Source organism: Marmota marmota, unplaced genomic scaffold (genome assembly GCF_001458135.2).
Source record: "Marmota marmota marmota unplaced genomic scaffold, marMar, whole genome shotgun sequence".
In the NCBI taxonomy this organism is placed as follows: domain Eukaryota; kingdom Metazoa; phylum Chordata; class Mammalia; order Rodentia; family Sciuridae; genus Marmota; species Marmota marmota.
Window position 1 is genome coordinate 10,217,423 of NW_026000020.1, and position 72,089 is coordinate 10,289,511.

Below are 72,089 nucleotides of genomic sequence, written 5' to 3' on the forward strand. Positions count from 1 at the left end.
AAAGCATGGACACTTGTGTGCAAAGTCAGTCCAGGGCATGGCCAGGATGTCCACAGAGACACTTTGTCGCTCCTTGCTGAGGACTCAGGCCAAAGAGGACTTCCAGGGAGTGGCCACCTTGTCCTCCACAAAACAGACACTAAGGTGCTGTGCTGCCCTCCTGACTGACAGGATGCTAATAAGGTCCCTCCTGCACCCTGACACCACTTACTGCTACCTGCAGGGTACTTCCTCCTGCCTTTTTCCAGTGATGTCCCTCTCACTATCCATCAGAAACATGGAGAGAGGACTAATTTCTGGGAAAGTGAGATCACACAGGGTCTCACTCATGTTAGTCTTTCTTTCTGTGTCCCAGGAGACAGGTCACTATCCCTGACAACTTGCCAAGAGTATTAGCAGGGTCCATCCTGGTACCATCAGGACCAGGACTGGCTGCTGAGCTCCTGGGGCCTCCTGCTGCCCCATGCACAACCTGCCTGCCTGGGAGGGCTGTGGGGCAAGGACACAGGTCATTCTGGACCCCAGTAGCCACAATTCCTTCAAGGAACTTGAACTTCTTCCTGTCCCCACAAGGGGGCAAAAATTCCCACAGATGCTGCTTGTGCACAGGGCTGCTGACATTCTGAGGACCCTCAGGGGAGCAGGCTGGGGACAGCTCTGAAGTCACACCCTCCCTCCCCCTCTCATCCCTTCTCCCTGGATCCTGGGCTCCTCCAGTGTCTCTCCTCTGCCCTCCTTCCTGGGTCTTCTCTGTCCTCTCCCCCCCTACTCTGAGTTCACACCTGTCAATCATCACTTCCCACATGGCTGTCCTCATATGGGTCACAACCCTGTTCTCCTGCATGTTCTGGCCCTTCGTCTGCCTCTGACTCCACCCCTTGGATTCTCATGGGAGAGTCAAAGGTGGTGCCAGGTGGTCTTTAGAGACCAGAAAGGAGAGCAGCAGATGTTCAGAAGCTGTTCATGAGGCCAACATGTCCACTGTGAGCAGAGTCCCTGCAGCATATCAGCTGTGACCTGCCAGAGGCACCTCTGTCCTCTAGTCAGAGGGGTGACCAGCAGCCACTGTGGGTGGGTTTGTCCTGTGATCATGCAGTCACTGAGCCAGCTGTTCTGCCCTGTGTGTGGGAATCCAGCAGGAGGAGCTACCCTTGCCCAGCTCTGGACACAGAACTTCTGTCCCCTTGGGGTCAAGAACAACTGCCCATCTGTGTGAAACCTGCTCCTATCTGCAACCATAGCCCCGTGGGTCACCAAGTGTCCTGAGCAATCTGAAGGTCACTGTTTCAGGCAGCAGAACGACCATGGGCAGGTCCTGAAATCCATGCTGCTCATGTTCAGTCCTGAGACTGGAGAGGCAGCCGTGGGTTTGGGCAAGAGATGCCAGCTTTACCTGCCCAGGCTCAGGGTATCTGCACTTAGAGTCCCATGGGCAGGGTGGCACACGCCTATAGTCCTAGACACCTTGAGACTGAGGGAGGAGGAATGCAGGTTCAAGGGCACCACAGGAAAATCATAGAATCACTGAATATAAATAAAATGAAAGCTATTTGGATGTAGTTCATGCTGGCCTAGCATATAAGAGACTCTGTGTAGATCACAAGAACTGACAAAGTAACAAAAGAAAAAGAAAAAAAATAAAAATCACACATTAAACCAAAAGTCAAGACATATCTATCTGCGGACATATACTCATACTAGAGATACAGAGTAAACACAGATCCACATAATTTATCTCCTACATATTCTATAAGTGGCATATAATATTCCTTTCATTCATTTCTAAGCAATTTGAACTCTGGCTGAGATGAGCCTCTGGGGGTCTTTGCTGACCCTCCTCTCAGGTCCAGCAGGGTGTCAGCCTAGGACAGTGGGCTCAGCACAGAGTGCAGCCACCCCACAGGGACAGGTCCACCACTAACTCCTGGTCTCTGAAACTCCCCTGGCCATGGCCTCTCAGCTTGGCTCAGTCCAGGTTGTGGAGCACCTTTCTTCCCTGGACCTGTTGCCTACAGCCTGAGGGCAGGGCCTCTGCTTCCTCAGGAGAGCTGTGTCCTTACAGCCCAGGACCAGAGCCTGCAGCTCTGGGGAAGTCCCACCTGAGCTCAGCTTGGCTGAACCCCTGCAGCCTCTCCCATCTACAGCTATGGGCCCAGCTACTTGGGCAGTGACCACACAGATTTTACCCTGAGACTCCACCTCCTGTAAGAAGTGCTTCTCCCATGGGAACCCCAGCCTCTGTGCCCATCCACAGGGGCTGGCACAGAAGTTTGGCAACACAAAATGGCAATTCTTACACAATGTAAAGTTGTTCTCTTTGTGGTTCCCACATTTCCTGGGCCATGCATCCTGTCAGAGAATGGTCATCTAGATGTTGGTGACCATTCTTCAACCTGTGCTCAACTAGAGTGATTTTGACCCACTTCCCTGCTGCTTATGACTTTAGATCATATGAAGTTAATTGTGGTTTTGAACCAGCAACAGCCACTTGTGATTAATGTGCTGCCATTCTTTACTTACAGTATAAAAAGTGGACTCAAACCTTGGAGGGGACCCAAGGGTGTAGACTTGCTGCCTGCCCCTTGGCCCACCAGCTTGTGAAAAAATGTCCTGTCCCCTGCTTTAAGATCGATGGGGTGATTGATTGCAATCTTGCCATGACACTATGACACATTTAAAGTCCTTCCTTCCTCTAAAGCTCAGAACACATTCCCACAATTGTCCACCTGCATGTTGTCACCTTGCTAAGTAGAAACTTGACCTGAATGTACTTTTTCAAGCCCCACAGTAAAGATTTTATTTTAATCTCTCTTCCCTAAGGAAGTTAGCAGAAGCACAGGGATATTGAAAATAGGGTGAAGCTTTTAAATTTTCCCCTTTTTCTTTAATTTACTGATCACCAGCTCTGTCCTGTGGTTTGTGGTAGGAATAGGTGACTTAGAGGTAGAGAACTTGTGCAGCATGCATAAGGCCGTGGGTTCAGTCTTCAGCACCAAAGGGGGAAATTAAAGGAAAAAAAAAGAAAGAAAGAAAAAGATTGTGGACACTTATTGGGAATACTTTATGATAACTCTGAGAAGAACAAGGGTGGATAAATTTTACTTGCTTTATTTCTGGAAAAGTTACAAGAGGACCGGATGGAGGACATGATGTTTAGAGACAATGCAGCCCCCTTGAGGTCATGAGGCATTACTAGGACTTAAAAATACACGTGGTAATACTGGTAAAGCAAAATTATATACAGAATCTGTATCTTTACTATGTTTACTAAGATGCAAACCATGCCCTATATTCTCCAAACTTTAATCTCTAAAGTTTGTAAAATTTCTCTATTGTTTATAAAATTATTTTTATTTCTCCTAAAAAATAGTTAAGTTGAAGAGTCTTGGTGGCCTTAGATATGCTGGACAGGAGAAGATGGGCACCATGATGGGTATGAGTGTGCTCTGTGGGACTCTGATGCAGGAAGGGCTGGGGCCATGGGTAGGTCCCCCTGCCTCATACCCATGCTGTGCCAATGTCCAGAAACCCCAAACACCTCAGTGAGTTCATACATCTTCCTCTCTTGCTGCCCTTATTTCTGTTTTAACTTCCAAAGCATAAACTATCTCCTTGATTCTATAATGCTTCTTCCTCCTCCTCCAAGGGTCACCAAGACAGAACTGTGCTTAAGACACAAGGACAGTCTGTCCTGAACCAGAAAGTGACTACAGATCACTTTCAGCTAAGGGGGCTGACTGTGTCCTGTGGCCCCGGGGAACCATGTTCCCCCCAAGCAAATCTGAGCTGCCCTGGTCTGACCTGGGAAACCTGGACATACTAAACCTGTGTTGATTGACCAGGAGGAGCCCACCCTGCAGTTGTGCACAGCCTGCCCAGCCCTGCTGATTTGCATATAACCACAGCACAGCCCACTGCCCTGAGGACTTCTTAAGAGGCTGCTCACACCCTGTGCAGGAGTCAGTCCCTGTCAGGATACAGCATGGCGATGAGGGCCCCTGCTCAGTTCCTGGGGCTCTTGCTGCTCTGGCTCCCAGGTAAGGAGGGACAGTACTGGGGATTTACTAATCATGGTGTGGTCAGTGCTGCCTGGCTACTCAGGAAAGTCCTCTTGGAACATCACTACTTACAAGGACATTTCTTTTATGCTTCCAATGTCAGGTGTCAGACATGACATCACGATGACACAGTCTCCATCCTCCTTGCCTGTGTCTCCTGGAGACAGAGTCACCATCACCTGCAGGGTCAGTCAGGGTATTGGCAATAGCTTACACTGGTATCAGCAGGAACCAGGACAAGCTCCTAAGCTCCTAATCTATTGTGCAAACACTTTGCAATCTGGGGTCCCCTCAAGGTTCAGTGGCAGTGGATCTGGGACAGATTTCACTCTCACCATCAGCATCCAGGATCCTGAAGATTCTGCCAATTATTACTTTCAACAGAGTTGGGAATACCCTCCCAGAGTGACACAGGCCATGACCAAAACCTCTCAGGGAGCAGAAGTGTGAGGCTGGGCTGCCCCAGCTGCTCCTCCTGCTGCCTCCACCTGCTGAGGGTATTGCTCAGAGGCACCAGGGTCTGAAGGGCACTGGGGGGTTGGTGGAAGGGCTCAGGGAGCTCCTGTCAACCCTCATTCTATTTCTTCCTCCTCAGCCCACCAGGCACTGACCTGACAATACATCTACTGATTGAATTGGGGACATGTCAGTCCAGTTTTGGGATTATGGTCTCAGTCACAGATTTCACAGGGTTTCAAGAATGTATCAGGATTTTCCCATAAATATTGGCTGAAATGCTCATAATATCCAGGGTGTGATTGATGCAGAAAGAAAGGAGAAGCTGTCCCTCCCTCCACAATACCTGCAGGCTCAACCTGGTCCCAGGAAGATATTCAGTGGACTAAAGTAGGACTCAGCCAGAACTGTGGACTTGAGAGCCATTCTCCATGTGATGCTCACTCATGTCCTCCTGATATAGTCCAAGAGTTCTGCAGATGCTGAGGCAGGGTAAAGGGCCACTGCCTGTGACAGCAAAGTGCTGGAGATATGTATTTCACTGAAATGAAGGGCATTGAACTTGTACTGGTCCTTCTATGGACAGCACCATGCCCTTGAATTAGCTCCTGCAGTGTCCAGTGACAAAGGTCCACAGCAGCAGGAAACACATCCAGTGGACATGGTATTGTTGTTATGGAATTTGGAGAAGAATTTGGTGAATTGTTTGCCCTGAGCCGACAGGACTATGAATGAGAGGGTGACACTACATAGGATGGACAGCCCTGGGGTACAGGGTGGCCCTCAAGACAAGCACTTGGTCCTTATGGATTGTGTAGGGTGAGCAGGCAAGAAGGTTCCTGGTGAGTGGGACTCAGTTGCCAGGTCCCCCTGGGGGTGTGTTCATGATTTCAGCAAACATTAAACGATACAGAAGATGCTTTTGCTGGTTGTGTCAAGTAGCTGTTAACTAATGACTCCCTCATCTCCCCTGCATCCTACAGCCTTGGTAATTAAATTGATGACATCTCAAAATTTCCATTGATCACACCCCACAGATCATGACTAGAAGAGGTCACTGTTGACGGCCGCAGCCGAAGGGGCCCCAGCAAACTTCCAGCTGATTGGCTCACAGCGGCCCCAGCAAACTTCCATTTGATTGGCTCACCATGGCCCCAGCAAACTTCCAGCTGCCAGTTGATTGGCTCCTCTGTGGTGATGCTCATTGGGCTGTTTCCCCACACTTTCATACCACGGAGCTGCTCATTGGGGGACTCTTTTGGCTCCGCCCTCGCGACCCAGCCAAACGGCCTCAAGAGCAGGAGGAGTGGGGGATTGAGAGGCTTGTGGGAAGCCGGTGGTGGCAGTTGGGCTCTGAGGGAATTCCTGAAGAGCTCCTGTGGTGCGGCGTGTGTATTTTAAAAATAAAGTTCATTTCTGCTTGATAAGTGGCTCATGAATTGTGCCCAGCCAGACTGCGGCATTTGGTGGCCCGCACGGCGAACGATTGAGGGTAAGTGATAAGGTAAACTGCTCACCCCTGAGGGCAGGGTGAGAAGATGGGTAGCCATTTTAAGATTCTTCTTTCATTTTGTTTTGCTTTTGTTTTAAGTTGTCTGTCCCTGGAGATGAGTGAGATGGAAGAAAAACCACTCACATCTGAGGAAAAACTATTTGCATCTGAGGAACAGATAGGGAGAAAGGACAGATGGACATTTCAGGAGGATAGAAAGGCTGATATAATGATTTTTTGTTGTTCCATTTTTGTTTCATTCTGTTTCAGTTTTGTTTGGCTTCATCTTGTTGGGTTGTATTATAGTAGAAATATGGGATCAGAAATTAGTAAAAAACAAACCAAAAGAGTGTTAAGTAAATTGTTAGAGGAAGGAGGCATCTCAGTAAAATCAAGAACAGTCAGGGCATACGTTGATACAATACAAAAATGTAGCCCATGGCTTTTTAAGGAGGAGTTGTTAAATATATCACAAGGGAACCATCATGTTGAAGATTTAAAAAGAATAGAAAAGAAAAGCCCAGGAACTCTGCCAGTTGGCACATTGCCATTGTGGACATTCGTATCTTGTTTGCTTAGTCCAAAGTCTACAGTTCAGACAATGGTAGAGAAAGGAGAAGACATATTGATTCAAGTAAAAGAGAAGGTCTCTCGAGCTAGTCAGACAGAGGAAGAAAGTTTAGAGCAGAAAAAGCCATCAGGGGAAAAGTTACAACAGAGACTACTACTAATACATTTCTATCACCAGAGGGCATAAATGTCCAACAACAGTGCCACCTCCATATGCTAGGAGGCTCCCAACCCCCATAGTTGATAGATGGGAGACAGGACCTCAAATATTAGCATGCCCTGTATTTGAGCAGGCAGGAGGGTAGCAAATTCACCATGCTTTAGATTTCAAAACAGTGAAGCAGCTAAAAGAGGCTGTAACAACCTATGGTCCTCAAGCACCCTTCACTGTAAACATGGTCGAATCCATTTCCAACTTGAACATGATGCCAGCAGATTGGACTAGTATGTGTAAAACTATGGTAAATGGAGGAAAATACCTGTTATGGAAGGTTGCCAATGAGGAATTTTGCACGGAGATGGCTAGGCGAAATGCAACAGCTGGTTATCCTCAGAAAAATCTAGATATGTTGTTAGGAAAGGGATCTTATGAGGATCAGCAGCAACAAATTGCATATGATCCTGCCATATACTACAAATAGCTGCAGATGCGGTTAGGGCATGGAAGACTTTACAAGGACATGGAGGTTTACAAGGTCATTTATCTAAGGTAATACAAGGAGCTAATGAACCTTATGCTGAATTTGTAGATAGGCTTATTCAAACAGCTACCAGAGTTTTTGGGAATACAGAACAAGCAATGTCATTAATAAAACAACTGGTCATTAGACAATGGAAAAATGAAGATTTAAACACACATATTAAATTATGTAGAGACATTAATGAACAAGGGCAAGTCTTGGCAGCTGCAGTACAACAGGTTTTAGATGCCAGGCCAAAAACATGCTACAATTGTGAACAAACAGGACATTTCAAAAGGAATTGCCCCATAGGAGGAGGATTTAACAAAAGTAGGTATAAAAGGAGTAGAATACCGGGTGTTTGCCCACAATGCTGTAGAGGAAGGCATTGGGCTAATGAATGCTGTCCTCAAAGCACCATAGAGGGTACTCCATTATCAAAAAATGAACAAGGACCAGGTGTCTATCCACGATATCATGGAGAAAGGCATCGGGCTCCATTGCCAAAAAATGGACAGGGGGGCCCAATGCTCCAGTGCCCAAGACCACAAATATACGGGGCACTGGAGGAACCCAGCAACCCCATCAGGGTAGTGGCCAGGACACATTATCCATTAGATCCCTCACTAGACAAACAAGAGGAAACACAGGATTGGACATCTATGCCTCCACCAGAAGAGTACTAACTCCAGAGATGGGAATTCAAATCATTCCCACAGGGGTAAAAGGACCTCTTCCCAAAGGAACAATCGGCTTATTATTGGGACGCAGTTCTTCTACTCTAAAAGGACTTATGATAAGTCCTGGGGTAATTGATCCTGATTATGAAGGTGAAATAACAATTATATCCAGTTCTCCAAAGGGTGTATCAGTAAGTTCACCAGGATATAGAATAGCACAGTTACATATAATACCCAGCTTACATGATAAATTTTCCAGTCATACTGTAGAAAGAGGTTCCAGGGGATTAGGCTCTTCAGGTGTAGATTGGGCTATGCTTTCTTTAAATTTAGATTCTCACCCCATGCTAAAACTAAATATTCAAGGACATGAATTTAATGAGCTACTGCATACAGATGCAGACCTTAGCATCATCTCTCATCAAGAATGGCCATAACATTGGCCATTACAACAAGCCATTCAAACGCTTTGAGGCCTAGGAGTGGTAACTAATCCCCATAGAAGTGCTATGGTATTAGATTGGAAGGATCCTGAAGAATGTGAAGGAACTATACAGCCATATGTATTGGATCATCTTCCCATAAATTTATGAGGATGAGATGTCCTAGATCAATTATGACTGAGTTTAACAAATAACATCAATTCAAATGCATCCACCATTATGGCTAGAGAAGGTTTTGGGAAGGAAAGGAAAAAGATTAGGAGAACAAGAACAAGGTATAGCAGCACCAATACAAATAGATAAAGGAACAGACAGACATGGATTGGATTTTCAGGAGGGGTCACTGAGATAATAAAAATTACTTGGAAATCAGAAAGACCAGTATGGGTTCCTAAGTGGTCCCTGACTAAAGATAAGATTAATGTGCTGCCATTCTTTACTTACTTTCCACACAATGCCAGGTGCAGCACTGACTCCTGGTCTCTGAACCTCCCCTTGCCATGGCCTCTCAGCTTGGCTCAGCCCCAGGGTGTGGAGCACCTTCCTTCCCTGGACCTGCTGCCCACAGCCTAAGGGAAGGGCCTCTGCTTCCCCAGGTCCTCAGCCCCACTGCACAGGAGAGCTGCATCCTCATGGCCCAGGGCCAAAGCCTGCAGCTCTGGGCAGCCCCACCTGAGATCAGCCTGGTGAGACCCTGCCCAGTCTCTCCCATCTACAGCTATGGGCCAGGCTACATGGGCAGTGACCACACAGACTCCATTTTACCCTGAGACTCCATCTCCTGTAAGAAGTGCTTCTCCCATGGGAACCCAGGCCTCTGTGCCCATCCACAGGGGCTGGAACAGCAGTTTGGCAACACAAAATGACAATTCTTATACAATGTAAAGTTGTTCTCTCTGTGGTCCCCATGTTTCCTGGACCATTCGTCCTGCAGAGAATGGTCGTCTAGATGTTGATGACCATTCTTTAACTTATGCTCACTTAGAGTGATTTTGACCCACTTCCCTGCTGCTTATGACTTTAGATCTGTGATGTGTGTTTGTGTTTTTGAACGAGAAACAGCCACTTTTGATTAATGTGCTGCCATTCTTTACTTACAGTATAAAAAGTGGACTCAAACCAAGGATGTAGACTTGCCGCCTGCCCCTTGGCCCACCAGCTCAAGAATAAATGTCCAGTCCCCCACTTTAAGATTCACAGGGTGATTTATTGTGATCTTGCCATGACACTATTACCCAAGCAAAGACCTTTCTTCCTCTAAAGCTCAATACACTTTCCCACAATTGTCCACCTGGAGATTGTCACCTTGCTAAGGAGAAACTTGACCTGAATGTACTTTTCCCAGCCCCACAGTAAAAATTACATAGTAGTCTCTCTTTCTTAAGGAACTTAGCATAAGCACAAGTATATTTAAAATAGGGTGAAACATTTAAAACTCCACATTTTCCTTTAATTTACTGCTCACAAGCTCTGTCCTTCTGTTTGTGGTAGGAACAGGTGAGCCCTCCCAGACCAGGGCAGCAGAAGTATCAGGGGACAGCTGATGATCCCAGAAATGATGTGCAACTGAGGGAGGGAGGGGCTGGGGCTCAGACTCAGAGGCAGAGAACTGTGCAGCATGCACAAGACCTTGGGTTCAGGCATCAGCACCAAAGGGAGGAAGAAAAGAATGAAAAAAATGAAAGGATGAGAGAAAGAAAGATAAAAAGGAAAACAGTAGGAAGAAATGAAGGAAAAAAAGAAGGAAAGAAGAGAGGGAAAAGAAAAGAAAAAAAGTTTCTAATAACTATAAGAAGAACAAAAGTTAAGAACTTTGTCCTGCTTTATTCCTGGAAAAGTTGCTAGAGGACGTGATGCAGGACATAATGTTTAGAGTCAATGCAGGCCTCTTGAGGTCATGAGGCATTAGTAAGAATTAAAAGTCCCTGTGGTAATACTGGAAAAGCAGAGATATGTAAGGATTCAGAATATTTGCTGTTTTTACCAAGATGCTGGACCAGCTCTATATTCTGTAATCTTCTATAGTACTTTCATTTGTTTGTAAAATTATTGTTCTCCTAAAAGACAGTTAAGAGGAAGAGCCTGGCTGGCCTTAGACCTTTTATTCTGGAGAAGATGGGCACCATGATGGGTATGAGTGTTCTCTGTGGAACTCTGAGGCAAGGAGGGCTGGGTCCATGCATGGGTCCCTCTTTCCCTGCCTCTTACCCATGCTGTGCCAATGTCAAGAAACCCCAAACACCTCAGTGAGTTTATACATCTTCCTCTCTTGCTGCCTTCATTTCTGTTTTTACCTCCAAAGCATAAACTATTCCCTTGCTTCTCTAATGCCTCCTCCTCCTCTAAGGGTCACCAACACAGAACTGTGCTTAAGACACAAGGACAGCCTGTGCTGAACCAGGAAGTGACTACAGATCACCACTCATAGCTCAGGTGGATGACTGTGTCCTGTGGCCCCAGGGAACCATGTTCCCCCAAGCAAATCTGAGCTGCCCTGGTCTGACCTGGGACACCTGGACACACTGAGCCTGTGTTGATTGACCAGGAGGAGGCTGCCCTGCAGCTGTGCTCAGCCTGTCCAGCCCTGCTGATTTGCATGTGCCCACAGCATAGCCCACTGCCCTAAGGACATCTTAAGAGGATGCTCACACCCTGTGCAGAAGTTAGTCCCATGTCATGACACAGCATGGCCACGAGGGCCCCTGCTCAGCTCCTGGGGCTCCTGCTGCTCTGCCTCCCAAGTAAGGAGAGACAGTACTGGGGATGTCCTCAGCACAGTGTGGTCAGTGTTGCCTGGCTACTCAGGAAAGTCTTCTTGAAACATGATTAATTATAAGGATACTTATGTTTATGTTTCCAGTGTCAGGTACCAGATGTGACATCACGATTACCCAGTCTCCATCCTCCCTGTCTGCATCTTCAGGAGACAGAGTCACCATCACCTGCAGGGCCAGTCAGAGTATTAGTAGTTGGATAGCTTGGTATCAACAGAAATCAGGACAAGACCCTAAGCCCATGATGCACTATGTATCCATTTTGGAACCTGGGGTCCCCTCAAGGTTCAGTGGCAGTAGATCTGGGACAGATTTTTCTCTCACCATCAGCAGCCTAGAGCTTGAAGATGTTCCACTTATTTCTGTCAACAGTATAGCAGTTCCCCTCCTACAGTGACACAGGCCATGACAAAAACCTACCAGGGAGCAGAAGTGTGAGGCTGGACTGCCCCAGCTGTTCCACCTGGTGCCTCCACCTGCTGAGGGCACTGCTCAGGGGCACCAGGCTCTGGAGGTCTCTAGTAGACTGTGGTAGGAAGGGCCAGGGAGGCTCCTCTGCACCCCAGCCACTTTATGGGAGAAGTCCAGCTCTCTGTATCAGTTTGGATTCCTTCCTCAAATTTGAAATACATGGAATTATAGTCTAAGTCACAACTTTCAAAAGCCACAGCTCCTGTGAGTGAAGATGGAGCCTGCAGATTCCTGAAGTGGCCCAGGAGCACCTCGCAGACACTCACACCCAAACTATAGCACAGACAATAATATTCACATAACTGTTGTGATTTCCACACACAGCAAAGAAAACAGTAAAGGTGGTGGGGTGTGGATCAGTGGTTAAGTTCCCCTGGGACCAATCCCTGGTGCCAACAGCAACAGCAATATCAGCTCACTGTGCTGTTTTGTCCTTGAACCCTCCTCCTCCCGATGCATCCCATAGCAGGTACCAGTACTACCTCTCTGTGGTACCTTGGCCTAGGCAGGACCCACAACAGTTTTACCTACTCATCCTCTGTTGGCTCCCAATCTTACCTTACCTTCTCTGGTGTCAAGTTATCATCTGCTTTTGACATGTGTCCATCAAGTTTCCTTGGTACTAATACACTCCCAGGTGAACTTCTCTGAGCCGTCTAGTAAGGAGCAGGAGACCATCACTGTAGTAGTTTTAAAACTGGAATTTTCTGGCTTCTGCGGGCAGGTGGGGTCAGCACAAGCTGCAGCCTCTGGAGCTCAGGAGTGTTGCTGCTCTTGACAGGGGCCATGCTCGCCAGCCTTGCACAGACCCCAGAAAACTATGCTCACATCCTGGACTCAGATCACTCCTCTGTCCACATAAAGGTTATGACCATATGCTCTGCTCAGATATCTGCTAACCTTAAGTAATATGTCAGTTGTCCCTGTTACCATGGCCGCACTGGGAAGGCAGTGCACCTTCTTTGTGCCATTTGAGGACAGTCTAACTTCTTTCCTTGTGGCATTAACCTATGTGTAAAATCAATGAGGTCACAGATATTGATACTTTAACTCAAGTGTGGCCTCTGCTATTTCCAGTATCAGCTGATCTTTGGAAGACACCACAGAGTGGAGCAGATTCTATGCTTATAAACTATAAATGGTGCACTGTCACATGTGAATCCTATTCACAACTGATCTTATATAATCTGAATTAAATTTTAAATTGAGTTTTTCAGTTGTTTCACTTCAAATATTCAATGTCACATATGTCTAATGGCCAGAATGTTGGACAACTTGGATACACAGTTCACCACCATGGCAGAATCAATGTGGGTGTAAAGATTAACTTGATCATTCCTGGTGTTGTCTCTAGGAGCACAAACCTTTGAGCCAATTGTCATGAACCTGAGAATGTCAGGTCCTTCCTGGTTGGAACAGCTACTGTGCTCTAAGTGTGGGAAGCTTCTGCATGGCAGTAATGACCGTCTGATGCACTGACAGGGGGACTCCAGAAGGCCAGGGCTCCTTGCTCCCCACCTTACACTCTGCAGTCCTCAGTGAACTTTCTGAAGTCACATCTTGTCATCCCTCCTGGATCACACAGCTCATCCTGAACTCTCTTGTGACTAATCTCTTTTAGACCCCTGGGAGTCTGTTAGTCTTCATTCTTGGACTAGAAGACAAGGTTCCTGACATGAAGGGACAGCTGTTTTCCCTGAAGAACTCAATATCCTGGTGGTGGTACAGTAGGATCAGCATCTTTTTTTTTTTTTTTTTTTTTTTTTTAGAGAGAGAGAGAAAAAAAAGAGAGAGTTCTTTAACATTTATCTTTTAGTTTTTAGCAGACACAACATCTTTGTTTGTATGTGGTGCTGAGGATTGAACCTGGGCTGCCTGCTTGCCAGGCAAGCACACTACCACTTGAGCCACATTTCCAGCCCCTAGGATCAGCATCTTGAATGATACTGAAGACTCAGAGCGAAGCCTCACTGGGACCCAGCCTCTAAAATCCTGAGGATGTTATGCCACAGAACAACCAGTAGATGGAAGACAAAGGACAATAAACTGAGAGAGCTGCCTATTTCTTCAATATTAGGGAAATATTAGAGTGTTGTGTCCTCTTATCAACAGGGAGCCCCTCGTCTTCACCAGTGTGTGTATTGTGAGAAGAGACTCATGAGAGGAGCTGGCAGGGGCTGCCTGCTGGGGAAAGCTGCTCTGTGCTCTTGGCCTGGAAGCCCAGCCTGGCCCCTGCCTCTCTGTCCCCAGAGCCTAGATGATATGGATGAATCCTGTTCCCTGATTTTATAGGCTGAAGCCTGACCCCAGTGTGGCTGCTGGTGGAGAAAGGGACAGTAAGAAGGTCATATATGTCAAATGAGGTCTCTGTGGACCCGGGATCTGCCTGGCCCCTGCTCCTGCTGTTGCTCTGACTCTGGTGGGGAGGGAGGACGCTGCTCTCCCCTCAGTATTGTGCTGAGCACAGGGTGTCTTGCTCATGAAGTTGTTCATCTGTTTTCCTTTCTGTCAGAATCTCACCAAATTTAATGAGAGCCTGTTTGGGGCTCATGTGGGATGTTTTCATGATCATTTCCCACCTACTATAACAGTCAATTGAGATCAAAGCCCAGCTCCTTAATCCCTGGGACATGATCTGCTTGGGGATATCCATGAGGTCCTATGAGATCTGATGCAGAGGTGCTAGGGTCAGAGGGAGAAGTGACATGGCACCTCAGGATGCCTGTCCATGTATTCCAAGTGGATCCTATGACTGTGGTGAGCCCAGTCCCCAAAGTGCTTCCATCATAAAATTGGGCAGTGCTGGGCCTAGCTGGTGCTTCCCTGTGCTAAGTCCAACAGTCCCCATGTGGTGAGTGGCTAAGTCACTCAGTCACTCAGTGCCCAGGACATGGTGCCAGGATTCAGGGATGTTCTGGAGGCTGCTTTTAGAACAGTAGTTGCTTCTTTCTTCTGGATCACTGGGGATGGCCTGCCCTTCTAGAATGCTCTGCAGTCTCTGCTGTGACTCTTTACTGGAGACTTGTCAGAGGTGCACACAATATCCTCATCTAGTACAAACCATTCTTCCCCTAGCAAAGTGCTGGGCCCATGGCCACACAGCAGGGCTCCTGGGTCACAGCACAAGCCTGCTGCAGAGTGTCCTGCTCTGGACCCTCAGCACAGACAGGCTTCCCAGGTAGCTGATGAGTGGTTGGTACAGCTCACCCAGCATGGAGGGTGCCCTCTCAGCTCTGCACAGAGCCCAGCCAGCACTGAGCTACATGTTGGGGTGTTTGTTAATCACTCCTTTTCTCTAAAGGGAATCTAGTGCATAGAGTTTTCTGTTTGTTTGTTTGTTTGGTTTTAATATGAATTTTAAATAAATTTTGCCCATTCTTAGTTTTTTCTATATAACATTCTGGTGATTTTTGTAAGCACATAATCATATTCTTGGGGTGTTTCTTGTGGGTTTTCAGGCTCAGTGACAAGATGGTGCTGACCCAGCTCCAGCTCTCCTGACTGTGCATGCAGGGGATAGAGCCAGCATTACCACAGGCCATTGAGTACACTGGCACTACCAGACACCTGACCAGCCTGCAGTAGCTCCTCTCAGCTGTGCTTCCCCCTCCCTTTTGGTGTCCCAGAGGTGCAGGGGCAGGGGCCTGGGGTAGGCTCCCCTCCTTATCAGCAGCCTGCACCTGGACATGCTGCAGCTCATTGCTGCCCACACAGGCCACAGTCCTCCTCACCTGGCTGCTGTGAGAAAACACCTGGCTTAGCCTGCAGGGCAGAGACCATGGGAACTCCTGCTCTGGCCCTGAGCCTGGCAGGGCCAGCTGGGCAGTGATGTGAAAAGAACCACTGGGCTGCACTCCCCCAGCAGAGCTGACACAAGAGTTCCTTCTTGACCAGCCTCTGCACCAGCGGCCACTGCACTCTAGAGAACTGTGCTGTGGGTAACTTTTTTTACTTTAAAATAGATATCCTTTATCAGTTGGTGATAACATTATATGGCTTTTCATTCCAGGCTGCAAGTGCCAATTTGTTTCAAAATGATATTAAAGACTATGATTGTGAGACACAGGTGTGGCTTGGAGCTGAGGTGACAGCACATCCCATGGAAGCCTGTGTTGGTTTCCATGAATTTAAGAGTGGCACATGGACTACCTGAAGCCTGGGAATTTCCTTCAGATTCACATCACCTGAAGGACTTTTGTCCAGTTGAGAACTGGACTGAGACTTCAGGAGACACTGAGTACTTAGGCCTTGTTGTAAGAAAACAGACCCAAAGTCAGCAGAAGTGTGGACACCCAGTGACAGTCTCTGCATAGCAGACTCTCCCAAGAATACTGGCTGGACTAAGGTAGGGAATCAAGAGTGTTTTATGGCCAGCCTTGGGCAGGACAGAGCTCCATGCCTGAGGGATGGAGATGAAGACTCCTCAATCTTCAGTGTGACTCCATCATAAAAGATGTGTGTACAAGGGACAAAACAGTAGGAGAATATGACTTTGTAGCTCAAGGAAAGGTGGAGAGGCTCAAGGGCCTCTTCTTCTCATATCTTCATTGTCTTGAAGCCCAGGTGGGTCCTTCTCACTCTGTGAGAGGATCCCTGCTCCTCTCCAGAAATTTTGACCATCATTCCTTCCATCAACTACACACTCGAATGCTAGTTTGAAAATAAAATCCCTTTCTCTCACCATTTTTCATCACCAAGGCAAACATCCTATGTCCAAAATTTTAATTTAAACCTTCAGCAGCTATGATCACTTGATTATTTCTACTTGCTCATTCCTTTGACTTTTGTTTGTTTGTTTGTTTGGTATAAAATTTCAGCATTGAGAAAACAGACTTTCATTTTAGCCAGTGACAATTTCTATAGCATGTTCAATAACTTGGTCACAAAAATTATGTGAGGGTTTAATAATTTATTTTTCAGAACTACACACAATACACTGCTTTATTAATGTGGTATATCCATCTGTGAAACCTGCAGACACCCTTGTCACAGGAACACATGCTGAGGCCCGTCCTCCCTGAGCATCAGGTCTGGGCGCAGCTAGGCTTCTCTAGAGGGTGTTTCCTTGAGGAGTGCGAACATCATCAGAAGCAAACCCCCAAAACTGCAGCAGTTGCTTAAGTCCCAACCAGAGGTCTGGAGTCAGGGAAGCAGGGCTGGGGCAGACCCCCGACAGCAGGAAGGCCTTGAATGCTTCTGCTGTCCTCTCCTCCCACTTCCACCCATCAGCAGCCATTTCCATTGCCACATCCCTCTGTGACTGTGATGGCCCCTCCTCTCTCCCTCTCATGAGGACCCTTATGATGTCATTGTTCTTAGGTTAATAGTCCTGGACAATCTATCTCCAGATGCCAATGTCATTATGTCAATCACAACTTCCAAGTTCCTTATGCCTGTGATGTACCACCTGTAGTTTTCACACAGTAGGACATGGGTATCTCTGAGGAAGGTTTATCCCAATGCAAAACACTATATTATTAAAAATGATATTAGTATGTCATGGCTCCTATGATCCTACTGTTGTAACAGCAATAGGTGTAATATCTCCAAAATTGTCTTGCCATAAACTAGAATAAAGGTGGCAGGGCAGATTAATAAAGCAAATGATCAAGATGAGCTCTGAGGCTCAGAGTCCTCTGTCTGTGGGGTGAGAGGGAGCAGGATTTCTATTTCATAGAGTCTCACCTGTACTCCACGGGGGGATGCAATATTTCAGAGACTCCACTTGTAACAGTCGTCCCTTCACCTTCTGAATAGCCCTCATTGCTCTAAGGCTTATTTTTTAAAAATATTTTTTATCTCTCTTCTCCCCTCTCCCCTTCCCTAACAAGATTATGGAGATAGTGGTATCTTTTCTTTCCCTGGTTAATTGCCCTAGAACACACCCACTACAGGAAGGAGATGCCTACTGATGACCAGCAATGTGAATAACTCCCAAGTTAACAAGTGAATCCTAACAGGCCATCAGGGTGCCCTGGGAACCTTTACACCTGGAATGTAACCCTTGAAGAGTTCCTTTCAAACACCCCATCTCTCCTGATCAGAGAAGTCACAGCCTTCAGGACTCCTTTGCTAGCAAAGCAATGAAACTTCCTTTTCCTTTTCGTAAAACTGTCTTCATTATTAAATTGACATTAATTGGCATTGGGAACAGGGACCAAGCTTTTGGTTGCACATTCTTTTGGGGATCAAAAGTAAAAGAATCACCTCTAAAACCAATCTAGCCTTCAATGGTAAAGGGAAATTAAATACATTTGGAACTATCTTAATTTTCTATCAGTAAAGGAGGAATGAGCTATTCCCACAGAGATGCCAGCCATGCAGGGGGATGGGCTTCCAGCTCAGTATGGGCCAGGACAGGGCATCCTGGGTGGTCAGCAGACTGATGAGGGACAGAAAACCCTGGCAGGGCTGAGGGGAGTGAGGAGAGGGGAGAGGACATAAAAGCCATCACAGGCTTCCTGCTGAGCTTGGTTGCAGCTCAAGTCCCTGTGGAAAGGCATAGGATGCCCCTTGGATACTCCCAATGACATGAGGAGCTAGGGTGTGTGCCCCTACTCCTGCTGTCACCCCCTAGTGCTGTCCTGGAGACCCTCATCTCAGGCTCTGTGTTCACTGTGTGCAGGCAGAGCACCCTCCCCAGCTCCTGAGAGCCCAATGAGGTACAGATGTGGCTCAGGATTCAGCAGAAGCACAGGGAGGGCAAAGGCCCAGGGTCTGGCAGCCTTAGGCACCAATTCCTAATCCTATCAGGAAAAAGCTGTGTCCTCATTTCAAGCTTCAGGAGATCTCTCTGGCTCTGTCTAGGCTGTTTGATAGCAAGTGCTCTTGAAGTTTAGGCCTCTGGAAAACTAACAAGTGGATCCTGCCCAGGTGCACCACTGTGAATGGGCCACTTGCAGTCATTATCAATACTAGCCTTGGTCCGCAGGCTTCAGGGTAGGGATGGTGGGGGGCAGAGCTGGCTGCACTTCCCCTGCTGATGAACTGGGCTGTATGTGCAGGACGAAGGCACAGAGATGAAATATAAGTTCTTCAAATCTTTGTCCTTGGGTGTATCTGCCCTGTACAGACAGAAGGCAGAGACTGTCTCCTGGAGAAGCCCACAGGGAGGCTGGATTTGGGGGCAGGATGATGCCCCCACTCACTGCTAAATGGAAAATAAGAAATAGGCACATAAGGTGCATGTCAGGGATACGCATTGAGTGGCAGTGACCTTTGCTGTGATGGCATCTGGCATCACTAACTAGCCCTTCATGTGGTGAAATGCAGGAAATAACACTACATGGGACATAAGGGGAGCAGATGGGGAACCCAAATCAAAAATAAGGTGCAGTCCATGTAGTCCCTGGGCATGAAAGTCACCTGTAGCTCTAGGTGAGAAGGAACTTGAGTGACAGTCACCGAGTTTCATGGTGTTGTCTTTCTGCACCTGCAGTAAGTTGCCTGAGTACATCATAAAATGCTATTTTATACATTAAACATGCTTCCATAAAAATTATTTTATATTTAAATAAATAAAATTAAGGCAAAGTCACAATTATGTTATAAAAACAACAGAATGTTTTCCCAATGAGAATATTAGACAGTAAATCAAAGCACTATTCATCTACCCCCATAAGAAATATAATTTCTGTTTTTTGGCCTGACCTGGGACACCAAGGAAAACTGGGCCTGTGCTGAGTGACTGAGAAGAGCCTGCCATGAAGCTGTGCCCAGCCTGCCCAGCCCTGCTGATTTGCATGTGCCCACAGCACAGCCCACAGCCCTGAGATCTTCTTAAGAGGCTGCTCACACACTGTGCAGGAGTCAATCCCAGTCAAGACACAGCATGGCCATGAGGGCCCCTGCTCATCTCCTAGGGCTCCTGCTGCTCTGCCTCCCAGGTAAGGAGGGACAGTGCTGAGGATTTGCTTTGCCCTGTGTGGTCAGTGTTACCTGGTTCTTCAAGGAAGTCCCCTTGTAATAAATTTAATATTATGAATGTTTGTTTTTGTATTTCCAATGTCAAGGGCTAGATGTGACACCACCATTACCCAGTCTCCATCCTCCCTGTCTAAATCTCAAGGAGATAGTATGATGATCTCCTGCAAGGCAAGCCAGAACATAGATACTGTTGTAGCCTGGTATCAACAGAAATCAGGGCAAACCCCTAAGCTCCTCATTTATTGGGCAACCAGTTTACAACCTGGAGTCCCCTTGAGGTTCAGTGGCAGAGGATCTGGGACAGATTTTACTCTCACCATCAACAGCCTGGAGCCTGAAGATGCTGCCACTCATTACTGTCAACTAGATTATAATTACCATCCCCCAGTGACACAGGCCATGACAAAAACCTCCCAGGGAGCAGAAGTGTGAGGCTGGGCTGCCCCAGCTGCTCCTCCTGCTGCCTCCACTGCTGAGGGCATTGCTTAGAGGCAGCCAGGTTCTGAGGTCACTGGGACATTTGGTGAAAGGGCCCAGGGAGGCTCCTCTATGGCCTTACTCATTTTCTTCCTCCTCAGTTTCAGAAACGCAGGCCTGACAATGTGTCTACTGATAAAATTAGGTGGATATCAGTGAACCTGCCTGGGGTGGGGGTGGGGTTATGGCATCAGACACAGAGTTTGAAGAATGCATTTGTATTTTCCCATATTTATTGGCTTAAACATTTGTGATATCCTGGATATGATTAATTTAGAATGGTAGAAGAGGCTATCCCTTCCTCCACAATCATCTGTGGGCTCAACATGGTCCTATGAAGCTAATGGATGGACTGACCTGAGATGCATCCAGAACTGAGGACTTCAGGGCACTTCTCTGTGTGACCGTCACCTGCGCTCTCCTGATACATCCCAATGGTTCTGCAATCCCCAAGGCGAGGAAAAGGGCCACCACCTGTCAACGCAAAGCACTTGAGACATGAGTTTCTCTGAAATGAAGGAGTGGTTTGTACTTTTACAGGTGTTTCTCTGATCAGCGGCATGTCCTGGAACAAGCTCCTGCAGGGACCAGTAGTGAGGCTCCACAGCAGCAGGAAACCTGTCCAGGGGACACAATGTTGTTTTAAAGGAATTTGGGGAAGGAAAGTATGGGTGCACCTTGCTGGAAACTACACTTGAAAGAAGATCCTAATTGTGAAAAATAGGAATGAGGACTAGGTGCCTGGAGTTTTGTCTTTTCATTCATGGGTACCAGGGGACCAGGATCAAGGTGCTCCACATCCAGGCAGAGGAAGTACAACACCAGCAGGTTCCCCTGTGACCAGGGCTGAAGCTTTGGATACCTGCAGAGCAGACTCACATTGCTCAACCACAGTGTCCTCATGGCCCCAAGGATGGACAGGCTGTAGCTTCCCAGCTCTTCCCGATGGTGGACACCATGTCTCAGTGACTGAGGAGTAAAGGAGAAACACTGCATTTGGTTATATGAATACTGCTGATGATATTCAGAACCAAATGGGCAGAAATCCTCTGCCTTTTAGCCACATTTATTGTCTCACAATCAAGAGTTTACCTTGAGTCTTAGATCAGATTTTGGACTAGGACTTGTGCATAAGCAGGAATTGTTAAGATTATGGGGACTCTTGCAGAGAGATTAAATGTATTTTTCATGGTGAGATGGACATGAGTTTCAGGGGTACAGGGCAGAATGCTATTGTTTGAATATAAGGTGGCCCTCAAACCCTAGTTAATGCAGGAATGTTTAGATATGAAATGTTGAGATTATGAATATGGTAACCTCAGCAGTGGATTAACCCATTTGGTGGATTTATAATTAAATGGACTAACTGGGTGGTGACTCTGGGCATACTGGGCATTCCTGGGGGAAGTTAGGGCACTGGGGATATGTCCTTGAGAAGTCTATCTTGTCCCTGTGGCTTCTTAGAAACAACTGGATGATCAGCTTCTCTTCTCTATGCCCGTCTGCCATGGGCCTCACTTTGAAGCAGAGGAATGGAATCAAATCAGACAACCATGAACTAAACCGAACCTCTGAAAGTGTGAGCCCAAACAAACATTTCCTCAAAAGAAAGACAGAAAAGTGAAAAATGTTTAACTCTTCCATGAATATTGTCCAGTCCAAGCCTCAAACCTCATTCAGCTAACTCAGGTCCTGAGCTCCCTCCTATGGCCATGTCCACATGTCCACGTGCCCCACTAACCCTGGCCCAGGCCTTCTCTCTCGGGCTGCCTCCAACCCCAGCTGCCCCAAGCTCAACAAGCCTCCACACTAACGAAGTCGGAAGTTGCTTTAGTCACCTTTTTCACTTCTGGAACCAGGAACCTGACAAAGACAATGAGAGGACAAGTTTATTTGAGCTCACTGTTCCAAGGTCTCAGTTAATAGACAGCCAACTTTATTGCTCTATGCCCTAGCTGAGGCAGAACATCCTAGCAGAAAGGTGACAGGGAGAAATACCACTTAGGACTTAAGGATGTGGCACCAGGAATCCGAAAGAGCACTGCACATAAGGGGTAGAATCTATCACTCAAGGGCACGTCCCCATTGACCAACCTCCAGCCACAATTTGCCTGCTTACTTTAACCACCTAGTTAATCTTCAGGGGATTAATGCACTGATTATGGATTAGGTGACAACTCATAATCTGATTATTTCATCTCTAAACACCCTTGCATTGTCTCACACATGAGCTTTTGGGGAGCATCTTATATCCACATCATAACATTGTGCCCTGACCCCCCAGGTAGGCTCATGCCCACCTCACAGTGTGAAATACATTTAGGCCATTGCAGGAGTTTGCATACTCTTAACAGTTCCTATGTTGCCCAAGTCCAAGTTCAATGCAAACTCTCAGTGTGATGCCCTGTAGAAATCAAAATCATGTTACATGTATCCAATATATAAAAGCACCAAGTAAGCATTTCCATTCCAAAATAAAAAAAGAAGAAAAATTTAAAAAGGAAGAAAGTCACAGGGATTACAAAGAAAGAATGAAACAAGTATGCCAATATCCAGCTGGGTAAATTAGTCCTGTAGCCCCACATCCAGCCCCTGGGGCACATGGCACTCTGATATTCTCTCCAAAGGGCTGTGGAGATCCACAGATGGCTTTGTGGGTACAGCCCACATGCCTCCTCTCTGGTCTTGTTTCTGCTTGATCCTGCAGCTTTGCTTAGCAGATGTTCTGTGTTACTAGCATCTCTCAGTCTCAGGGATCTCCAATGGACCTTCCACTCCTTCCACTTTCAGAGGCACCCCATAGGGACTCTGACCTTGGTACACTTAGTCTGGCCTCCCAGGATGTCCTTTGAAATCAGGTGGAAGCTTCCACAAACCCCTAGCTCATTCCTACAGCATTCCTGTAGAATCAGCACTGTCATGTCACAGGACTAAATCCATCAGGGTCACTCCAAGTGAATTTGAGGAATAAAGACACAGACACAGAAAGTACCTTTTCTTTGGGTTCAGTGACTGGTCTTCAGCAGCAGCTCCCACAAGGGGGGCAAGCAGGCAAGAAAGAGAACTAGGAGGATGGGATGAACTGTTTTATTGGGGAGAAGCCATTGAAATTAGGCAAGGAGTCAGGTTTACAAAGGAATAGGTGAAGGTAACTCAAGCCCCACAGGAGACGCCTTCAGCTGGAGCCATGCCCCATTATCTGAGTGGGCAACACCCAAGTTCCTGCAACCTGGCACTGCCAAGCCAGAGAGGAGGCAATAATTGGTCAGAACCTGGTGCATCAGGACTTGAAGGCATCTGCATCCGTGGCAGCTCGCGACCCAGCACCACAGGGTTGATGCCAATGTCTGCCACCCTCTTGAAGAGTAGGCAAGTCTCCAGGAGCCATGGCTGAGGGGGTTTCTGTGTGTCTGGGGAGGTGACATGGTGAAACAGCTCCCTCCACAATCCCAACCCCCATAAAAATAATCTGATTTTTATATTCCAACAAAAGTTGTATAGAAAATGTGTTTGACAGATTCTCATTAAAATAAGATCAAAAACATAATATTCATTCTTTTACTCAATAAAAAAATGCTTACACGCAGGACAACATCGTATTATTGATGGTTAAAGAAACAATCTACTTTACACCGCTAGGTTACTCAAAGATAATGATTTCCATATTTAACATAAACATATTCCACATCTGTAAGTGGATAACAAAGAAAATGTAATTTATGGGAAGGTGTTTATAGCACAAGTTGTCAGACTGTATTAAACCCCTATGCACAAGTGTGAAAAGATATATCCAAAATTCTGTTGTCACCTGTACAGTCTCTTGTGTGTGTCCTGGAGCTGCCACCCATTCTCCTGAGCAGGACGCTCACAGGCCCTGCAGGTGCAGCAGCCACAGCACCAGCCCCCAGGGAGGGCAGCCTCCAGGTGCAGCAGGAGGAGCTGCAGAGCCCAAGGAATGCTGAACACCAGGCTGGGCTCAGTGGGGAAAGTGCAGAGCCTTGGAGGAGCCCAGGAAGGCCTCAGCCAAAGCATCGAGATTTTTGTGCAAAGTCAGTCCAGGGCATGGCCAGGAAGTCCACAGAGACACTTTGTCGCTCCTTGCTGAGGGCTCAGGCCCAAGAGGACTTCCAGTGAGTGGTCACTTTGTAATCCACAAAACAGACTCTAAGGTACCATGCTGCCCTCCTGACTGCCAGGGTACTAGTAAGGTCCCTCCTGCACACTGACACCACCTACTGCCACCTGATTCCCCAGAGCACTTCCTCCTCCTTTGGCCAGTGATGTCCCTCTCACTATCCATCAAAAACATGGAGAGAGGACTCACTTCTGGTAAAGTGAGAACACACAGGGTGTCACTCATGTTAGTCTTTCTTTCTATGTCCCAGGAGAGAGGTCACTGTCCCATACTGACTCAGCAAGAGCATTAGCAGTGTCCAGTCTGGCACCATCAGGACCAGGCCTGGCTGCTGATCTCCTGCTGCCTCCTGCTGCCCTCTGCACACCCTGCCAGCCTGGGAGGGCTGGGGGCAGGGACACAGGTCATTCTGTCCACCAGCAGCCACACTTCCTTCAAGGAACTTGAACTTCTTCCTTTCCCCACAAGGGGACAAGCCTCCATTCAGAGGCTGCTTGTGCACAGGGCTGCTGACAGTCTGAGGACCCTCAGGGGAGCAGGTTGGGGACAGCTCTGAAGTCACACCCTCCCTCCCCCTCCCATCCCTTCTCCCTGGATCCTGGGCTCCTCCAGTGTCTCTCCTCTGCACTCCTGCCTGGGTCTTCTCTGTCCTGTCCCTTCCTACTCTGAGTTCATACCTGTCACTCCTCACTTCCCACATGGCTGTCCTCATGTAGGTCACAACCCTGTTCTCCTGAACATCCTGTATATGTGACCACCATGGTCCACTGTGAGCAGAGTCCCTGCATCATATGAACTGTGGAGCTGCCACAGGCAATTGTGTCCTTCTAGTCTGAGGAGTGGCCACCAGCATGTATGGATGGCTTTGTCCTGTAGCCATGCAGTCACTGAGCCAGCTCTTCTGCCCTGTATGGGGAAACAACCATACAGAACTTCCCATGCCCAGGTCTGGACATAGAAATTCTATTTGGACCACAGAACAACTGCCCATCTCTATGACACTTGCTTCTCTCTTTCACTGGAGCCCTTCACATCTCTCAGTGTCCTGTGCAATGGGAAAGCCACTGTTCCAGGTAGCAGGAGGACCCTGTGCAGTTCCTGAACTTCATGGTGCTCATGCTCAGTCAAGAGAGTGGAGAGGCAGCCATGGGTTTAGGCAAGAGATGCCAGCTTTACCTGCCTAGGCTCAGGGTGTCTGAACTTAGAGTCCCTTGCACAGGGTGGCACACACCTGTAATCCTGCCTCCTGCTGCCCTATCACTATCCATCAGAAATGTGAGACTGAGGGAGGAGGACTGCAGGTTTAAGGGCACCCCAGGAAAATTATAGAACACAGTATGTAAACAAAAGGGAGCTGATTTGGATGTAGTTCATCATGACCTAGCATGTGAGAACCCTGACTGCATCACTGCAGCTGAAAAAATAAAAAGTAAGTAAATAAATAAATAAGAAAATGAATAAATAAATAAATATGAAAGAATATGTTTAACAAAAAGTGAAGAAATACCTATATTCATAGAAATATTCATACTAGAGTTACAGAGTAAACACAGACTTGTCCATAGGATTTATATTTTAAATATTACATATGTGGCATGGAGTATTCCTTTAGATGTTAATTGAACTGTGGTAGAGATGAGGTTCTGTGGATCTTTGCTGAAACCCCTCTCTGGTCTAGCAGGGTCTCTGCCCAGGACAGTGAGCTCAGCACTGAGTGCAGAGCCATTGGAAAGCTGACACCTGGTCTCTGAACTTCCACTGGCCATGGCCTCTCTGCTTGGCTCAGTCCCTGGAAGTGAAGTACCTTCCTCCCCTGGCTCCCCTGCCAGGCAGCCTAAGGGCAGGGCCTCTACTTCCCCAGGTCCTCACCAAACTGCCCAGGAGAACATCCTCTTCAGAGCCCAGGGCCAGAGCCTGCAGCTCTCATTGAGCTCCAGCCTTGGGTGAGCTCCTACCCCAGCCTTTCCCATCTACATCATCAGCAAAGTCCTTCCTTTATCAGATGCTCTGCACACATTCCCATAATTGTCCACCTGCAATTTTTCATTTGCTAAGGAGAAACTTGACCTGAATGTACTTTTCCCAGTCCCACAGTAAAGATTTCATTGTAGTCTCTCTTCCCTAGGGAACTTAGCACAAGCACAGGGATATTTAAAATAGGGTGAAGCTTTTAAACCTTCCACTTTCCCTTTAATTTACTGCTCACCAGCTCTGTCCTGCTGTTTGTGGTAGGAACAGGTGAGCCCTCCCAGACCAGGGAAGGAGGAAGTATCATGGGACAGTTGATGATCCCAGAAATGATGTGTAACTGAGGGAGGGAGGGAGTGGCTGGGGCTCTGACTCAGAGGTAGAAAAATGTGCAGCATGCACCAGGCCTTGGATTCAGTCATCAGAACAAAAGGGAGAAATTAAAGAAAAAAAAAAAGAAAGAAAAAGAAAGAAAGAGAAGAAGAAGAAGAAGAAGAAGAAGAAGAAGAAGAAGAAGAAGAAGAAGAAATGACAGAAAAAGAAAGAAAAAATAAGATTATGGACAGTTATTGGGATGGTTTTTTGATAACTCTGAGAAGAACAAGGGTGAAGAACATTGACCTCCTTTATTTCTGTAAAAGTTACAAGAGGACCTGATGGAGGACATGATGTGTAGAGACACTGCTGCCCTCTTGAGGTCATGAGGCATTACAAGGACTTAAAAACACATGTGGTAATACTGGTAAAGCAGAATTATATTCAGAATCTGGATCTTTATTGTTTTTACTAAGATTTTGACCATGCCCTATATTCTCCAAAATTCAATCTCTAAAATACCTTCATAGTTTGTAAAATTATTCTTCCTTCTTTTATAAGATAGTTAAGTTTAAGAGCCTGGCTGGCCTTAGACTTGCTGGTCTGGAGAAGATGGGCACCAGGATGGGTATGAGTATGCTCTGTGGGACTCTGAAGTAGGGAGGGCTGAGTCCATGGGTGGGTCCCTCTGCCCTGCCTCTTACCCATGCTGTGCCAATGTCCAGAAACCCCAAACACATCAGTGAGTTTATACATCTTCCTCTCTTGCTGCATTAATTTCTGTTTTTACTTCCAAAACATAAACTAACCCTTTGTTTCTGTAGTGCCTCCTCCTCCTCCAAGGGTCACCAACACGAAACTGTGCTTAAGACACAAGGACAGCCCATCATGAACCAGAAAGGGACTACAGATCACCCCTCACAGCTCAGGGGCCTGACTGTGTCCTGTGGCCCCAGGGGACCCTGTTTACCCCAAGAAAATCTGAGCTTCCCTGGTCTGTCCTAGTACTCCTGGACACACTGAGCCTGTGTTGATTGACCAGGAGGAGCCTCCCTGCAGCTGTGCCCAGCTTGCCCAGCCCTGCTGATTTGCATGTGCCCACAGCACAGCCCAATACCCTGAAGATTTCTTAAGAAGCTACTCACACCCTGTGCAGGAGTCAGTCCTTATCAAGACACAGCATGGCCATGAGGGCCCCTGCTCGGCTCCTGGGGCTCCTGCTGCTCTGCCTTTCAGGTAAGGTGGGTACAGTACTGGGGATTTACTAGTTACAGTTTGGTCCATGCTGCCTGGTACTCAGGAAAGTTCTCTTGTAACATAACAGTCATAAGAATATTTTTTATGTTTCCAATGGCAGGTGTCAGATGTGACATCACGATGACCCAGTCTCTATCCTCCTTGCCTGTGTCTCGTGGACACAGAGTCATTCTCTCCTGCATGGCCAGTCAGGGCATTAGCAATAATTTCCACTGGTACCAGCAGAAACCAGGGTAAGCTCCTAAGCTCTTCTTCAGGTATGCAAACGCTTTGGAATCTGAGGTCCCCTCGAGGTTTAGTGGCAGTGGATCTGGGACAGATTTCATTCTATCACCAGCCTGGAGCCTGAAGATGTTGTGATTATTACTGTCTACAAAACTACAGTTACCCTCCCACAGTGATACAGGCCATGACAAAAACCTCCAGGGAGCAGAAGTGTGAGGCTGGGCTGCCCCAGCTCTTCCTCCTGCTGCCTCCACCTGCTGAGTGCACTACTCAGAAGCAGCCAGGCCCTGAGCATTACAAGGAGGGTCAGTCAGAAGAATAGGGAGGGGAGTCTTCTGTACCCTGACCCTTCAGCTCAGCCCCAGGAGGCAATGAGCTCACTGTATGATAAAGAAAATAATTTAAGACCTGAAAAGCCTGAATTAGGCAGTATCAGGGGTTGTGCAGCAAAGATAGGCCTCTCCATGTATTCCACATGGGAATATTTTAAGACTATGATTCTCAGTGTAGTTTAAGTTCCCAGCCAAACTGGGTGAAGTACAGAGTTCTCCTGTGTCCCCTCTGCTCCCAGAGCCCCTCCATCACCACCCCAGACTCTGTTGCTTTTGTTACAATTTGTCAACCTCCACCCATGTCTACAGGTCACACCAGTGTCAGTTTGTGCATTCTGTGGAAATAGACAAGTGGACAGTGACGTTTTTCCAACAATGTGGCCTGACACAGTGCAGGTTCTGCCCTCAAACTATCTGAGTGACAGCTACTCCTCATCCCCCTCTCTGTTGCAGACCTTCATGATTTCCCATCCTGTAGTTTCACCTGGGCTGAGTGACACATGCCTGGCACTCACAGCATGACAATGTTCAGACTGGCCTGTCACCCTGAATGCTGTGCACACAAACCTCCTCCAGGAATTTCCATTACAGCATAGAGAGTTGTTTCCTTTTTTTTATTTTTCAAGTTTTTCTTTGAATTTGGTATTGAATCCAGACAGGCACTACCACTCAGCTACATTCATGGTCATATTTGAATTTATCTCTATCTATATATATCTCTCTATCTATCTATCTACCTATGTCTCTATTTATTTATTTATTTTTTGAGACAGGATCTCTCTAAGGTGCTTGCTAGGTTGCATGGACATCAACCCTGAGTCTTTTGGCCTGTGGACGTGGAGTTGCACCTGCTGTCCTCTCTTGGGCTAAGAGACCTGGAGACCTGGATTGGGAATGCACCTGGTCTCTCTCCTTCTGAGGTTTGTGGCCTCTTGGACTGAGATCCAAACAGAGATGGGCAAGGCAATGCTGTTGACAACCTGTTTTGACAGATTATCAGGCCTTGTAAGAAACAAAGTGGGTGCATTAGGAACAATTCCCATTTGGAAGAGGTATGGCCAGACATTTAAAAATGGGTCAGAATTTAATATAAGTACTTTCCAAATAAATGATCATTTGAAGTTCATTACTGAGCATCAACTGCCAATAATTAGCATGAATAAACAAAGACTCTACATAATCATCTACTCCCTCATTTAGGCTTATGAACAATGTCATGGAGATCCCTCCCTGGACTCCTCTAAAATCAGTCTCTTTTCACCCAGTTCATGTGACCACTGGCACTTGAAGGCATCCAACTCACCAAGAGGGCTGAACAGTGTTGACCCCAATAATTCTATCCACATCATGAGACCAGACTGATAGCCAACATCCATCTGACCCCAGTGGACCTGAACGACACTGGAAGTCTGGGAAGGTTCTCATCTGTGCCTTTGCTTTTAGTCCTGTGTCAGCTAGAAACATGTGTAGATCTCCTGAGAGCTTTCATGTTTGCTATAATTCTTATATACTACACAATTCAACCAAGCAACTCATTTACAGAAAAATAATCAACCTAGTGCACTTGACCATGATATTATCCTAAACGCAGTGCAGTGGTGTTAAAAGAAGAGAAATGCTGCAGTCTGGCTGGGCACAAAATCACGAGCCACTCAAGCAGGAACAAACTTTATTTTTTGAAACTGCTGCCAATACCCCATACGCGCCCCGGGAAGATTGCTGATCCACGCACACAGCGTTCTCCTGGATCCCAAGAGGAAGTTCCTCCTCTGGAATTCCCTTCTACTGCACTTCCCCAACCAATGGGAACTCTCCAGGAGTCACATAGCAGGCCAAGGTGGACAGCAGGAGTCCAATATCCATATGAATGCAAATCTTAACATAATCATATCATCTCAATGGCTTGCTAGCATCACCTTTCAACCAAAAATGCCATGCATCATATTACTTGGCTGTGGCTCTTAGCAGAGAAACCCACACAAATCAAGCTATGCTGGCCCTCGGCCCCGTATAGTTGATTCCCTGTCCTGCCTGGTGTAGAGAAGGCTCAGAAGCACTGACCTGTGTGGTTCTGTTTCTCTCAGACATCAAATATTTGCTCTTCAGAATTGCAGGGTCATCCCCACCCTCTCTATTGTGCCAATGGAGCACCTTGGAAACTTCTATCTGCCCACTTTGGTTTTCTGGTCAAAAGTTCTTGACCTAGAGGTTTGTCATTGTCATTCTTCCATTAAACTGAGTGAAATGATGAATTCATGGTCATCAGATCCCATAGGACAAGGGTCTAATTGTTAAGAAAGGGTTTCATTTTTGAGGCAAGGGTTATAGATCCTGGTGATCAATGGCTAATAGGAATCTATCTACGTGTTTTAAGAAAGTCACTGGAAAATGTGTCAATTCTGAAAAAGCTTCAGGAATGGTCCTCCTGATGACATTGCCACTGGTGACAGGTGGTAGGACAGTTGAGCAGGTGTCAGCATGAAGCTTCAGGTGATGTAGGAAGTGGCCAGAACAGGTCCAGGCAGCATCTTGAGACACAGGGAATGTGACCTGCACAGAGAGACAGGGAGATGTGACATCTAGCCACAGCCTCCTGGTCAGCCTCAGGCTGAGAATTATGGGTCTAGTCTCTTCCTTCCTCACTATTATGTCATAGTGTCACCTAGATATAACAGAAGCCATCCTAGCTGCTTAGGCAAGGTCTGATCATTGCTGTGGACTAGGATCAGTGTTAGAGTCTGTAAACAAGTCAAAATAACACCTGGCATTTTGCCAGGGGAATGTTAGAGTTCGTAAACAAGTCTGGATGGTGCCTGGCAAAATGCCAGAGGGAGTGGTTTGAGAAGTAGCAAAAGTGAGCCATTAAGTGTGGAGATTCCTGATTGGTTGACTGATGTATCTAGTTTATGCTAATTAGATAAGCTGTGTGGAATGTATAAATACTGCTCCTGTCCTGCAATAAACGGCTTCCACTCCTGCTGTATCAATCTACACAAGTTGTTCGTCACCACCCTGGTTATTTTGCTGCAGCCGTACTCCGGCAGATCAGGAGGCAGGAAGAGCAGATTCAGGTTACTTGCAGCCCTAACCCCCTCATCCCTGGGCCTGTGTGTGCCGAGGTCAGGAGACACAGCCTCATGTGTGGCAGGTGTGTCTGTGAAGCTCTAAGCTGCTCTGGCCACCTGCTCTCCTCCCAGCAGCACAGCACCAGCCTGGGGTGGGCTCTGAGGCCTTCACCTCAGGATCCTCCTGAGTTGATCTCAGACAGGTGGGGTTAGGGGAGCCCAGCAGTGAAAGAGCAGCCCCTGCTCATCAGGTGAGAGCAGGTGGACTCCAGGGAGAGCAGGCCTGCTGGGGGTGGGGCCCTTTGGTGTGTGGTCACCACTGCTGGTGCACACACACACTCACACACACACAGACATACACACACAGACACACACTCAAACACACATGCTCACACTCACACACACACACACACACTCACATAATCACACACAGGTTGACAGACACAGACACACACACACACTTACACAGACTCACACACACACAACCCACAGTAGTCTGAGATTAAGGTTGAGAGAGAAATCATGAACATAGCTCATAATGATAGGCATAACCTTCCAATTCTCTCATTTGAGGACACGCAATGGCTACTGTGATGACCCAGGCTCCTCCCTCCTGCCTCCCACACATCCACCTCCTGCAGGTCCACATAGAGTCTGCTACAGACAGATGGACACATTGATTCTTGAGAAGGCCTAAGAGTCTATGTGGCTTTTGACATTTTGGGCTTCCAATTGTCTCTTTGTCTCAGGCAACTTCAGTTTCAGGCAGAGGTTCAGAGACAGATTTCATGCTGCACATCAGGAGACTGGAGGCTGAGGAGGCTGGTGTTATTGCTCTGATCAAGCTGTAAAAATTAAGTATAAAAATTTCAGATATAAATCCCCACAAACCTCCCTGCTGGGTGGCCCAGCTGCCACATGTGCTGCTTGTCAGGAGAGAGGCACTGCAGATTCTCTGTCTGTTGGAGAGAAAGATCCTGGGATCTCAGAGGCACAGAGTGTAGTCAAGGACTCTGGACCATGTACCTAGCTTAGAGCTCAAGCTCTTTTTAAGACTTTGTCAGAGGGGCAGGGCAGGAGCAGGAGGGAGGGTGAAGGGTCTTCAGGAGCCTCTGGTCAACCCGGCTTGATGGAAGGGGAGCTGAATGACAGCTCAGGCTGGGGCGACCTCCTATCAGGTGCCTTCACCTGAACCTGGCTCAGAATCACATGGCTTGTGGCAACACAAAAGTATATGGTTTCTTTAGCATTTATTCTGGTGTAAACCTCGTCTGCACATGGCTGGACTTGAGCAGGGCTGAGATGACCTCCTCTGCTTCGCCCTTCTTTGTACTTCCTTTATCTCTGGCCCATGTCCTTCTCCACCTCAGGGTTGGGCTCAGCATTTTAAATCACTCTCCCAGGGGGGCCTCATGTGGATACCTTTCACCAGATTCGGTCACGGGTTCTGAAATAACAAGAGAGTGTTATGAATCCATGGATATATTTTTAAATAATGAGTCAAGTGAGAAAGGATTACAGAACTTAAAATAGATGCCACATTCCAAAAACTATAGGTGGGCGTAAGAATCTGTAAGACAATACTTGCTCAAATGGAGAAAAATACTATTTCTCTTAGGCCATGGTACTGAATGAGAAGGTGAAGGGGGACTGCTAAAGGTCAAGTCTTGTTCAACACATAACTGGGACCCTTGCTGGCTTGGGTGTGTACACTTCTGGGGTTGGGCTTTACCTAGAAAGCTAGATGGAATCTCTTTCTCAGAGAGAATCCCAAATGTCACAGACTCTGCCTGGACCTCAAGGTTGTCTTTGCCCCCTGCAACCTCATGAAAATATGGTGTGTCCTGCACTCTCCAGGGGCCCAGTGACTCAAGGGTCAGTGAAGCTCCTGTACAAATGTGCTTCTCTCACATCTCACAATCCTAGTCCACCCAGTGGGACAGGGGAGAGTTCCCACCAAGTGACCCTTACCAGAAGATAGAGCTGGGGTGAGTCCAGAGAGAATGGTCACTCAGGAGGGACCATGTGGACCAGATGGATAGGAGGTTGACCAGGACAATGAGCTGATCTGGGAATATGAGCACACATACAGGAGCCCAAGGCCATGTCCGTGACACACACAGAGATGGTCAGTGCAGGATTACAGGAAAGGAGGCCCCATGAAGCCTTGGCATCCTGCCACTTTTGCTATCCCAGACTTAATAAATGCCCACAGGAGAAACCCAGCCTGCTTTGAGGACTCAGCCATGTCAATCAACCTCACAGTTCAAGGCAACTCCCAAAGCCCAGTCAGGTCCTCTTCCCTAGAGAAGCCCCTCTGCCAGGGTCATGCCAGAGTTCTGTGGACACTCAAGATGTTAAAGAGGAAACACAAAAAACAGGTAAACTTTAGCTCACTTAAAAGTCCTAACCTGTCTCAGGAGTTGTAGATCTCCTTTTCATTTCTTCCAGGGTTTCTAAGTGTGACAAAATTGAGTGTAAAGTGGTTATTTTATGATTATTTTCTTCTGAACTTAGTGCAGTGATTCTGATGGTCTGCTGAGGCCTCCTACATCCTAAGTGAAACTGGAAGTTCATTTTGTAAACTGAATATAATGTATGGGTTTCAAATTTTTACTGAGTTTTCAACATCTAGATCTAGAAACAGCAAAACCTGTATCCTAAATGGACACAAATATTGAAAATAAAGAAAAACCTAAAGAAATGATGATGGTCAAAGCCGAGCTCACCATGACTTAGAGTGAGGGGCTCCATATTCCAGGGTAAGGGTGGGGCCATGATGGTTGATTCCTCCTGTTTTAAACTGTTTTCTACTAATTACAGTGATCCATGAACAAGTGTTTTAATATTGTATAATAGAATTTTTTAAAAAGACTTGAATTAAATGAACAAATTACCCTACTTAGCAAAATATACTGTGTTTGAGGTTTCCACTTCCAACTTAACATATTCCATGAAGAATACAACTAAAATTAAAGTAAGTAATTTGTTAGTGTAACATAAGGAAAATATTGCAGAGCAGTTAGAAAACTCAATCCTTCAAATTGAAAAGAATGTTCTCATTAAATAATTTTTTATATCTTAAATCAATTTCATCAATAAAAAGGTGTTTTTTTTTGTTTGTTTTTTCAACTAATGAGAGTGTCAGTCTAACAATATTTAAGTAAGAATTTCTAGGAATTTTTTTTTTCCTATTGAAGCATAAAAAATAAAATAAATTAAGAAAACTCAGGTGCTCTCAACCACTTTGCCACATCCCCATCTCTATTATTATATTTTATTTAGAGACAGGATCTCACTGAGATGGTTAGCACCTTGCTTTTTCTTGAGGCTGCTTTTTCACAATCCTCCTGCCTCAGCCTCCCAAGCTTTTTCTTTTTCCCTATTGAAACATAAAAATGAAATAAATTAAGAAATCTAAAAACTGAATGAGAAAACCCCATAAAAATTCTGATTACACTCCAAATTCTTCTGAAATACAAAAGTCAAAGCCTGGTCAAGAAAAGACCACTTGAGTTACACCAGGAATAACCTGGACCTCTGTACAACTTTCCCTACCCCATCCCTGTGGGAATAGGCAGGACAGAGAACAAAGGGCAAAATTCCCTGATCCCTCCATTGGCCCAGGAGGAACAGAGCAGCACTTACTTGTGACTTTCTACCTCATCTGTGGGCTGCCTGGTGGACTTGTCTCTCTATCACATGACTCAGAACTCAGACAGGGACAAGTGCAGGGATCAGGTCTCAGGTGAGGGAACTTTGGCCTGCATGAAGGGAAAGGGATCAGGAAACACACAGCACACACCCAAACCCTAAAGAAGCTTCCACAGAACTCTCAGGATACCCAGCACATTTCTAAGTAGCCATGGATTCTGGGGAAATTGGGAGGGGAAGCACACACTGGGGCACCTGGATGCCCAGGAAAGATCAAAGCCTTTATCAGGCAGACCCCAGTCCTCAGAGCAAGCCCTGATCATCAGTGAAGGGTTCAACATCAGAATCCAAAGACTGGTAAGGTGAATGTTTAATTCAAAGGCTGCATTTCAACAGAAGATGGCAAGGCACACAAAGGAGCAGGGAAACATGAGCCATTTATAGGAACAAAAATCTTTAGAAAATATTCCAGCAGAAAAAGACATTATAGTAATAAGACATCACCTTTCTAATGTCTGCCTTACAGAGGCAGCCTGGAGGCTGAGGATGCCACTGTCTATCACTATTGCCATGGCATGGGGCAGACTGTGTGCCTGTCAATTAGCATCCTGGTGGCAGAAGAAATTGTGCTGATGTTGATTTTCGAACTGTGCTGTCTCACGTGGAGCACACTATCCTCAGTGACTCTATAAACCTAGATTCAGTTAAATTTTACAATGAAAAATTTTACAATTTTTCATTGGCACTTGGTTCTTTCCCATGCCTAAACTCACAGGCCCTGTGTGACTAATGGCTGCCACATGAAACAGCTCAGATACATATCTCTTCATCATGGCAGAAGATTCTGTTGGCCAGTGTTGGTCTAAAAGATTCACAAGGCCTTTCATGGAGCTGCAGCTCAGAATACAAACCTCACCAGCCACTGGTGGCCTCAGTTCTTTCCCCAGTTGGTGTAGCTGCTATGGTCCAGATTCTGCTCTGGAAAGCTCCTGGTATGATAGGAATGGGGATGCATGGATATATCTAGACCAGGAGAACAGGTTCCAGCCACCTCTGACAGTATGCCCTGCAGCCCTCAGGAGCCTTTGTAAATCAACACCTGTGGCATCTCATTTGGATTACAGTGTCCAGATGTGCCCTACTGTCATAGGACTCTTTTATTTTCTAAATATGAAATTATCTGTTTGTCTTGTGCCCTAAAGTTGGTGTCTACATCAGAGGAGGGATCATTTTCTGTTCTCTACAGAATCCCTCTGGTGACTGATGCAATAGAATGAGCTCCATCAGAAAGAAGAAGGGACTCCAGGAATCCTCCTTGGTACCATCTCTGACCCTGTAAGATGCAATACCAATCATCAACCAGTAGGTGTCAGAACAGATGACAATTTGAAAAAGAAGCTTGATCTTGGAAATGCTTGGTAAGAAATAGAGTGATATTTTCCGTTACCTACAGGGAGATCCCCAGGCTTGAATAGGGACTCTGTGTCCAGGAGCATGTGGAGGACCTGCCTGGGGGCTGAGATGTGGACAAACCTCTCCGTATTGGTGCTCTGAGACTGGATTCCCAGCCCTGCCTTTGTACCCTTTCACCTAGTCACTAAGGCCATTTCTTTAGTATTAGTAAAACTGCCCCCATTCATATTTTGACGCCTCACCTCATTGTTGGTGTGTTTGCAGAAGGGGTCTATAAGAAGGGATGGAGGTTAAACTAGGACCAAGGTGAGGCTGATCCCACAGGGTCTGTTTCCTTCTGAATAGATATCCAGGGAGCTCTCTGTCTAGGGAGCTCTCTCCATCCCTCTCAGGCCACAAGGAGAAGCCTGTGAGGACAGACAAGAAGGGAGCACTAGGAAGATAGCCGATGACAGAGAGGTCATCTGCTGCCCCTTGACTTTGGACCTTCAGTCTGCAGAACATTGAGAAGACACATCTTTACTACCTGAGCCACTGAGACCAGGGAGATGTATCTCCCTATGACAGTCCCTGAAAAGCGACTGAGGCATGACAGGAAGGTGTGCCTTGTCCTTGACACCTCTCTCTCTCTCTCTCTCTCTCTCTCTCTTGTTCTCTGTCTCCCCTCTTCCTGTCTTCCTGAGGTGGGCAGCTCTGCCCTGCAATAGAAGCCCTGCCATGGTGTTCTGCCTACACAGAGACCCCAACCAAGGTGCCTTCTTCTGTGGCATGAAAACTCTAAAACCAAGAATCAAGATCGGCCTTTTCCCCATGAGGTGCTGTGCGGAGGTGTTTGCTCACAGTGGTGGGAAGCTGATGAGCACATCCTACACCTTGTTAAAGGCAGCTGCTCCCCCTAGGTTTTCAGGACAGTCAGCTGCTCTCCATTTCTAATAATCTCAGTGTATCTGGTGCTGCCACATACTGGCCTACTTTGAATTACAAGTCATTTGTCTCTTAAGAGAAAAGTTTGTTGTAGCACATACTTGTTTCTCTTTAATGGGCTCCAGGCTTTTGGCTTGGCTTTTGCTAATTATTTTTGTATACTGAATTATTTTCATCATTTTCAGTTTTCTCTGTGAAATTTTCCCCTGATCTCAGATTCATGGATAATACTTGAAATATCATCTCCACATGTGATGAATCAATCCCTTTGTGGAAACATAATGAGAGTTGGGATAATAGTGGCCATAAGAGGGTACTGTTGTCTGTTGTTAGCTGTCCATGATCATCATCACCTTGGGGAGCACAGATTACAGAATCCATTTTTTTTAATGTTTTCCCATAGAATTGCTCAATTGGGCCACTCATGTGATTCAGACACCAAAGTGAATAATTCTACACCCACAACCACCTATTGTCAATGGAATAGACAGAGGAGATATCAGTAGAATCACCAGGTGATGAGGTACAGGAGGCTGAGAGGACCATCTGCAGTCTGGAACTCTCTGGAGGACTCTGAGAATACGAAATTAGGCAGGTTTTTATTATTTATTTATTTATTTATTTATTTTTTGGTGCCAGGGATTGAACTCAGGTGCTCTCAACCACTGAGCCAGATCCCCATCTCTATTATTGTATTTTATTTAGAGACAGGATCTCACTGAGATGCTTAGCAGCTTGCTTTTTCTTGAGGCTTCTTTGAACTCACAATCCTCCTGCCTCAGACTCCCAAGCCACTGAGATTACAGGCGTGTGCTACCATGCCCAGCTCAAATTAGGCAGTTTTGATAGACAGAGGAGACATCAGCAGAATGACCAGGTTATGAGGGATAGGAGGATAAGAGAACCAGCTCCAGTCTGGAGCTCCCTAAAGCACCCTGAGAATCCAGAATTAGGCAGTTTTTATCTATACTTACAGATGAATTCAGGATTATGGGGAGAAACAGAGAATCCCCTATTTCTAAGACCAATATCCCTAAAAGCCAGACCTGCTAATACAATTAATTTCTGTAGTGTGAACTTCAATCCCTGTATTAAAGCCAGTCCTGCTTTGAGTATCTGTTAGCTGTATAAATCACATGTGATACCACTATGTGGACTCCCATCATACACTACTCTGCTTCATTCAGGAAATAAGAAGAGACACACTTTGTTCTGCTCTGATGGAGCTGAGGGGAAGGAAAGATGGGGAATACACAAAGAGGTACCCTCTTCCCTCCCATGCAATGTGCTTCAGGGCCTGGCTGTCTCTGAGCAGTGATCTCAGTAGGTGGAGGCAGCAGGAGAAGCAGCTGGAGCAGCCCAGCCTCACACTCTCCTGGGACATTGATGTCATGGCCTGTGTCACTTTTGCAGCAAAGTGCTAAGCCATCAACAGTAATAAGTGGCAGCATCTTCAGGCTCCAGGCTGCTCATGCTGGATGTTAAATCTCTTCCGGATCCTCTGCCCCTGACCCTGGATGGGACCTCATTTTGGAAAAAGTTTGCAGAATACTTCAGGAAATTGGAGCTTTCTCTGCTTCCTATTGATATCAGTGTGAATAACTAATGCTCTTACTTGCCAGGTGGGACATTATGGTTAGGTCTCCTTAAGATGTAGACCTGGATTGTGATTATCTATATCCACATTTGGTCTTCCTTGGATTTACAGACTGCAGCTGCTCAGTATTCTTTAGTAATCAGATCAATGTCTTCAGAAAGAGAGGTCCCCTTCTGCCAAAGCTCCTCATTGACACCCTTGGACCTAAAATCATTTTCCTCCATTTATGGAGAATTCCTACTAAATTCTTCTTCCATTTATGAAGACTGTGTCATCTGGATGTCACATTTGGCATCTGAAATTGGAAACATAAAAACCAATATCCACTTACTGAACCTTGTTATGAGAGAATGCGTTTATAGACCAAGTACATCAGACCCCACTGTGCTGGGTAAATCCCCAAGTATTGAAGCTTTCTGCTTTAAAATAAAAGTAGCAGGGTCCCCAGGAGTCCTATGGGCACCCTTATGCCCATGCTGTGTCCTGACTGGAAGTGACTTAGGCACAGACTGTGACCACCCAAAGAAGAAATCCTCAGGGAGTGGGCTGTATGCTAGGCACATGCAAATCCACAGGGCTTGGCAGGGCTTGGCACAGATGTAGGACTAGCTCTTCTCCCTCCTTCAGCAGAAATTCAGTGTCTACCCATTTTCCCGGGCATCACATATTTGCCCACAAAGCATGTTCTAACTTAGGGGAGGGGAACAAACAGCCTCATCTTGCCCCCTTTTCATGGCTTGTTAGTTCCATCTCCTCCAGCTTCAGCACATTCTGAGCTTGCTAGATTCCACCTATAACAATAATTATCCATTATTACAGAATTCCATCATATGCATGAGTGTTGTAGTTCCTTTTTATGGTACCCATACATATCACTGAGACCAGAGCAGCTTCCTCTTTACTCTGATTCCCTGACACTGTGGTTCACTCAGAGAAGCAATAGGAAAACATGGGGAGCCATAATCTATTTTAAAGAGTGTCACCTACCTGACTCAGCTGTCATGTACAGCTAAGCATCTTCCTTCCTCCATCTCTGAAGGCTTGGTCCCACTGCTTCCATCAAAGGCATCCAAGATCAGGAATTTCTCCCTTCCCATCTGAGCACTATGAGCTTCTGTCCTAGCTGCTCATGATTACACATATCCATGCCTGCTGTCCCTGGATGCTCAGGTTCCTGCTTCTGCTCACTATAGTCCCATAACTCCAGTCACTGTCTTCAGAGATGGAGGTCCTTCTTCCAACAAGTGCTTGTTGATGCCTTTGAATGTCCTGTGCTTCATAAGTGTGCATTTGTGCTATCACCAAGTATCTAGCAGTTCCTTACAGAACTCAATTCTAATGGCTGTTTAAGGACTGCAGGACTCAAGCAGGTGAGGGAAAAACATGTGTGAGTACAGTTTCATTGGTCCTGAGGGTGCCCCTAAATGTGGTTAGTTGTGCCTTTGGCTCACTGTGGACATCCAAGAAAGAGGGAAGGGCAGAATACACAGAGGGATGAGGTGCCTATGTAAGGAACAGAGCCCAGCATGGTGAGGGGGACATTCTATGAGGCACAAATTGGAGATGGCCAAGAAGTGGTGTCAGAGTGTAGAAGATGTGTGGGTGTGTTGGGAGGAGTGGGGACAACCTCCAGAAACCACATTTCTCTTCACTCCCTGCTAAACTCTTTTTCACTTTCTTATCTGCTTCTTTATCTTTTTACCCTTCTTAAATTTAGGAGCCCTGCATGCAGCCACTAATAACTCTGATCCATTCTATACTAGAAGAGATGGACAAGATTGGAATATTCAGGTTTCGGGAACTTTGTAGATCCAAGCGTGTCAATGAGGAGCGTTGCAGAGAGGGAACCTCCCCTTCTGAAGACTTTGATCTGATTACTATATAATACAGAGGAGGAGCTGTAATCTATAAATCCAAGGAAGATTAAATGTGGATATAGATAATCACAAGGAGAGATAAGAAGGTCACTCTTATTCCTCTGGTGGACAGAGACACATCCTGACCTTGGATGACTTGGATGTATGTAGAGGGACACAGCATTCATGCACAATCTCTTGCTTAGCTGGAGATGAGAAGAAGAGTGAGGAAAGATCATGTTGATTCTATAAATTGTGACCCCCCCCCATATTTACATTGACTTTCCATTCACAGTAAGGGCACCAGGGAAATGGACCAAAGAGGAGATGGTCTCATCTCACTAATATCTGCAGGTGCTCAAGCAAACCTCATTTAACTTACTTGCAGTTAATTGTTTTCTATTCTGACTGACAGCCCCTGTCAGGATGAAATGGAGACCAAAGAAGCACATGGCCAACTTCCAGAGATCAAGTAATACTCTACACTCAGGGCACAAGGAGGATCTTGTCCTTTTTCACCCAAAAGAACACATTATCCACAGCCAAGTCCATGGTGACCTAATTACTCAAGAGACACTTGGACACCCTGAAACTGTACTGAGTGACTGAGAAGAGCCTCCCTGCAGCTGTGCCCATCCCTGCCCATCCCTGCTGATTTGCATGTGCCCACAGTACAGCCTACTGTCCTTAGTATGCCGGTCACATCTGAGAAGGAGTCATTCTGAGACAGGACACAGCATGGCCATGAGGGCCCCTGCTCAGCTCCTGGGGTTCATGCTACTCTGGCTCCCAGGTAAGGAGGGACAGCACTGGGGAGTTAATCAGCCTACTGTGTTCAGGGTTGCTGGCAAACATAGAAGTGACTTTTAATGTGAATACTTTTTTTGTTTGTTCATCATATGTATTCAATTTCAGGTGTGAGATGTGACATACAGATGACACAGCCTACCTCCTCCATGTCTGCATATGGAGGATACAGAGTCACCATCACCTGCAGGGCAAGTCAGAGCATTGACTATGCTTTAGCCTGGTACCAACAGAAACCAGGGCAAGCTCCAAAGCTCCTCATCTATTCTGCAAACAGTTTACAATCTGGGGTCCCCTCGAGGTTCAGTGGCAGTGGATCTGGGACAGATTTCACTCTCACCATCAATGGCCTGGAGCCTGAAGATGTTGCCATTTATTACTGTCAACAGTATTACAATTCCCCTCCCACAGTGACACAGGCCATGACAAAAACCTCCCAGGGAGCAGACCTCCTGCCCCAGCTGCTCCTCCTGCTGCCTCCACCTGCTGAGGGCACTGCCCAGAGGCAGCCAGGTCCTGAGAGTCACTGGGAGATTTTGGTAGAAAGAGACAAATGTACCCCCACTCCTTGCTCCTCCTCAGCCCAAGGGAAATAGACAAGACTATGCTCCCCTGAAATCAATGAAAGCATTTAATAGACATGGGGAATTTGGTTATGGTTTCCATTGGATTCATACATCAAAACATAAGCCCCTAAGGGTGTCCCAAGTGAGAATTTTCTAGGTGATAAAAACAGAAAACTAAACTGCCCTGTATGTCCTGGGGTCTGGTAGTCAGAGAAGCTGACACAAGAAACAGGGATCCCTGCTGCTCACCCAGAATCCAGAGAGAATATTCTACTGAAATTAAAGAGTGCCCAACCCTGGGGTCCTCAGAGTTGTGCAGAAGGCCTGTGTTCTGAAGCTGCCCATGGACTCTAGTACTCACCAGGTGATTCTCCTCTTTCCCTGCCTCCATGTGTCACCTGCAGGAGACAATGAATGATGCACTTTTATGACTTCCCAATGTCAAGGAATTGCCTACACTGAGACATTCTATAGGAAATCAATAAACACCATGTTCTGATGCTGAGATTCTAGGAATATTACCTTACATCAACAAAGGGAGGTGGGATTACGTTAAAGATTATGACATGGAGATTTTCCTGAATATTCTGCAGGAGACCAATATGATCACAAGGATCCTTAGAGTGGGAAGGAAGGATGGTCATAGTCAGGGGATGGGACAATGGTGAGAGGTCTTGAGAGATAGAGGGAGGCACCAGGAGAAGGAAATGAGAGAACCTAGGAGCTGGAAAGCCTGGAGCTGGATTCTGTCCTCAGGACCCTCTAGAGGGTACCCAGCCCACTTGCCCTGGTTTCAGCTCACTGGGAATCTGAGCTCCAGGACCCTGAGATAACCAGCCTGGGCTGCTCTAAGCCCAGGAGGTGATGGTAGACTGTGGGGGCAGCAGTAGGGACTGATGCAAGGGAAGGGCCAGAGAAACCCTGGCAGTGGCCATCCACTGCCCCACCAAACATTGTCACATTCCTGTCATATGGTTTCTACTTTGTCATGAGGCAGAAAACCTTTTACCCTAAGAACGGATCTTTCCAGAGCTCTTCTGAGATAGAAATACCTAGATAAATCTCTCCCATGTGGGGTCTGCTCACAGCACCCGAGGAGAGAGGAAGGTTTTGCTTGCTCTCTGCTCATTGGTCTCCATGTTAGGGGTACAGATTGGATTCACAGGGGAGAGTGAGAGGGAGGACTGAGTCAGCATTGGGGGCAGAGGGCAGGAGGATGGTCAGGGCAGTACAAGGCACACCCCTGCCCACATCTGGAGTGAAGGCAGGTAGGGCAGGGAGGGCTGCAGGGCTAACTTTTGCAGAAGAACCTGCAAAGGCCTGAGTTTCAGGTCAGGTCAGCAGGGAGTGGGCAGAGGCCGCAGGAGCTGAGAATCCCTGCCTTCAGTTTGGATCCTCTCCTCCCACCTCACAGGCCATGCTGTACCTTTGGGAAGACTGTGGCCACATGGAAGAAATGCATCCAAATTTAGACACCTGGGTTCAGAGCCAGCCCCAGCCCTCACAGTCCATGTGTCATTGTGGACCCCATTGTGCTGGGATGACCGGTTCCCTCCTCTGTGCAAAGGCACAGCAAAAATATCAGAGGGGGTCCTGGGATAAACCAAATGACTCACCTGAAATATGATGCTGTAGACACACAGACCCAGAAACTGCATTAAGTCCCTCTGAATATCTGAAAATGAGGACACTGTGTGATGTACCACAGTGAGATGTCTTCTTCAACTGGCCATCACCACTGTTCCTTCTACAGAAAGCAGGTGCCTCTCTGCACTGTGGGGTTCCACGTGCTGTATTTCCTACCAGAGGAACTTCCAGCATCCATTGCTGTGGAGCATTAGGATGTTGATGTGGACACCGGCAGCCATAGTCTGCTGTTCCCTGAGCCCCATGGGTGTGAGTTCCCAAGACCTAACACTTACCATAGATTGGAGGTCAGAGTAACATTACTACCATGCCCCACAGTGCTGCGGGCCAGAGTCCCAGTGACCAAAACCAGGTGTAGAGGTGACAGGGGACAGGCTGGTCCTCCATCTCCAGCTCAGGTGGCTGCACCTCATGACTCTGTCTCACCCTTTATCACCCTTGACTTTCATCCTTCCATCTATGTTAAGTGTCTCTTCACATTTTTACCTGATTTTTATGAGGACATTGGGCCTACATTTGGGGCATACCTGGTTAACACAGGTTAGTCTCTAATACTTAAATAGCCATCATTTCCATTTGCAAAGGCACATTTCTCATGTAAGGTGCTTATAAAGCCTTCATGAAATAGGACCTAATACCATGGCAACCACAGTCAATCACAACCCACTGAAAACCAACACTCATGTGCATTCACACCCTCCACCACTCCTCCCCCTGGATTTCCCTGCTCTACCCCTGCCCTCAGAAGGAAAGTCCCTTCTCTTCCTAGTGTATCCACTCCACCGTGCACACTCAGGCTCACACAGGAAGATCTTGCTCGGGATTGACTTAAAGACCTCCTCTGTCACAATCATCATGCAGAAGTAAATACATATCTGAAGTGGCCCTTAACCACCTGAGGATCAGCTATCTCTCTGGAGGCCAGTTTTGGTCTCTACAGACACATGGAACTTCCATGGTCATGTGTCCCCCAGGCCTCAGAGAGGGTTTGCATGGCCTTGGCTCAAATAGTTTCCACCTGTGCTTTGCATCCTAACCCTTCAGCTCACTGTGGACAATAGAGTGGGTGAGGGTTGAAGGACATGAGTAATTTTCCCAAACTACGGGAGTGTCTCCCTTGGTCAAGTTAATGGATTATTTTGGAGCACCTTAAGAATGTATTTTCTGGGCATATCCTAGTTAAAGGGTTGGAGGACATTCCTGAATTATGAATATCATGGACACTTTGGCTAAAGTAAATATCCTTTCACATGAAGCTTCCTTGCACACATCCATGTTTCCCAGGTAAGTGGCAGTAGGTCTGGGGCTGAATCATGACTCTCAACCCCAGTGAGGAGCCTGGGGGTGCTGCACAGAACTTCTGTGGGTGAGACACTCAGTGGGTCCTGACATTGTTGAGCAGACCTAACAGCAACACTTAGGTAGGATCAGCCTTCTGCTCATTGGAAGTGTAACTTCCAATATAGGTATTGATCTGAGTAACCAGAAAGAAAAAATTGAGGGCTAATCATGATGTCCCCAACAAACTTTTTCAGTGACCAAGAACCCAGAGATACTGAAAGTCATCATGGCTAGTGAGAGTGGCCCATGGTCCTCTACACCCATCAACTGGATCCTAGAGGAGCAATACCTATACAAGAGAGCCCCTGTCCCCATCTCTGAGAGCTGACCTACAGGCTCCTCCTCACAGGTCCTAGAATGTTACCTTTCAGATGCTCCAGACAGCCTGGGTCTCCAAATGATGCAACTTGTGAACCAAAGAAAATGACTTGGACTGTTGTTGCTCTAACAAGACAACTGCTCTTGCCTCACCCCGTGACAACTGGGGCTGGCCAGACATTACCTGGTGAACCTCAAGAATTTCCCAAGGGACTCTGTGACCTCTTCTGTTAAATTTTCTCTCTGTGTGAGATGCTGTATTGAGAAGGGTTCTGTGGCTGTCCTACTGTAGGGGTGTAGGTCATTTTGGGAGTGATTTTCATACCTTAATGATAGGATTCTATACCATCACAACAAATAATGCATGTGAAGTTGTGATCGCTGTCAGATAGAGAATGCAAGTGGATTTTGTAAAAGCAAGGGATGGCCTGGTGCAGAAGCACAAAGGAAGTTGTCCCCACTGAGGGGATTGCTTTTTAGCAGGTCTGAAAATGTCACCAGAAACAAGAAAGAAGGAGTGGCATAAGCCCTGGAATGTAACTGCTGCCTGGGAATTTAAATAAAACCTGATGTGTGTCAGGCTGGGTCTCCATCTGCTCAGTCCAAAGCAACTGTGGCCCCAGAGGCCCCAGAGGCAGCGGGACAGTCAGTGCTCAGCTTCCAGGTAAGTCATTTTTCTTGTCACTGAGGATCAGAGCTGAGAGACCCCAAGTTCTCTTCCAGCAGGTCAGGCTGACCTAAATACACTGGTGTGGTTAGGTGAGTGAGGTGACTTTGTACTATGCAGGAAATAAAAATACCTATTCTAAAATATTTTTGAATAATAAAAAGTAAAAAGAACATATTGTGGGTCATTTATTGAAGGAATCAAATATAGTCATGTTCTTCAGAGAATTCAAAGATATTTTTAATTTGTGAAAAATGGACAATTTTCTTAGATACAGAATAAAAATTAATAGACTTATTGTTATATATGTATGTTTTCGTTTATGTTGATATATGTATAATATATGTATTTTTTCTTTTTATTTCTTCTGTTTTTTGTTTTTGTGGTTTGTGGGAAATTGAAATCAGAACCTCTTACATGCTATGAAAATGTTCTATTACTGATCTACATCTGAACCTATAGCTAGAAACATTTTCAAAGATATTTTAAAATTCTAGAATATTCTGTTGCTACCCAGTGATCATAATTGGGTGGGTCTCTAATGTGAGAACGTCATCATCAACTCTAAGGACAACAAAGTAGCTGGTGATTAGTCATACTGTCCCAGTGCGTACACAGCAGGCAGGACTGGATCTAGGGGTCCTGTCAATCAGCCTCCTTCTCTGCAGCCCAACTCAGTTCTAAGCAGAGGGTCAGATGTCCTTATACCATCTACACTCCCAACAGTGTTGAGGCTGGGGATGTGCTTTCTGCTCTCTGTGAAGCCACCCCAATCCCCACAGAGTCACAGTCCCAAACACAAAGCCAGGCCCTCTGTTGGAAGATGGATGCCCTGTGTTACTGTGATACTCTTCATGAAATTTACCTCAAGATCATTCCAGGAGACACAAACCTCTGACTCACCTCAGAATTTATCTCCAGGGTCTGGGAATATCTTCAGCACTGGTGCAACTTGTACTTTTTATGGGATGTAGACAAAAGACACTATTCTGTTTTTTTGCCTCATTTTTGATAATAACTGAAGGCCTGAGACTCTATATATCCCATATTATCGTATGCAGGAACATTTTGTGTCTGTGACACAGGGTGCCATGGAAGATCAATAATTTTGGTTCATAATAGAACCCTTTTTTTGCAGTGTAAGAGGAAAACACTCCTTGGACAAGCAACTAGTGGCATCATTTTTGTGTCATAGCCCCTGGTTTTTTCATGATGTTACAATTTCTTCCCAGGGTCTTCATAATCTTTCAGCTTGAAAAATCTTGTAGGATGACACTCCACACCCTCCACCTAGGCTGTCACATGAGCAATATGGAACCTGGATTGGCCCAGGTGCTGTGTCTCCACAGGGACCAAGCGAGAGAGAAGCAGCTGTGATGAATAACATTTCCTATAACTTTTAACTGTAAAGTCAAAGTTTAATGTAAACTAATTAATGTTTTCTCCATGTTGCTCAATTTATTACAAAATTTCAAGAAGGACTAGAGAGTTTATTTTCATTTTTATGCTCATAACTAATCCCTCCTGGGAAATTGACATAACACACATTAATGGGTCCAGGAAAATCAGAGCATCTTTGTCTTTGAAAACTAGAGTAATTTTCTGAATAGAAATGATGCCAACGAGAAAACTTAATAAACAGGCTTTTAGTACTTAACTATCTCCTGTTTTCTTTTGGCTTTCTATACAGAAAACCTCTTATTGATCTTTTTCTCTAAAATTGACCTATATCCAGCCTGCATCATCTTTCACCTGCACGACTAAAATTTTTGTAATTCTTGAAAGTTCTTCACCACTACCGTGTGTATCTCTAGTACATGACCTTAAGAGGAGAGAGATTGGCCATGGGAGGGTGGAAATCCACAATTATATTTCCAGTAGCAGCAAAGATGGAGTAACTGTACAGCTTACTGTACCTTGTATTGCAACTATAACCCTGGGACCAATATAAGTGTGAACTGCCCGAGTGTGCTGCAAAGAAAACCTCGGCTGTGGGTGTAAAGGGGAAGGAAAATGAGAACAACCTACATCTGGTGAGCTTCTGAGGGACTGCAGCCATGGTCACTGGTTGTTCTTTGTTACAGCGGACAAACTACCCCTCATAAAAAACCAAGAGAGACTCTCCTTCCAGCCGTAGGACTAAAGAAGAGCTAATGAGGGATGAAGAAGTGACCTCACTCATTTTTCAAGATTCCCTTACCATTTCTTTTCGGTAATTATCACAGAAAAATAGCGTAGATTTTTCTAATCAAAATTATTTATTAGGAACTAGAGGGTTTCAGAATGGACTGAAGTTCAGACTCAAGAGAGTCTTGTGAGCAATAAGTATTCTCCATGTAGAAAGTTACCTGATAGATCAGCATTCTCCAACTTAGCATAGGGCATTTGCATTTTAAAAGCACCCCAAGCGACTCTTCTGTTGTATGAACATGAGTCAGCAAACTAGCATTTGAAAGAAGCATTTTCACCACATTTCCATATATCTATATCTATATATCTATATCTATGTATAGATAGATAGATAGAAAGATAGATAGATATATGCCACATGCCAGCCCTTTTTATTTTTTAATTTTGAGGCAGCATCTTACCAATTTGCTTAGAGCCTCTTAATGTTGCTGAGGCTGGCCTTGAACCTATCATCTTCCTGCCTCAGCCTCCCAAGTAAATGGGATTACAGGAATGCACCACATGTCGGGCTCTGTCTACTGATATTTTCAACACAGTTAATTACTTAGAACAGTGCAGCACACGTAGGAGATCATAACCCAATTCTTTGATTATGTGTCCTAGAAACTAGTAAGGTAAGACCAGGCAAGATAAAGGTGGAAAACAGACCACAGGGCTTGAATTTCAAGTCTGGATGTGACCTGTGATTGACAGACAAGTCACAGGCCTGAGGCACTTGTGCACACAGTTAACATAGTAGGCTGAGGGCACTGACAGAGAGCACCACAGGCTACACCCACTGAGAAGGCCTTTGCAGAGGAAGTGGGACATGAGAATACTTGTGACCTAGAGGAATTGAAAGGAGGAAAAATCCAATTCTGAATCAGAGCACAGTGCAAATGCAAAACTCAGATCAGAAGCGGTGGACTGGAGGGGCTGCTGGACAGGGGTGGTTAGAGAGGCCGACTAAGTCTGGTGGAGACAGCTGGACAATAATGTCCTGTGCATTGAGCCTGGGGGAAGCTCTCAGGTGAGGGAGCCATGGGGCAAGGTGACATCACCAAGAGCAGAATGTCAAGGGCAGCGTCATCAGGCACAGGAGAGGAATTGCTCTATCATGGCCTGAGCACCCTGGTTCTGGACCACGAGATGTAGTGGGAGCCTCACATTGACCAGAAATGTGAATCCAACTGTATGGAGAGGTCAGGGAGGCAAACGTCCTGGACACCTAACAGCAAGTTCCTGACAGTCACCACAGAGGTGCAGGCCAAGGCTTCCTGGTGCTCCACACTCAGGGCAGCTGCTCTACTCAATCTTCCCCAGAGTTGCACATTGTCCCACGACTGTGCTGGAGATGAGGCTTTGATACACTGATGAGAAACAGGGCTGAGCAGGAAGGAAGCAGTGTGTGCAGCCGAGACTCGCTGACCGAGGCCCTGGGGAGGATGTGTGTAGGAGGCCAAAGCACTGTGGCAGGAGCAGAGAGCACAGGTGAGAGCAGGAATCGTCCAGGTCCTCAGCCTGGGGCTGCTGATGGTGAGAGTGAAATCTGTCCCTGTCCCACTGCCACTGAAACTGCATGGGGCCCCAGGGCCCTGGGTGGATGTCTCCAGTTAGGGTCAGGTCTCTGCTCTTCCTAGTCCAAGGCTTCCTTCTGGTTGGACACAATACTGGCTGGAGGGGCTAGGCTTGAGGCTCAGAGGTAAGCACTCACCTAGCATGCATGAGGCACTAGGTTTGATCCTTTGCACCACATAAAATAAAATAAAGACATGTGTCCACCTATAAATATTAAAAATAAAAATCCTGGCTGGACTTGCTGCTGATGGTGACTTGCTCTTGGGCAGATACAGCCAGGGAGCCTGGAGACTGATCATCACAAGGTCCCCACAGGTCCCTGCAATCAAGAATGTACAAGGACCACACACCCACTACCAGTGTATTAAAATATTTCTCAAGTGTAGATTTTCTGATTCTTAACAAAGAATTGGGTTGGTTTATACAATTTTTCTTTGTGCATGTTGCAGTCACTGTGTACTTTTGTAAGGATCACACTTGTGTGAACCTCTCAGCTGAGCCCCAGAGCACCAAGCAGAAGAGGATCTGGGCTATGTCACCATCTTGCTGGTGCTCACCATCTGTGCTCAGGCCCCATCTCCAGGGAAAATGTATTTACAGAGCTCTGAGCAGCTGGTCTTGATCCCCCAGGGCCCTGCCAAACACCAGAGTGTCAAAGCAAAGTCCACCTGTGGAGAAGCCAGAGAACAGGTGTAAGAGAGGACAAAATAGGGCCAGAGACAAAGGAGAAGGATCACGTGACAAGAAAATGACCAGAAATCCAGGTGCAGCTGCAGTTTTCATCAACCTTCCCAAATGACATGTTCTTATCAACTGTCCGCTTTCAACTCTGCTGCAGTTGGTAGAAATGAGTCATTTTACATCACACTCTCAGTGCAGGTGAGCACAAACTTCCAAACATTATTGAAACATTGACATGTGGTGTCGGTGCATGGAATATGCTCCTGTCACTGGACAAAATAAGGACAGAGAGCACAACCTCTGTCTCTGTCCCAGGTCTCTTCTGAACTTCAAATACAAATTCAAGTTCCTCTTTGGCCACTAGAAGGCACCAGGTCACCTCTACCCAGCCCTCTGGTGCTGAGAGAAAGAGAGAGAGAGAGAGAGAGAGAGAGAGAGAGAGAGAGTCCACTTGCCAGATATAACATACCCTAAAGACAAGCCCTCAATGACCCACCTCCTCTGGCCACACCCTACCAGCCTACAGTTACCACTCAGTTAATCTCAACAGAGGATTATTTCACTGATTGGCTTAAGAGCCTCACAAACTAATCATTTCTCCTCTAAAACTTCTTGCATTGTCTCACACATGAGCTTTTGGGAAACACCTCATATCCAAATAATCACAATACCCTTGTTCAAAACCAGCCTCCAGCTGTCATCCTCACCTACCCCTCCTTGACCCACTCTCTTTAACATACCCACCACCTGATCCACTCTGACACCCCTCTTTGGCCACCATGATATCTGTCTCCCTGCATTGGTGTCTTTCTCATCATGCCTGGGATGTCTCCTTTGCAGGGGACTCCTATCCCTCTTAGTGTCCTACTTGTCTCTCCCCTCTTGGACATCCACATCTGGAAAATACTACCATCCCCCTCCATGTGGGGACACCCTCAGGACCCCACTGAGACTGCAAGTCCCCATGCAGGCTTCCCACACCCACATGCTTCCCTTGCACCCTGCCTAGTCCCCACTGTTCTAAACCAGGCACTGAGAACTGAGTTCTCTTAGGAGCTGACTGACATTTGAGATGTGGAATATGCAGTTTAGGAAACACAGCAGAATATCAGTGGCACTTGGAGGACATAGGATGTCTACTTCTGAAGGCAATGACTTGGTTTGCCAGAGTAGAGAGAATAGGAGTAATGCTCTGAGTAGCCAGGGAACACAAGTCATGCACATATGTCATCTTGAGCTGAGCTAGAGAGGAAGCTCATGCTCCCCAGATGGGAAAGAAGATACCCCCTGGCTTTGGGTGGAAGTCAACTAATTCCAGAGCATTTATAAATGGAGGAAGGCAACTTTCTTAGCTGTAGTCATGAGATTGAATAAAAGCAAATGACACCCTCCATTATAAGATGTGACTGCCCATGTTTTCTTATTGCCTCTCTACTTCAAATCATGAGTATTGGGGAATGAGAGCAAAGGGAAAGCTTCTCTGTGTCAGTGGTTTCTGTAAGTGCAATGGAAAGTAGCTGGCAAATTGTCCTGCAGTGTCTGGGATTGTGTCATCATGGCCAGCCCCTGTCATAGATGAAAGAAAGCAAGTTCAGCCAGGCTCTGAACTTGGAAGAGATCAAGATAACAAGCCTCTCAGGGGTACTTGACAGAGGTGGTCTTGTGGCCCAAATAGAAGCAGAGTATCTGTGTTGCCCTGGAACATGGGGGAGGGTGATGGTTCTGTGCTGAGTGAATGAGAGGAGCAGCCCTGCAGCTGTGCCCAGCCTGCCCAGCCCTGCTGATTTGCATGTGCCCTCAGCACAGCCCACTGCCCTGAGGACTTCTTAAGAGGCTGCTCACACCCTGTGCAGGAGTCAGTCCCAGTCAGGACACAGCATGGCCATGAGGGCCCCTGCTAAGCTCCTGGGGCTCCTGCTGCTCTGCCTCCCAGGTAAGGAGGGACAGCACTGGGTATTATTCAGCCCTGTGTGGTCAGTGCTGATGGGATCTTGAGGGAAATCCTCTTATAACACTATTAATTGTGCATACATTTCTTTTCATGTGTCTAACTTCAGGTGCCAGATGTGACATCACAATGACCCAGTCTCCATCCTACCTGTCTAAATCTCCAGGAGAAAGAGTCACCATCACATGCAGGGCAAGTCAGGGCATTAGCAGTTACTTAAACTGGTACCAGCAAAAACCAGGTCAATCTCCTAAGAGTCTCATCTATGGTGCATCCAATCTGCAATCTGGTGTTCCCTCGAGATTCAGTGGGAGTGGATCTGGGACAGATTTCACTCTCACCATCAGCAGCCTGGAGCCTGAAGATTTTGCCACTTATTACTGTTTACAGTATGATAAGCTCCCTCCCACAGTGATACAGGCCATGACAAAAACCTCCCAGGGAGCAGAAGTGTGAGGCTGGGCTGCCCCAGCTGCTCCTCCTGCTGCCTCTACCTCCTGTGGGCACTTCTCAGGGGCAGTCAGGCTCTGAAGTGCACTGGGGGGGTTTGGGTAGAAGGGACCAGCATAGCTCCTCTGCAGCCTCCCTCTCCCTCTTCTTCAGCTGCAACAGCACATACTTGTCAATGTTTCTTCTGGTTTAAATAACAAATTAGATCCATAGACATTGAGAGTCTGAATTCAGTATCAGTCCGGATTCATATGAAAAAAAACAAAAAACTGAAGCCACCTCAGGTTTCCAAGTGGTGCTTGCTTTATACAGGGAGTTAGAGTCTACATTATAGTCATGATCTGCCTTGGCAGGTCAGGCAGACAGCTGAGATGATATGAAAAACAGGGCTTTGTCTGGTGCCCCTCATCCACACCTTGTCTGAAACTGGAGGCATGGGACTACTGACCATGGGGTTAGTGAATGGGTAGATCTGGTTCTCTCAGCTGCCTGCATCATATAACCTCATGATTCTGCAGAGCTCACCTTACCTCTGTTCATTCATCTGCCTACTGGTGCTGGAGGATACTGAATTCTCCTATTTAGACTCTTAATCCTGAGGGAGGCATATCTCAGATAAATTGTCCTAGTTTCCAAGAAACCACAGGGTAAAACAGAATAAGAAATATGATTCTAATGAGAGATGGCAAGCTGGGAACAGAAAACAGTGACCCTGCATAATCACTGTTGCTCCAACTCTCAGAATTTCACTAGCAGAGGATGGACTCATACTATGTGAGGATCCTTTCTCCAGGGTTGTCAGCAATTCTGGGATCACATTGGAAAAAATTATCAAGTTCCACAGTAAGTAGATAATGAAGAATTGTATTAAACATGCAGTTTTATGATAACATATATAGAGAGACAATTTAAACTAATGAATACAAATTTAATATTCATTTTTATTAAAATACATGTGTCTTCCTGATGGTAATTGTTGCAGAAGCTAATTTATAGAAAGAACTGCCAAATTCATGGAATCTAAAGAATGTACATTTGTTTTTTTCTGTCAGGCCTGATCTAAGATGGTGAGATCAAGAGATGATGGGATGAACATTCAACAAGAAAATGAAAAATTGGCCAGCAGACTAACCCATTCAGTGTCTCCCAGGGAGTAATACATTCTCAGCAGGCAAATGGGTGCTGTCTTAGTCTGAGATGGGACATACAGGGACAGTGGACCTGTGTGCTTAGTTATTGAGAAGAGCCCACCCTGCAGCTGTGCCGAGCCCTGCCCAGCCCTACCCAGCCCTGCTGATTTGCATGTGCCCACAGCACAGCCCACTGCCCTGATGATGTGTTAAGAGGTGCTCACACCCCATGCAGAAGTCAGTCCCTGTCAGGACACAGCATGGCCATGAGGGTCCCCACTCAGCTCCTAGGGCTTCTGCTGCTCTTCCTCCCAGGTAAGGAGGGACAACCCTAGGGATGTGCTCAGCCCAATGGTCATGGTGTTCACTGATGTCCTCTTGTAACATTCCTACTTTTGTGGATAAGAAATTATGTTTATTTAATCTCAGGTTCCATATGTGACATCATGATGATGCAGTCTCCATCCTCCCCATCTAAATCTCAAGGAGAAATAGTCACCATCACTTCTAGGGCAAGTCAAGTGTTAATAATTGGTTATTCTGCTATCAACAGAAGCCAAGGTAAGCTCCTATATGCTCCTCATTTATCATGCCACCAATATGGGATCTAGGGTCCCCTCAAGGTTCAGTGGCTGTGGATCTGGCACCGATTTCACTCTCACTATCAACAGCCTGGACCCTAAATATATTGCCACTTATTATTGTCTACAGACTAACAGTTCCCCTGCCATGGTGACACAGCCATGACACAACCTCCCAGGGAGCAGAAGTGTAGGGCTTGGCTGCCCCAGCTGCTCCTCCTGCTGCCTCCACCTGCTGAGGGCACTGCCCAGAGGCAGCAGGCTCTGAGGTCACAGGGAAGTTTTGGAGGAAGGGAGAGTGAAGGTCCTCTGCATCCCCTCTTGAGATGAAATTGCACTTCTTATTGAATAGATCATCACATCATAGGAGCATGGGGGTTCATAGAGTATGGGGAAGCCATGTTAGGTATTCTGGGTTGGAACTTCATACTGTAGGAAAAGAAAGTAAATTTAAGCCTTTCAATGCCTGATTGTATGGTGGTCAATGATATAGTGAATAATATAGGGATCAAATGCAGATCCTGGAAGGTACTTATTCTCGGGTTCACCACTGATGCCTGGGTCATCTCCTCCTCACATCCCAAGCCATATGTATTTCAGTAGTGAATGGAGAGCCTAAACCAAACTTTTTGGAATTTCTGGGGATATGATCATTTTTGAAGCTTGTGCTAGAAATGGGAGAGTTCCTGTTGTTCCCCCAAAGGTGAGGTCCAGTCAGAACTGAGAGCAAGAGGACCAGAGCTCCTGTGTGACCATCACCTCTGTTCTTCAGATTCCTCCCAATGTGCTGAGGATGCCAGAGAGATGGATAGTGGTCACCTCCTTTTATACCAAAATGCTGAACACTGAGGTTTCCCTGAAGTGAAAGAGATTAGTGATCCTCAGGACAGCAGCACATCTTGGGCTGGCTCCTGCAGTCACCAGTGGGGCCTCTATAGCAGCTGGGGATGCACCCTCTTGACCATAAAGCCAAGGAAAGGTTTCAATGAATGCTTTTGGGAAAAAGCCTAGTGTTTTCTCTGTTGCCCCTCTGATGGCTATGGTCACAAGGAGCAAGATTACTGAAAAAGAGAACACCCTTGGATAAGAAGGTAGTAACAAGGAGCAGTGTTCTCATTGGTTGGGTGGGTTCACAGTCAAGAAATTCACAGTAACCAAGACTGAGCACCCTGGTGTTTGGCCACCTGATTTCCACACATGGTCAGAAACATGGAGCAGTCTTGTTGGCTTTGGTCTGTAGCTGTCACTTTACTATGTCTCCTGCTCCTCCCTCCCTGCCTGCTCCTGACCTTGTGTTTAATTTAGCACATCTCAGGATATTTATTTTCTCATGCCCCAGAAATAATGACTGGAAGTGGTCAATAAAAGTGCAGTGGAGGAGAAGATGAGCTGAATGGCCGGGACCCCAGGTATGCTGACTCCACAGTCACTCAGCTGCTTCCAGAGAGTGTGGGACAGCAAAGGGCTGTGTGGCCCTTGAACTCCAGGCCTGGTGGCAGAGTCCCGACTCATGGCTCTCGCATCTCCCTCAAAACTGTGCCCCACCACCTCATGTAATCTCAGCCCTGTACAGTGTGATAAAAACATGTACAGTTGTCACAACTAAACAACCCAGGAAACAACACCACACTGTGTTTCAAATGTGCAGGAAAGACCATTTCACTCTCACCAGGTCACCAAGAGTAAAATCCTCAGGGTGTCTCTGCACATGTGGCCATAAGAGGGGGCCATGAATGGCCGGCATGTCCTGGGAATCATGTCCTGAGTTTCTGAGGGGCCCGTGAATGCCTGGCTGCCCAGCTCCTGCTGCCTCCTGCTGCCCTCTGCACAACGTGCCTGCCTGGGGGGCTGAGGGGCAGGGATACAGGTCACTCTGGCCACCAGCAGCCACTCTTTCTTCAAGGCACATGAACTTCCTCCTGTCATCTCTAGGGGACAAATCTCGCCCCAGATTCTGATTCTGCCAGGGACTGCTGGCAGTTTGGTGACCTCTCAGGGGAGCAGGTTGGGGACAGCTCTGAAAGCACATCATCTGTCCCCTCTCATTTGTTGTCTGCTGGTCATGGGATCCTCCCCTGCATTCCTGCTTGGGCATTCTCTGCTCTGTCCCCTTCTTCTCTGAACTCACAGCTCTCCAGACTTTCACATGGCTGTCTTCATATGGGTCACAGTACTGTTCTCTTGCACATCCTGACCCTTGGACTACCCACTGACTGCACTCATAGGATTCTCATGGGAAAGTCAAAGATGGTGATTATTATCTTTAGAGACCAGAAGGAGAGTAGCAGATGTTCTGAAGCTGCATGTGTGGCTTACATGGTCCACTGAGAGCAGAGGCTCTTCGTCATGTGAGCTGTGGAGTTGCCAGAGACACCTGTCCACTGTCCAGTCCTCTGTTCAGTCAGAGGTGTGGCCATTAACAGCTATGGATGGCTTTGTACTGTGGCCATGCTGTCACTGAGCCAGCTGTTCTGCCCTGGGTGGGGAAGGACAGCTGGGAGGAGTAGCTCAAGTCCAGCTCTGGGCACAGAACTTCTGTCCCATTGGGGCCCAAAACCATTACCCAACTCTGTGACCCCTACTTCTATGTATAACTAGAGCCCCTCAGGGCACCCATGTTCTGAGCAATGGGATGGTCACTGTTCCAGGCAGCAGGAGCACAGGGGAAGGCCTTGAGCTTCATGGTGCTCAGTTCTCTGGAGTGGAGAAGGAGACACCGGTTGTGGGACAGGTGTTGGTTGTAAATGTCCAAGCTCACTGGAGCCAACCTAAGGTGAAGCAGACATGGTGCCACAGCACTGCAATCCCAGCTAATGAAGAGGCTGAGTGAGAACAACTGCAGAACTGAGGCTAGTCTGGCAACTGATATACAGGCTCAAAGAAAAAAAAAAAAAAGGACCTTGAAGTATAAGTTCTAGATTGCCTGCCAAGCAGGAGGTCCTGACTGGATCACCAGAAGTAAAAGCAACAAACAAAAAAAAAAGCAAAGAGCAATTCCATGAAAACAGTAAATCATTAAAATAAGCAAAGTAATATGTACATGTATACAAATATTTGTATTTCTGATGCATATTTATACGGATATATTAGTACAATTTTTGTTTTATATAGTATATACATGGCATGTAGTATTCCATTTATTTCTAAGCATGATTAAACTGTGGGTGAGACTAGAATCTGGGGGTTTTGCTGACCCTCCTCTTTGGCAACACCAGGGTCTCTGTATCAGGACTAGTGAGCTCAGCACTGAGCACAGCCACCCAGAGAGCCAGGCCCAGTGCTGACTCCTGGTCTTCACCTCACCCTGGCTGTGGGCTCTGTTTGGCTCAGCCCCCAGTGTGTTGGGCACCTTCCCTCCCTGCATCCCTGCATGGCAGCCTGAGGGCAGGGCCTGTGTTCTGCCAGGCCCTCAGTATTATTTCTCCTAAGATCGGGTGCTCCCTCACAACCCAGGACCAGAGGAAAGCACCAGCCTGAGCTCAGCCCTGGATGACCCCTGCTGGAGCCTCTCCCAGTTAATCCACTGCCTGAAGGACTGAGCTGGATTTTAATGCACAACCCTCATTTCTACAGTTGCAAACCAAGGTTGTCATGAGGAAAATCAGAACATGCTTCCATTTTTATTCTCAGGGCCTACTTTGCTCCAACCCTCCAGGAAAAATATTGCCTTAGGATCTCACTTTCCTATTGAATCCCTCTTAGAACCATAGTGAGGTTTACAGGGCAAAGCACTCCACCCTGCACAGCAGTCATCCCCATCCTCCAGTTTACTGAGCACCAACTCTGTGCTGCTGTGCATGGTGAGGATAGGTGAACCTCTGCCAACCCAGGCAGGAGCAGGGATGGGAGCACATGGGATCAGCTCAGAGGCCTATGAGAGCAGAGAGGGGTGGGTGTGGTTTCTGGAAGGATTAAGATTCTTCATGATCAGAGTGGAGCTGAAGCCCTTGGCCGCTCTTCTCCATGGCCCAGACATGGAGGATGTGACAGTGAAAGCCACTCAGTCTTCCTTGGCCCAGGAGGCATAAAGCCCAGGTTTGACAGCTAATTTGCTGAGGATGAGAAACACAGATGGAGTGAACCTGGGTCCTTTCTGCTTTCACTGACCTTTGCAAATCCTTACATGTTCCACCTTCTTGGTTTATTTGTTAAACCTTTTCTAGAGTGATGCAAGAAATTAAAACTTCCTTCCCAACTCACTCTTACTTCTCCAGAAAGGACATGTGGGTGAAAGAGCCGGTCTGGGCTCGAGCCCTACTGCTCTGGAAAGAGAGGGAATATCCTGTGTTAGTGTTGGAGAGACTGAGGCAGGAAGGGCTGGAGTCACTATAGGTATTCTCCCCTGACCACTCAGTCAGCCTAAGCCAATGTCAACTGAAACCCCAAATCTTCACAGATTTACAAATTCAACTCTCTTTCTATCTTCATAGCTCTGTTTATATCCTATACCTGAAATATCCCTGCCCCATTCTAAATTACTACCTTCTCAAGGGAATATAATAGAATTGTCTTTAGGAAATATTAGAGGTGGGTGCAGTTGTGCATGCTTGTACTCCCACCAGCCAGGGAAGCGGAGGAAGGAGAATCTCAAGTTCAAAGCCAGCTTCAGCAATTTAGCAAGGCCCTAAATAACTTAGCAAGACCCTGTCTCAAAATACTATATATATATGGCTTGGAATTTTGCTCAGAGGTTAAGCGCCCCTGGGTTCAATCTGTAAAAGGCCAAAAAGAAAGAAAGAAATAAAGATTGAAAGAAAGAAAGAAAGAAAGAAAGAAAGAAAGAAAGAAAGAAAGAAAGAAAGAAAGAAAGGAAGAAAGGAAGGAAAGAAAATTAAGAAAAGGAGTTAGAAAGGGAGGGAAAGAAAAAGAAGGGGAGAAATTTTTATAGAATTATAATAAACCATTTTCAGAACCATAAAGACTGCAATAGGTGACCACTCAGAGGACAATGAAATGAATCTTTCCTGTGGACCCTGAGGGAAACATTTTCTGCAAGCAAATTTATACTGTCCCAATCTGACCTGGGACACCTGAAGACATGGAGCCTGCACTGAGTGACAGAGGAGCCCTCCCTACAGCTGTGACCTGCTGGCCCAGCCCTGCTGATTTGCATGTGCCCTCAGCACAGTCCACTGCTCCGAGGACTTCTTAAGAGGCTGCTTACACCCTGTGCAGGAGGCAGTCCCAGTCAGGACACAGCATGGCCATGAGGGCCCCTGCTCAGCTCCTGGGGCTCCTGCTGCTCTGCCTCGCAGGTACATCAATGAGAATAAGGACATCAATGAGAATATACTCAATACACTGTGGTCAGTGCTACCTGCATCTGCCCAGAAGTCCTCATAAGGCATGTTTAATTGTGTGCATCTTTGTTTTATTTTCTTGTTTCCATATCAGGTGCCAGATGTGACATCCAGATGACTCAATCTCCATCCTCCCTATCTAAATCTGTAGGAGACAGAGTCACCATCACTTGCCAGGCAAGTCAGGGCATTAGCAATAATTTACACTGGTACCAGCAGAAGCCAGGGAAAGCTCCTAAGCTCCTCATTCATTGGGCAACTAGTATGGGATATGGGTTCCCATAGAGGTTCAGTGGTAGTGGATATGTCAAAGAATTCACTCTCACCATCAGCAGCCTGGAGCCTGAAGATGTTGCCAGTTATTACTGTGTACAAGGCTACAGGGCCCCTTCCACAGTGATACATGCCATGACAAAAACCTCCCAGGGAGCAGAAGTGTGAGACTAGGCTGCCCCAGCTGCTCCTCCTACTGCCTCCACCTCCTGAGGGCACTGCTCAGAGGCAGCTGGGCTCTGAAGGGCACTGGGAGGTTTTGGTAGAAGGAACTAGGAGCTCTTCTGAAGCCTCACTCTTTCCTCTGCTCAGCACTAGCATGCAGGCATGGAAATGCATTTTCTTGTTTAATAAAGGACATGGATCACTACAATTGAGGACATGAGTTATGGCATTGGTTTAGATTCATGCAGCACAGATGAATTTGCTATAAGTATTCCAAGCAGACATTTTTAAATGAAGATAACAAGAGTCTAAGTGACAGTTTCCTGTATTTTTGGGATGAAACTAATAATTGTATGCATTTGTGGGTTGCAATGTGAGGTTTCTATACCTATGTACATTGTGTGACCATGTGGAAAGCCCAAATCAAAACCATAGCAATGCTGTATTTGTTTTCTTTTTTTTTTTTAGGGGGGAGATGCTTTAGGGATATCAGCAATTAAACTCAGGGGTACTCAACCACTGAACCACATTCCAAACCCTATTTTGTATTTTATTTATCCCATTGATGAGGCTGGCTTTAAACTCGTGATCCTCCTGCCTCAGCCTCCCAAGCTTCTAGGATTATAGGAATGTAACACTATACCCAGTAGCAATGCCTTTATTTATATTAATTACTAATTTTCATTTTTTTTAAAGCCAGGGATTGATCCCTGGGGCACTTAACTACAGAGCCACATATCTAGCCCTTTTAATGTTTGACTTTAAGAGACAGTCCTGCTAAGTCTCTTAGGGCCTCACAAAATGCTGATGTTGTCTTTGTCCTTTGGATTCCTCCCAGTGTGCTCTTTAAATGTCATTTGTAAAAGAGCTGTTTCAAAGCAAAACATGATAAAAGAAAGAAGGAAGGAAGGAAGGAAGGAAGGAAGGAAGGAAGGAAGGAAGGAAGGAAGGAAGAAAGGAAGGAGAAAGAAAAGAAGAGATAAAGAAAGGCAAGCAAGTTTGAATCAAAGGAAATAAAATACACAGAATCAAGACCACTGTCTGTATGGCCAATTTCCATTTTTGAGACTTGGGGGTCCCATTTTTCATTCAATTCTGATCTAAGGAGATGCTGCATTCAACCCAAACTTGAGGAAGGTATTAGAATCCTTTCATGCATATCACCTTAAACCTTTTTTAATATCCAGATGTTCTTGTTTTAGAAGATGAAGAGGCTGCCCACACTCTCCACAATCATCTGCAGGCACCAGCCTGGTCCCCTGAGGCTCTTTAATGCAGTGAAGCTGAGATCCAGCCAGAACTGAGAAGTTGGAGACCAGTTTTCCTGTGCTGCCACCAACTCGGTTCCCTTGTAATATTCCAAGGTTGCTGTGGATGACACAGGTATGGGAGATGGTCACTGCCTCTTGAACCAAAGCTCTGGAGATTCTATGTTCTCTGAAATAAAAGGATTTGTTTATCATTTTCAGATGCTCATCAGCAATGCACTGGTCCTGTGACAAGCTCCTGTAGCAGCCAGTGACAAAGCTCCATAGCAATGGGAAATATTCCCACATGCCTAGAAGCCAAGGGTCTGTTTAGGATGAAAATTTGGGGAAGGAAAGTACTTGTTTACACGGAGATTGTACTGGCCATAGAGAAGAGGGGAGAGATGGCCAAAATCAGGGAAAGGTCTTGAAAAAGAGGGCAGTCCTAAGGAGGACCCCTTGCTGCTTATGGACTGAGTGGTTCCTAGTCAGGAAGGTTCACAGGGACTATGAAAAGTGCCCTCTGTGCTATGTCTGCTCATGGCCTCCTGCATAACATCTACAAAAATTCAACAGTCAAAATCAACTACACTGTCCACACTGAAAATGAACAATATGAAGAAGACATTTTAGAAACATTCAACATATATTATCATTAAAAATAAAGAAATACATAAGAATATGCTTAGCCAATGACGTCAAAGGCTTCTAAACTAAAAACTGCAAAATACTGATGGAAAAAATGACAATAGCATAAACAAAGAAAATCCAACCCACATATATAGACTGGAAAACTTAATTTTGTTAAGATAAAAATGCTCTGCTAACTTATTTACACACAGAATGCAACCCCTATCAAAATCACTGGTTGTGCAGGTTTTCCATTGGTGGGATCCAAACACCTGAGAAAACAACTTGGAGGAGGACAGTTTCATTTTAGGTCATGGATTCAGAGTTTCTCTTCATGGCTGGCTGATCCCATTGCTCTCAGCCCTGGTGAAGGAAAGCACTGTGACAGAAGGCTGTGGCAGGAGAAAGGAAGTAAGGCTTGGTACCTGGAAGCAGATGGAGAGCCCTGCTGATGTGGTTTGGATGTGAGGTGTCCTCCAAAAGCTCATGTTGGAGACAAGGTGAGAAGGTTCAGAGGAGAAATGATGGGGTTGTGAAAGTCTTAACCCCATCAGTGATTAATCCCCTGTAGGGATTACTGAGTGCTACCTGAAGTGGCGGGTGTGGTTGTGGAGGAAGGAATGGGGACTGGGCTTTGAGTTGTATATTTGTATCTGGCAAGTGGAATCTCTCTTTGCTTCCTGATCATCATGTGCACTTCTTCCCTCTACCACATTCTCTGTCTTGATGTTCTGCCTCACCTACAGCCCTGAGGAATGAAGCTGGATGTCTATGGAGTAAGACTTCTGAACTGTGAGCCCTAAATAAATTTCCTATAGTAGTTCTGGTTGGGTCCTTTAATCACAGTGGCAGAAAAGCTGAGCAAAACCCCTGTTCACCAGGGACAGAATGGAAACCCCAAAGGCACAACCCCAGTGACCTCCTTCCTTCAGCCACACCATACCTGCCAGTGTTACCACCCTGTTAATCGATTTCAGTGGATTAACTGACTCTTTATGTTGCACCTCTCATGATATGATTATACCACCTCTGAACATTCTTGCATTGTCTCACACTTGAGCTTCTGAGGGACACCTACTATCTAAACTATAAAAATGGAAACACTATTTTGGATGAAATGGAAAAATTCACCTTAATTTTCTGGGGAGAATCATCAGGGTTCTTAATATTAAATGGATCTTGAAAAACACAAGACAAACTTGAATGTCTCAATGCTGTCTCCTTTAAACATTTGTTCATGCCTCATATCAACACTTTCTGGTACTGTTTCAAAGGCACACATGTAATCAATGGGATATGCAAAGGATTCCTGGGTGGACAACTTCATTTTACTGGGGACAACAAGCCAATAAATTAGGGGTGGACATTGTTTGAAAAAGACTGTGCAGAAAACTGAATATCCATGTGGAAAGAAGGAGGATGGACCTTACCCCAAAACCTCCACAAAGATTGACTCCAAATTCATGAAAGATCAAAATTTAAAGACCAAATCAATAAACTTCACACAGAAAACCCAGAAGGAAGCTTCATGGCTTTCAACTTGTCAATGAGTTCTTGGAAATGACATCAAAAGTGCAAGCAGGAAAAGAAACATGATAAATAGGATTCATCACACACACACACACACACACACACACACACACACACACTAAATCCACATTTAAGAGCACTATAAACAGAGTAAAAAGAAAGCCACAGACTTAGAGAAATAGCATAAATCATGCATTTGGTGAGGGACAGATGCTCACAATATGTGAAGATGTTCAGTTCTATACAGACCCAGTTAAGTTGGCAACATATCCAACAGTGCACCAGACTAACAAAGTCCTAATAAATATGTGAACAATGTGCAGCATTGCTCATCTTTACGAAGCTCAGATTGCAGCCTCATGGGATCCCATAGCACCTGCATTACCACGACTTCTTCAAACTCACCAGGCTTAGGCAAGGTGTGGGTTACTTGGAAGCCTCGGCATGCTGTTAGTGTAAGGGTCCAGCCACAGTGGACACAGCCTGCTGCTCCTGCAGTGTTGAACTCAGAATCAGCATAGCCTCCTGAAAATGCTCTTCCTAGGTTTTTCCAGAGGTGGGAAGCAGGGACTTGGGGACATTTTACACCCGTGTTCACAGTATCATTCACAACAGCCAAAGGGGAACAGAAAAAAAATCCCATGCATGGCTGAGGATGTCAGCTACAGAAGTATGCACATCAGGCAGAGCATCACTAAGCCTGGGGTGGAAGAAACTCCTGGTACATACAACACCTGAGTGAGAGCTAGAGACAGAGAGTGAGTGAGGAACACTCTGCCAGTCACAAGAGGATGACCACTGAGTGACCCCACTTTTATAAAAAACTTGACCTGAAATTGCAGAGATAGACAGCTATGATAATTGTACAACATTATTTACACCAGGTGTGCTGCAAGATGTGTCCTTAAAATGTGTAAAACATCAAGAGATCTGTTATTTTTAACTCATGATAATAATTTTAAAAAATTAAATTGGGAATGATATTGCTTCTTGGGTACAGGAATGGTCTTGTGTTGAGTAACTCGTACAAATAGTTATTTAATGCATTTCAGATAATTTGCATAGTTTTTGATCACTCACACAAAAAACAACACCATCCTGCCAGTGGAGCTTCTGTTATAGTGGTGACAACAAACATTTGTGCACTACAGACCTTCAGCAGGTGCCGTCTTCAAAGCTCAACACCTGGTAGACTAACTATGAGGTCATCAACTCATGATGATGACCCAGAAAGAAGTGGCTTCGAGACACTTTGAAGGGGCAAATTTATAGCAGCTGGGTTGATGGTCACTCACTTCATAACTATGATTGTCAAGCTTCTGTGTCTACTTGCTTTGGTTATAAGCTGCTCAAGTACCTGTTGATATACTGTCCTGGGTGTGCCCATGAGGGTTTGGGATCAGATCAGCCTTTGAATTTGCAGGCAGAGGTAAGCAGACTGCCTTTCCTCATGTGGGAGGACCTCACAACTGGGCCAAATAGAACACAGCCCACCTTCCTGGAAGTAGAGAGGACCCCTGATGCCTGACTGGGCCCACACTGGTGTTGCTCTGCTGGGGAACTAGCACATAAACAAGGGTTCATGGACCTGGAATCTGCTGACATGGGGCTGGAGCCCACCATTGGGTCTCCTGGGTCCACTGCTTTTCCACTGCACATTGTGGTACTGTTCAGCCTCCTGAAAACTGTGTATGAAATTCTCATAAATTGGCCCACATGTGTGACCACATACACAGTCCTCTGGCTCCTGTTGGTTTGCTTCTCTGAAGAACCATGACTGACCATACACAGATGCACTGAGGGTCTCTGAGGTGTCTGACTGACAGCAGGTGCAGGTCAATGTGATTCCTCTAGTGACCCTGGCCTTCTGAGACTCAGCCTCTGACTCAGGGAACCAGTATTTTGATCCACCAGGTGGCAGAACTTAAGCACTTATGGACCTTACTGCCTGTTCAAGGAGTTCCCTGGGGATGCCATGCTTTATCTTTTCTGATAGAGAGTGGCTGGAAAGAGTGTGCTCCATGTTGTGTCCACTGGGCGCCTCCTGAGACTTGGGAGGCTTCTGTGGACCCTGAGGATGGGAGTCCTCCCACATCCCTCTCTGAGTATATCTGCAAATGCAGGCAGGACACAGGAAAGAGACAGAAGGCCCAGAGTTCACAGCCTCAGGGCTGTGTCCATAGGAATCTCCAGAGCTCCTGCGGCTTCTCCCTGAATTCCATCAGTTATGCTGCACTTCATTTTGCATGACTATAATTAAACACCATGGCAATTAACTTACAAGGAGGACAGTTTAGTCTGGCTCCATTTCTGGAGGTTCCTGTTCAAGGCCAGATGGCCCCACTGCCTTGACCCCTGGGCAGAGACAGCACATCATAGGAGGGTTGTGAGACAAAGCCCATCACTTACCTCAGGGACTAGGAGACAAAGAGGAGCAGGAAGACAAAGAGATTGGGGTCACCAAGGTCCCTTCCTCAAGGTCCACAGTACTTCCCAGAAGCACCACCCTGAGGCCAAGCCTTTAACTCATGGACGTGTGGGGACACCTGGTACTAACAGTAGCAAATACAGATGGGAAATGTTCCTAGACAGTGTCCAACAGACCTCAGGACAGCCTGGATCACCAGGTTTCCATTTACTTCCAGAATCCCTGTGGTTCACACACCATGGGTCTGATGGTGACAACAACCTTGACACAGCAGCTTAGAGGCTGAGGATGTCACTGTCCATCACTATTGCCATGGCATGGAGCAGACTGTGTGCCTGTCAATTAGCATCCTGTTGGCCACAGAGATTGTGCTGATGCTTCTTTTAGAACTGTGCTGTCTCACGTGGAGCACACTAGCCACAAGGACTCTTTAAACTCAGATTCAGTTAAATTTTATAATGAATATTTCCTTTGCACTTGGTTCTTCTCCATGCTGAATCTCACAGGCCATGTGTGGCTAACAGCTGCCACAGGGGATAGCTCAGATGCAGATCTCTTCATCATGGCAGGAGATTCTTTTGGCCAGTGTTGGTCTAAAAGAATCACAAGGTCTTTCATGGAGCTGAAGCTCAGAACACAAACCTCCCCAGCCACTGGGCACAAGCCTGTCCTTCCTCAGCTTGTATACCTGCTGTGGTCTAGATTCTGCTCTGGAAGGGTTCTGGGATGATGGGAATTGGGCTTTATGGCCAGATCTAGACCAGGAGAAAAGGGTTCCAGACACCTCTGACAGTATGCCCTGCAGGCTTCCTCAGGCTTTGTAAATCCACACCTGTGGCATCTCACCTGGATCAGTGTCCAGATGTGCCCTACTGTCCTAGGACTATTTCCTTTTCTGACTATGAAATTGTCTGTTAATCTTGTGTCTTAAATTGGTGTCTGGATCAGAGGAGGGATAATTTTCTGTTCTTTACAGAATCCTTCTGGTGATGGAAGCAATAGAATGAGCTTCATCAGGAACAGAGAAGGGACCAATCTCTGATGCTGTAGGATGACATTCCAATAATCAACCATTAAGTGTCAGAACAGACCACAATTTGCAAAGAGAAGCTTAATCTTTGAAATGCTAGGAAAGAAAGAGAGTGACATTGTCCTTTACCTACCGGGAGATCCTCAGGCTTGAATGGGGACTCAGTGTGGCCAGGAGCATGTGGAGGACCTGTCTGGGGGCTGCGGTGTGGGGCAAAGTTCTCTGTGTTGGTGCTCTGAGACTGGATGCCAAGCCCTGCCTTTGCACCCCTCCACCTAGTCACTAAGGCCAATTCATTAGTATTTGTAAAACTGCCCCCATTCATATGTTGACACCTCACCTCATTGTTGGTGGTTTGCAGAAGTGGTCTATAAGAAGTTACAGAAGTTAAACAAGGTCATCCAGGTGAGACTGATCCCACAGGAACTGTGTCCTTCTGAATAGACATCCAGAGAGCTCTCTGAGCAGGGAGACTCTTCATCCCTCTCAGGCCACAAGAAGAAGCCTGTAAGGACAGACAAGAAGGGAGCCCTAGGAGGAGAGCCTACAACAGAGGGGTCATCTGCTGCCACTTGACTTGGGACCATCAGTCTGCAGAACATTGAGAAGACACATCTTTACCATCTGAGCCACTGAGACCAGGGATATGTGTCTCCCTATGACAGTCCCTGAAGATTACTTCAGAATCTTGACATTCCCTGAGTAGGAGCAGCCTCAGGACCAACCTCATGGATATGGACCTACCAGGGGCTCCTCTCTCCCCTGCTCCTCTGACTTGTGAGGAAGGAGTACTATCGTCCTCAGTGCATTACATGTGATGTTTCTTTGCACATGATGTTGTCCACCTATGACTCTCTGATCAGAATCACAGCACAAGGAGTTAACACGTGCTTGCTGTTAATAGTTGAGGGTCTTCATGTTACTTCTGACTTAGAGGCTAGTGGAATCCTAAAATGGACCATGTGTCTAGCATCCCTCCTTCTGTTCCAGAAGGGAGGATCTCTATCCTCTCTATGGTCTGCCTGAGGACCAACAGGGTCCCAGCCTGGCAGCAGCATAAACCAGGCCTGGCTTCCAGCTCCTGATGGCTCTCGCTGCCCTGGCCATTGTGCCTGGTACATGTGGACAGATGCTACCCTGCCAGTAGCTGAGCTATTTTCAGGGCATGTGCTTCCTCTGTCACCTCTAAGACATCAATCTCACCCCATTGGTTGCTCCCCCAGGAGGTTGCTGAAGGTCTCAGGCCATCCCAGGAGGCAGGCTGGGGACAGCTCTGACAGCCCCTTCTCTGCTTCTCTCTCCATGTGGCTCTGGCAAATGACCCATCCTGTGAATGTTCCCTCATCTGTGAATGGGACAATAAAGATTCCAAGGTTGCCTGCAGCTGGACCAAACCATGGACCATGAGATATATTCACCAATTGGAGAAAATCCCCAGGGCTGTTTTATGCCCTTGAATATCTTAGAATGAAGACACTACATAAGATATTCCTAGTTGGTTTTCATTCTTAACTGAAAGTCCTTAGTGTCCTGTCTTCTCTGGAGCCTGCCCCTGCTCTAGGCCCAGCCTCCTCCTGGGCACCACTAAGGCCTACAGTGCAAATGGAAACCCATTACAACTCAGAAGCATCTCTCAAGGACCTAAGTGCCTTTGCCATGAGTAGAATCAATAAAGGAACAGGAGCCATGTCCCCAGGACTCCACGGGAGGTAGAATCCTGGCTTTGGCCATGCCAGCCACAGTCACTGACCTCCCCATGTTTCTTAGCTCTCTGCCTCTCCTGAGCATCCACATGCCCCTGCCTCCTAATCATTCCAATCAGAGTGGAGTTAAGCCCTCTCCCCTACTGTTGGCATTTCAAATAATTGTCTCATGTCTAGCTGTTGTGTGATGTTTTATAGAACATGCCCTGGGACACACCTAGAAGTCTGACCTAAGGTTGACCCTGAGCCTGGAAGAACCAAAATCCTCAAACCAACAGAACCTTAGACCCAGGACTGTAAGCTGAGCCCCCTAAAATTAAGAGCTGGGGTGCTGACCATGAAATCAGAACATAGAATAAAGTAATAAAAACTTTCAAAGATACAATGGCATCCAATCAAGACCACCCAGGACATCATCAACTCCTCATAACCCTTAGAAGCCCATTGCACTGGCCAGCAGGTGATGTAGGTGTAATCTGTCCTCCTGTCTCTATGTGGCTTGATATGCAGTGAATTCCTTCCTCTTGCTACAACCCCAGGCCATGGTGTGCATGTGCCTGTCTTCTCCACCTGTGGGGCAGCGAGCTCTGGCTTGGTATCATACACACTGTGTGCAGATGTGCATTTGTTCCACCTGAGAAGCCTCTTTCTATCCACTATGTGCAGCATTAGAAAGTCAAATGAGATTACAAATGACCTCAGCCCCTTCAGTCTGGGTTTTCTAAGCCCTGTTTGAGTTAGCCGATTAGGGCTGTCATAACACAGTATCAAAGAGCGGTTGGTTTAAAACAGCAGACAGTCCTCCGGGTTTTGGAGTATGGAAGGCTGGGTCTCTTACCATGGGACAGACCCCGGGCACTGGTGGCAGGGCTCCTGCACCACCCTGCACTGTCTTCACTTTCTGGAAGCTGCAGCCCCATGGCTGAGGCCACATCCCCACAGTGACTATGTCCGTGTTCACATGGCCAGGTCTACCCAGCCCGCGCTGATCTGCATGTTTCCCTAGAGCCCATTTCTGATTCTCAAAGTCCCTGTGAACAGCCCTCTTGGTGAACCTGGGCAGCAGGAGCCTCAGACAGGGCCCGTCTAACCATGGGTGACCTGGCCACACTCTTCTGACTTCTGCTGCTCTAGCATCCAGGGAGGGGGGAGCACAGGGGACAGCCTGAGCTGATAGAGTTCTCTCCTCCTAGTGTGAGATGCTCCCAGGGTTATTCGCATATCTGGCCCACAGTGCTCTGAGGTTAGGGGACCAGGACAGCCAGGTCTACTGGAGGAAATGGAGTGGGACACATTTGACAACAGGAATGCTGTTTCTTCCTTCTCAGCTTCCAGTGGGACTCCGGGACTGACACAGTCACCAGACTCCCTGACTGTGTTTCCAGGAGAGAGCACCTCCATCACCTGCACTGCCAATGAGAGCATAAGTGACTCTCTAACATGGTACCAGCAGAAACCAGGCCAGGCTCCCAAGATTCTCATCCATGAAGCAGATAAGTGATGATCTGGCATCCCAGATGGCTTTGCTGGGGTATAGTCACAGACAAAATTCACTCTCAAAATCAACAGGGTAGAGGCTGAGGAGGCTGCCAGCTCTGACTGCCAGCATGACTCTGCAGTCCCTCCCACACAGTCACAGCCCCGTGCACAAACCCTCCTCCCAGGGATGCTGCAGTGACGGCACATGGTGTCACAATCTGCCCTCTGCCCTGTGGTATGCTCAGAGGCACAGGGTCTGGTGGGAAGTACTTGCCGGGCTCATGGTAAAGGCCTGAAAGGTACCTGAGACTTCTGAAAGCAGGCCGTTCCACTACCACCACCACAAGGGACACTGACCAGCAGCGCACACTCCACAGCCAGTGGCCAGGGACTGAGATTTGGAGATTGCTGGGTGTTGAAACCACACTAAGGGCTCACATGTCTAGTGACTGACCTCTAGTAATCCTGTATAGATGTGGCTTTGGAGGTTCTCAGAGCTCAGCTTGCTTCCTGTGTTTGTAGGAGGAGATGGAGACCAACTATGAGGCTCTGGCTCAGTAACACCCCTCATGCCTTCACTTAACGCCAGATGCAATTAAATCCAGAAAAGCACATGTGTTCCAGTAAGTGAATGTAAAGTGACCAGCTGGGTGAACATGAACTTCCTGCACCCCTTAGCCACTGCCCTGTGGGGGATACAGGTTTCCCTGCCCCTCACAGGCCCTCCTGCTCTTTCCATTCACCCACCCACCTCCACTTCCCATCAGCACAGGTCAGATCCCCTGGAACGTCCTGTCAGTGGACCTCCTGGACGTTTCCTTTGGCAACTTGCTCATTTTTATCAGCAGGCTCTTGAAATTCACCTGTGTGGTGGGCAAGGTTGCAATTGGATCCCTTTCACTGAGGACAGTTCCCCATTATATATGAATATGTCAGTCATTCTTTATGTTAGTGATTTGGCTTAGTTCTGACTCTGTTGGTTATTTGTTAGGGAAATTCTGTCAAGATCCCTTGTAGACGCATGCATTCACTTCTCTTGGGTATATTCCTAGGAATGGGAGTATTGAATTAGAGAGTTGGTTGGCATCGTGTAGCTTCAGTGAACACTAAAATAAAACAGTGATATTTTTCTAAAATAGTGAGCATTTTTGCAATCTCCCGACCTCCACCATACTCAAATGTTCCAGCTGCTATAGCAACTTCCCAATAATACTTGATAGTGTTAGGCTTTGTGAAATTGTGTCCATATCGGTAGATCTTGAAAGGGTATTGTGGTTAAAATACACATTTATTTGATGAGGAATGATATTGAGTAATTTTGCATATGTGTTTCTTTAGCCATTTAAATAAATTTTTTCTTTTTTTTTTGCTTTTTATTATTAAATTATTTATTTATTTATTCTAATTCTTATAGATGATGGCAAAATGCAGTTCATTTCATATTACACATATAGAGCACAATTTTTCAAGTCACTGATTGTACACAAACTATTTTTCACACCATTTGTGTCTTCTTATGTGTACTTAGGGTAATGATGTCTAATTCATTCCACCATCATTCCTACCTGCTTGCCCCCTCCCTTCCCCTCCCTCCCCTTTGCTCTATCTGAAGTTCCTCCATTCCTCCCAGGCTCCCCTCCCCATTACCATTAT

At 46.5% G+C, this 72,089-nt stretch overlaps 1 long non-coding RNA gene and 1 gene segment (V, D, J or C); both read left to right on the top strand.

Annotated features, from left to right (window-relative positions):
- The first annotated feature begins 49,912 nt into the window (after positions 1 to 49,912).
- LOC125618859 lies at positions 49,913 to 60,144 on the top strand. Its single transcript, XR_007350246.1, has 3 exons — positions 49,913 to 49,922; positions 54,313 to 54,385; positions 60,046 to 60,144. It is a non-coding gene; the product is annotated as an uncharacterized LOC125618859 (long non-coding RNA).
- LOC125618841 lies at positions 52,421 to 52,961 on the top strand. The segment is given in 2 exon segments: positions 52,421 to 52,475; positions 52,600 to 52,961. Coding segments are annotated over 2 exon segments (402 nt in total).
- Positions 60,145 to 72,089: the final 11,945 nt, after the last annotated feature.